The 69,937-nt window shown below is 51.5% G+C and overlaps 1 protein-coding gene and 2 non-coding genes across 4 annotated transcripts; 2 read left to right on the top strand and 1 right to left on the bottom strand.

The window, feature by feature from the left end:
- The first annotated feature begins 7,193 nt into the window (after positions 1 to 7,193).
- On the top strand, positions 7,194 to 7,265 carry TRNAW-CCA (transfer RNA tryptophan (anticodon CCA)). The gene has a single exon. It is a non-coding gene; the product is annotated as a tRNA-Trp (tRNA).
- A 12,500-nt stretch (positions 7,266 to 19,765) lies between these two features.
- Positions 19,766 to 65,504, top strand: SLC47A1 (solute carrier family 47 member 1). Of its 2 annotated transcripts, XM_066364967.1 has the most exons (18): positions 19,766 to 19,965; positions 26,401 to 26,502; positions 28,072 to 28,140; positions 29,409 to 29,557; positions 31,117 to 31,159; positions 39,912 to 39,956; positions 45,916 to 46,013; positions 46,314 to 46,411; positions 46,518 to 46,631; positions 46,741 to 46,808; positions 48,659 to 48,767; positions 48,885 to 48,960; positions 52,818 to 52,887; positions 53,117 to 53,249; positions 55,486 to 55,548; positions 60,564 to 60,658; positions 62,131 to 62,206; positions 64,866 to 65,504. In XM_066364967.1, exons 1-18 carry the CDS (start codon positions 19,828 to 19,830, stop codon positions 65,090 to 65,092), a joined length of 1,773 nt encoding a protein of 590 aa, XP_066221064.1. In that variant the 5' UTR covers positions 19,766 to 19,827; the 3' UTR covers positions 65,093 to 65,504. The 2 variants fall into 2 exon arrangements, with proteins under 2 accessions (XP_066221064.1, XP_066221065.1); XM_066364968.1 differs by lacking the exon at positions 55,486 to 55,548.
- Positions 25,381 to 25,456, bottom strand: TRNAT-AGU (transfer RNA threonine (anticodon AGU)). The gene has a single exon. It is a non-coding gene; the product is annotated as a tRNA-Thr (tRNA).
- Positions 65,505 to 69,937: the final 4,433 nt, after the last annotated feature.

Below are 69,937 nucleotides of genomic sequence, written 5' to 3'. Positions count from 1 at the left end.
CTCCCTTCTCCCTTCTCCCTTCTCCTTTTCTCTTCTCTCTCTCTCTCTCTCTCTCTCTCTCTCTCTCTTTCTCTCTCTCTCTTCCCCTCCTGCAGCCATGGCTTGGTTGGAGCAAGTTGGCCTTGGGTGCTGAGGATGACTCCATGGCCTCTCCTTAGATGCTAAAATAGCTCAGTTGCCAAGCAACAGAGCAATGGCCACAGATGAGCAGAGCATCCTCCCCTAGACATGCCAGATAGATCCCTGTCAGGTGCATGCAAGAGTCTGTCTCTCTGCCTCTCTGCTTCTCACTTCAGAAAAATAAAAAAAGATACCAAGAGGCCCTGGCCGGTTTGCTCAGTGGTAGAGCATCGGCCTGGCGTGCAGGAGTCCTGGGTTCGATTCCTGGCCAGGGCACACAGGAGAGGCACCCATCTGCTTCTCCACCCCTCCCCCTCTCCTCCCTCTCTGTCTCTCCCCCTCCCACAGCCAAGGCTCCATTGGAGCAAAGTTTGCCCAGGCGCTGAGGATGGCTCTGTGGCCTCTGCCTCAGGTGCTAGAATGGCTCTGATTGCTGCAGAGCGACGCCCCAGATGGGCAGAGCATCGCCCCCTGGTGGGCGTGCCAGGTGGATCCCGGTTGGGCGCATGCGGGAGTCTGTCTGACTGCCTCCCCGTTTCTGGCTTCGGAAAAATACCAAAAAAAAAAAGATACCAAGAAACAAAAGATTAAAATGGCAGTAGTGAGTCCTCATATACCACTAATCACCCTAAATAAAAACGGACTGAAATCACCAATCAAAAGGCACAGAATAGCAGGGTGGATAAAAAACAACCCCCCACCCACACACCCAATTATAGGCTGCCTTCAGCAGACTCATCACAGCTCCAAAGACAAACACAGGCGCAAAGTGAAGGGCTGGACTAGACAAACGGTAACAAAAAGAGAGTGGGCGTAGCCATACGTGTATAAGACAAAATAGCTTGTAAGCCTAAAAGTGTAACAAAAGACAAAGATAGACATTATATAATGTATATCATGATAAAGGGGATGATCTGTCAAGAAGACATAGCATTTATTACCATGCAACTTAAGAGCATCAAAATATTATATATAAAGCAATCATTGACAGAACTTAAGGGAGAATCGGACGGATGCACAACAATAGTGGAATGCTTTAACATCTCACCTATACCAATGGATAGATTCCCCCAGACAGAAATTCAACAAGAAGACATTCACCTTAAATGACACAGGAGAGCAGGTAGACTTGGTAAAATATGCAGAACAATCCATCCGAAAGCAACAGAATATGCATTCTTTTCAAATGCACATGTGACATTCTCAAAGACCAACTATATGTTGGAACACAATATAAGTCTTAATAAATTTAGGAAGCTTGAGATCATATCAAGCATCTTTTCTGACTACAATGGTATAGAATTTAGTACTCTGGAAATTCACAAACATGTGAAGATTAAACAACATATTACTGAGCAATTATTAAGTCAATAAAGAAATAAAAAATACATGGATAGAAATGAAAATGAACATGAGATGTACCAAAATCTGTGGAATTCAGTAAAAGTGATACTAAGAAGAATGTTTATAACAATACCGGTCTACTTCATGAAACAAATAAACAAATTTCAAATAAACAATCTAATTTTTTACCTTAGGAACTAAAAAAGGAAGAACAAACAAATCCCAAAGTCAGTAGAATAAAGGAAGTAAAAAAAACTAAAAGGAAATAAATGAATAGTGACTAAAAAGACAATTTTAAAAATCAATGAGGCCTGACCTGTGGTGGCGCAGTGGATAAAGCGTCGACCTGGAAATGCTGAGGTCGTCGGTTCGAAACCCTGGGCTTGCCTGATGAAGGCACATATGGGAGTTGATACTTCCAGCTCCTCCCCCTTCTCTCTCTCTGTCTCTCGCTCCTCTCTCTCCCTCTCTGTCTCTCTCTCCTCTCTAAAAAAAAATGAATAAATAAAATTAAAAAAAAAAAAGCAATGAAACCCAAGAGCTGGTTTTTTTTTAAAAATTTAAAAATGGAAAAATCTTTAGCTAGGTTTTTCAAATAACAGAAACAAAAGAGAAGTATAAATTTTCATAAGGGATTACTGTGAATGTATATATACCACCAAACTGAACAACCTAGAAGAAACAGATAAATTCTTAGAAATATACAATCTTCCTAGACTGAATCTTGAAGATCTGAATAGACTGGTCAGTAACAGGGAAATTGAAACACTAATCAAAAACCTCCCAAAAAAACATAAGTCTAGTCTTGGCCAGATAGCTCAATTGGTTAAACCTTCATCCCGAAGTGCAGAGGTTGCTGGTTCGATCCCCGGTCAGGACACATAGAGGAACAGCTCTAGTTCTGTCTCTGTTTGTTGCCCTCTGTCTCTCTTCCCTTTCCTCTCACTCTGAAATCAATCAATTAAAAAACAAAACAAAACATAAGTCTAGGACCAGATAGCTTTACTGGCAAATTCTACAGAACATTCAAAGAATATTTAAAACCTATTTTCTCAAACTCTTCCAAAAAACTGAAGAGGGGAGAATATTTCTTCACTTATTTTATGAGGCCAACATTATCCTGATACCAAAGCTGATGAAGACAACACAAAAAAGAAACTTGCAAGCCAATATGTCTGGTGAACATAGATGCAAAAATCCTCAACAAAATATTAGCAAACTGAATACAACAATACATGAAAAGGGTGATACATTATGATAAAGTAGGATTTATTTCAGGTATGCAAAGATAGTTCAATACCTGGAAATCAATCAACATGATATACCACCATCTTAACAAAATAATCAAAATCATATGATCATCCCAATAGATGCAGGAGAAACATTTGAGAAGATTCAAATCCATTTAAGATTTTTTAAATTCTCAATAAAATGGGTATAGAAGGAAATCACTTTAACATCATAAAGGCCTTATATGACAAACCTGTAACTAACATCATACTCAGAGGTAAAAAAACAAACAAAAAGTTTCCCTCTAAGATCAGGGAAAGACAAGAATGCCCACTCTCACCACTTTTATTCAAGATAGCGTTGGAAGTCTTAGCCACAGCAGTTGGCGAGAAAAGGAAATAAAAGTCATTCAAATTGGAAATGAAAAAATAAAACTAACTATTTGAAAATGACATAATTTTCTATGTAAAAAAACCCCAAAGAATCCACTAAAAAAAAAAAAAAGATTCAAAAAGATAAACACAGTAAAGTTGCAGGCTACAAAATCAATATACAAAAATCTGTTGCACTTTTATACACTAACAATGAACTATCAAAAGGAGAAATGAAGAAAACAATTCCATTTCAAGCACACACACAAAAATAAGATAAAATACCTAGGAATAAGTTTACCCAAGGAGGTGGGAGACCGATACATTGAAAATTATGACATTGCTAAAAGCAACTGAAGAAGACATAAAGAAAAGATAAAAAGAAGACATAAAGACATGGAAAGATATTCCATGCTCATGGATTGGAAGAATTAACATGGTTTGAAAGTACATACTACTCCAAAGCCATTTACAGATTCAGTACAATCCCTAACAAACTCCCAGTAGCATTTTTTAAAAACGTAGGTAAAACAACAACAACAACAAAAAATCCTAATATTTTTCTGGAACCACGAAGACCCCAAATACCCAAAGCAGCCCTTGTGTGTGTGTGTGGGGGGGGGTGGAGCGAAGCCAGAGGTATTTGTAAAATCATACCACCCGATTTCAAACTGGTCTACAAAACTGTGGTAACCAAACAATATGGTATGGTCAGAAAAACAAACACAACCCGGGTTCGATTCCCAGCCAGGGCACACAGGAGAAGCGCCCATTTGCTTCTCTACCCCTCCGCCGCGCTTTCCTCTCTGTCTCTCTCTTCCCCTCCCGCAGCCAAGGCTCCATTGGAGCAAAGATGGCCCGGGCGCTGGGGATGGCTCCTTGGCCTCTGCCCCAGGCGCTAGAGTGGCTCTGGTCGCAACATGGCGATGCCCAGGATGGGCAGAGCATCGCCCCCTGGTGGGCAGAGCGTTGCCCCTGGTGGGCGTGCCGGGTGGATCCCGGTCGGGCGCATGCGGGAGTCTGTCTGTCTCTCCCTGTTTCCAGCTTCAGAAAAATGAAAAAAAAGAAAAAAAAAAGTAAAAAAAGAAAAACAAACACAGAGAATAAACAGAACAGAATTGGGAGTCCAGAAATAAACCCACAAATACATATCACGGCTCACAAAAATTAGGGGACATTTCAAAATGAATACGAAGCTTTGAAATATCCCCTCATTTTGGTGAGCAGTAGATATATGGACAACTGATTTATGATAAAGGAGCCAACAACATACAATAGAGGAAGGAAAGCTTCTTTAATAATTGGTGTTGGGAAAACAAGACAGTCACATGCAAAAGAATGAAATTCAACCACTGTCAGCATTGCCCCATTGTAATGAGTGTGGTGAGACAGCCCTCTCCACAGCCCCACTGTTTTATGCACCAGACACAGTTCCTCTTCTCCTTCTACAAAGACTGGAGCCCATTCTAGATCTTTCCTTCTCTTAGGAACATCAGGCTCTGTGAGTGTTGTATTTGTTAAATTAAGATCCACACTTGCAGGTTCTTACACAGACTAGGCTAGTGGTTTGTCTTTCTTATTTAATTGCTTTTTTTAAATTTAAGAGCTCACTTATTCACTTGTTTCATAGTGTTAACTCTGAGAATGAATGTGCCTGTTGAGAAGCGCTCCTAGTGCCTAACTGGGCTCATACTTATAAATAGAGCCCAGCAATTCCTGCTACACAACAGCCTCTCACTCAAGCCCTGCTTAGGGTGGAAGGCAACCTCCTTAAAAAGGAAGTTCCTGGGGTGGGGCGGAGAAAAGTTCCTGGAATTAAATTCCGACCAATAGGCCTGAGGCTTTCTCCATCCAATCGGAGATGAGCAGCTATTTCCTCTTTAGCATCTTTACCAACCAATCAGAGCAGTTCCTATCCAGACCAATCAGGAAAGTGCTTTTTAGACCAATCAGACTGTGAGAATTCGGAGTCTTCATTTGCCTGAGGATGCACCAGACAGGGACCAGCAGCGGGGAGTTTTCTCTGTACAAGGCAGCTCCCGTGTGGCTCACAGGGCACCCCACAAGTGACTTGCACCCATGCTATTTTATAATTGAAACAGTGTTGCGATGTCTTACAATAGTGCTGTATGATAGCTGAACTCTTTGCACGGAATAAAATTTCCTTCTTCAGGGTACCCCCAAATTGGCGATTCAGGTTGAATGGGCACCAAGGATCATCCGTTAGCAGTAGTTTTACTTAATAAAAAAGGAAAAAGTACTGTCCCAAAGCAGGAAGGTAAGACTCCTACGAGGTGAGCAATGCACCCTTTAAAATTATGCTAGGGGGAAAAATATTATTAAAGTATTTTTTTAAGTCTTTATTTTTTATTTATTTATTACAGAGACAGTGAGTCAGAGCGAGGGATAGACAGGGACAGGCAGACAGGAACGGAGAGAGATGAGAAGCATCAATCATTAGTTTTTCATTGCGCGTTGCAACACCTTAGTTGTTCATTGATTGCTTTCTTTTTTTTTTTTTTTTTTTTTTTTTTTTATTTATTAATTTTTAGAGAGGAGAGAGAGAGGGAGAGAGAGAAAGGGGGAGGAGCTGGAAGCATCAACTCCCATATGTGCCTTGACCAGGCAAGCCCGGGGTTTCGAACCAGCGACCTCAGCATTTCCAGGTCGATGCTTTATCCACTGCGCCACCACAGGTCAGGCCATTGATTGCTTTCTCATATGTGCCTTGACCACGGGCCTTCAGCAGACCGAGTAACCCCTCGGGCCTTCAGCAGACCGAGTAACCCCTTGTTGGGGCCAGCGACCTTGGGTTCAAGCTGGTAGACTTTTGCTCAAACCAGATGAGCCCACGCTCAAGCTGGCGACCTCGGGGTCTCAAACCTGGGTCCTCTGCATCCCAGTCCGACGCTCTATCCACTGCGCCACCGCCTGGTCAGGCTAGGGGGGAAAAATATTAAATCATGGAGACAATATAACAACAAGTGAGACAATGAACATTATGTATAAAAGAACCTCATCTCAGTCAGGTGACTGGATGAAGTGACTGGAAGGGGGATACGGATACTCTCTCTTGATCTGGGCGCCGAACCCACAGGAATGTGCACTTTGAAAAATTCACGAATAACCTGTACCCAAAAAAATTTAAAAAAATTCCCGGAATATTTCTTTGTACGTGTGCTATTTGTCAGTTGAAGATTCAAAACAAATATCTGGAATATATAATATACAAGGTGGAGCAAAAATTGGGTTAGTTGTTTGTATGGAAAAATACAATAATAAATAAATAATCATACAAGGATAAACCCTTCTGCTTACTGTACTCACAAATGGAAACATATTTTTGCCCCACCCGGTATGTAGTGAATAAAAACCTGCAAGAAAACAAAAGAAAAAAACCACACACCGCACATAAAAATATTGTCAGTGGTATCTCTGGATGGTGAATTTTTCAATGACTTATAAATTTTCTTTCAGATACCATTCTTACTTTCAGAAAAAAAAAAAAAAAAAGTTTACTTTTATAATTTAAAAATAATAAAAGGGTTGCGTTCCCCAAGCTTGTTTATCCAGCCCCCAGTCCTGCTGTGGGGAGTTGCCCACCGCTCTCCAGCCCCCAGCCCCACCGCAGGGGGTGCCCAGGAGGAAGGAGCTCCGGCCCAGCGTGTCCGCCACCCGCCACCTGGCTCGCTGTTCTCCGATGCTCCTCGCGGCGGTGACAGCGCCTTGTCAAGAATGGGGGGGAAGGGGGGGGGACCCGGCAAGTCCCGCCCCCCGCGGGACCCGTGCACCCCTCCTCCCGGTCTCCCCCGGGGACTGCCTCCCGTTCCTCCCGGGGCGCGTGTCCTCCTCGCCCCTCCTCCCTCCGCCACCCCCGCCCCACCCCCGTGTCGCCCCGCGTCTCCGCCCGGTGGTGGCTCCGCTCGCTCGCGCGCCGCCGCGCTCGGGCTCGGATGCTCCAGAAGCGCCCCTTCCTGTCCCCACAACCCCGGAGGAGGCGGCGCGGGCGCCCCTTCTCCCTGGCCCCGTGCACGGCGTTCATTCCGCGGGGACGGCATCTCTCCCTGCGAGTCACCCGGCGGCGCAGACAGTGAGGCCTTTAATAATGCAGAGTCACCGGCTCGCAGGGACCTCGTGGCGCAATGGTAGCGCGTCTGACTCCAGATCAGAAGGTTGCGTGTTCAAGTCACGTCGGGGTCACATATTCGGCTTCTTTTTTTAAACCCCCCAGCCCCTCCCCCCGCTTGACCGAGGTGTGGGACGGAGTATAAAAGCCACGAGAGAGAAATTGCGCCTCCTGAAAAATGTGTTGTTCTTCCAACAGGCCGGAACCTCCTCCCCCACCCCACCCCCACCTCCTCCACCTCTTCTTTTTCATTCATCACGAATAGAGGATTTTATCAACTTCTTTGCAACTGCGAGAGGAAGAGGTTCCTTCTGGCGACGGACAGCCACAGGGTGACCCCGGGAGGGAGCGTGGACGGAATCCCCTGCCCACCCTTGCTCATTCTGGGGTGGCCCCCTCGGGTTGCCCAGCTACCCGCAGGGTTCCTCCCCGCCCCCCGCCCCCAATCATGCCCACTTCTACCTTCTGGGTAATTTAATTCACCCCTGGAAAGCCCAAGAATGACTGGTGTGATTGGCATGTCTCCTCCTCCCTCCTTACCTTGAGGGTCTCTGTTCTCTCTTGGCCTCAGACATTCCTTCTGATGGTCTTTCCTCGCCTGGAACGTCCCCCCTCTCAAAAGCTCTATGGATGTAGCCACATCCATAAGGCCTAGACATTCACGTCAATATTGTTTGTTAATAGTTTAAACAAAACAACAAGCTCTGCCTACTCACCAGCAAAGGAATGTATAGAAAAAAAAAAGCAAGGTACATAAAATTAAACACATACTGTACCTATATCCATATTAGAGCTATGAATGGGAATTATACATAACTCCGGAATATGGTTACCTCTGGGGAATGCAGAAAAAGGGATAAAAACAACTTACAATGCTTTATTTTTATGTATTCATTTTAGTAAGGTGACTTTTTTACAATGAAAAGGACAAAAATAAATGGAAGGAAACAATATCGTAAATAAAAGAAACATTTTATTCATGGCAACAATAATACATTATAATATGATCAATGCATAAGAAAAACATTTGTAATATTTTATATTGTAATTATGCTTACATGCCTATTAATTTTTAATAATAACTGTAAGAAAAAAGTGCTCATTTAGATATGAATACATCACATCACACATAATGGATCCACTCTGCATCGATCGGATACGCACATGTACAGATGAGTCTTCCAATATCAAAAAGGAGGACATGTGGGAGGACAGTTTTTGAGGGAGGACAGAACTTACAAAAGAAGGACTGTCCTCCCTACAGGAGGACGATTGGTCACCTTAATTTTAGAGATGATAGAGAGAGAGAGTGCAAGAAGGGGGAGGAGCAGGAAGCATCAACTCCCATATGTGCCTTGACCAGGCAAGCCCAGGGTTTCGAATCCGCGACCTCAGTGTTTGAATTTGATGTTTTATCCACTGCACCACCATGGACCATGCAATGATTTTATGGTTTTTAGTTTGTTTGTTCGTTTGTTTTTAAATGAACATTTTCAAAATGTTAATACTCATTGAATCTGGTTAGAGGGTTCATGTAATCTGATATTTTGAAATATGGGTTTCAGTTTGGGATTCACACTACATAGATAACTCCAAAACCTCCAAGTCAGAAAATTAATTTATAATTTCCTAGGTTAGAAGGACCCACACTATGCCAGCAGAAGCAGAGTTAAATTCTCTCTGAAAGAAACACATCCTCAAAACAGGCCTGATTTTCAAAAGAAAATAAATCATCCAAATCAAAATGTGGCTCATAGGCCCTGGCCGGTTGGCTAAGTGGTAGAGCGTCGGCCTGGCGTGCAGGAATCCCAGGTTCGATTCCTGGCCAGGGCACACAGGAGAAGTGCCCATCTGCTTCTCCACCCCTCCCCCTCTCCTTCCTCTCTGTCTCTCTCTTCCCCTCCCGCAGCCAAGGCTCCACTAGAGCAAAGTTGGCCCAGGTGCTGAGGATGGCTCTGTGGCCTCTGCCTCAGGCACTAGAATGGCTCTGATTGTGGCAGAGCGACGCCCCAGATGGGCAGAGCATCGCCCCCTGGTGGGCATGCCAGGTGGATCCCTGTCGGGCGCATGCGGGAGTCTGTCTGACTGCCTCCCTGTTTCCAGCTTCAGAAAAATAACAACAACAAAAAAATGTGGCTCATAAGATATTTTAAAAGAAAATAAATTGCTAAAGAAGAATTTATGAATAAGAACCAGCAAAATCAGATCCATAGACTTCAGATATGGGGATTTCCAGTTACAGAAGTCATAGTTACCTATTTCGTCTTTTAAAAGTAAAAAAAGAGGACTAAAAAATTGACCACAGAACAAGAGACAATACAAATGACCAAGTATGTTTTAAAGAACTAATATATATATATTTGGAAATGAAATATTTAATGTTTGAAATTAGAAACAATAGTTACACTAAACAGCAGATAAGACAGAGCTGAAAAAAGGATTAATGAAATGAAATATTTTGGTGGTTCAAAATATATCCACAGATTCTTTTAAAAAAGTTTTTTCCTTATTGATTTGAGAGAGAGAGAGAGCAAGAGAGCGAGAGAAAAGCATCAACTCTTTATTCCACTTAGTTGTTCCATTTAGTTGTGCGCTCATTGATTGCTTCTGGTATGTGCCCTAACCAGGGATGGAACTGTTCCCTCAGTGGGCAGGGACTTCACTTTACCGGCTGACTCACCCAAGCAGGGCACGCCCACACTGCCACTCCTTCAAAAGTTGATGCCTAATTCTCTTTCCCTTGAGTGTGGGCTGTACTTACTGCTTTGAGTCTAACAAAAAGAAGACGTTATGGTGTGTGACTTTGGAGACGGTCATAAAGGGACTCTGGTTTCCTGCTTCTCTCGTTTGGAGTGTTGTCCTGATGCACAGAGGTTGCCAGTTTGATCCCTGGTCAGGGCACATACAAAAACAGATTGATGTCGCATGACCAGGCGGTGGCACAGTGGATAGAGCGTCGGGCTGGGATGCCGAGGACCCAGGTTCGAGACCTCGAGGTCACCAGCTTGAGCGTGGGCTCATCTGGTTGAGCAGAGCTCACCAGCTTGGACCCAAGGTCGCTGGCTCGAGCAAGGGGTTACTTGGTCCGCTGAACGCCCGCAGTCAAGGCACGTATGAGAAAGCAATCAATGAACAACTAAGGTGTTGCAATGAGCAATGAAAAACTAATGATTGATGCTTCTCATCTCTCCGTTCCTGTCTGTCTGTCCCTGTCTATCCCTCTCTCTGACTCTCTCTCTGTCTCTGTTAAAAAAAAAAAAAAAGATTGATGTCTCTCTCTTTTCCTTCCTCTCTCTCACTGAAATTAATTAATTAATTTAAAATTTTTAAAAAGCATAAGTATCGTTCAGGTCAGTTTTTCTGACCAATTATGATTAAACTAGAAATCAATAAAAATTAGAAATCAAAATACTTCTAAATTACTTCGTCTCAGAGACACTCAAACAATAGAAAAAAAATAGAGGTATAACATTGCAAAGAAGGAGATAAAACTATCACTATTTGCAAATTATATGATTACATAACTAGAAAACCTAAGAGTTAGGTGAAAAATTACTAAAAACAAAAAAAGATCCTGACCAGGCAGTGGCGCAGTGGATAGAGCGTCGGCCTGGGATGCTAAGAACCCACGTTCAAACCTAGAGGTCACTGGCTTGAGCCCAAGGTCGCTGGCTTGAGCAAGGGGTCACTGTCTCTGCTGTAGCCCCCTGGTCAAGGCACATATGAGAAAGCAATCAGTGAACAACTAAAGTGCTGCAATGAAGAACTGATGCTTCTCATCTCTCTCCGTTCCTGTCTGTCTGTCCCTATCTGTCCCTCTCTCTGACTCTGTCTCTGCAAAAAAAAAAAAGAATCAAGTGAAAGAGGGCAGAGGTGGGAACAAAACATTTCACATACATTTTTATGTTGTTGTGGGTTGTTGTTTTGTTTTTGTTTTTTGTTTTTTAATTTTTTTAAATTTATTTATTTATTTATTTTTTACAGAGATTGAGTCAGCGAGAGGGATAGACAGGAACAGACAGACAGGAACGGAGAGAGATGAGAAGCATCAATCATTAGTTTTTCATTGCGCGTTGCAACACCTTAGTTGTTCATTGATTGCTCTCTCACATGTGCCTTGACCGCGGGCCTTCAGCAGACCAAGTAACCCCTTGCTGGAGCCAGCAACCCTGGGTTCAATCTGGTGGGTTTTTTCCTCAAACCAGATGAGCCCGGGCCCTGGCCGGTTGGCTCAGCGGTAGAGCGTCGGCCTGGCATGCGGGGCACCCGGGTTCGCTTCCCGGCCAGGGCACACAGGAGAAGCGCCCATTTGCTTCTCCACCCCTCCCCCTCCTTCCTCTCTGTCTCTCTCTTCCCCTCCCGCAGCCGAGGCTCCATTAGAGCAAAGATGGCCCGGGCGCTGGGGATGGCTCCTTGGCCTCTGCCCCAGGCGCTCGAGTGGCTCTGGTTGCGGCAGAGCGACGCCCCCTGGTGGGCAGAGCGTCGCCCCTGGTGAGCGTGCCGGGTGGATCCCGGTCGGGCGCATGCGGGAGTCTGTCTGACTGTCTCTCCCCGTTTCCAGCTTCAGAAAAATACAAAAAAAAACACAAAAAGACCCCCAGATGAGCCCGCACTCAAGCTGGCGAGCTCAGGGTTCCGAGCCCGGGTCCTCTGCATCCCAGTCCGATGCTCTATCCACTGCGCCACCACCTGGTCAGGTGTTGTTGTTTCTTTTTTTACCACAATATGAATATATTACTACTGAAAAAAATTATTAACATCAGTAAATGTTGTACCCCTTGAGGGAAAGACCTTCCAAGGGACAGTTGGGTGTGGGTAGTTTTTAAGGGCAAGGTGTTAGGCAACTCAACAAATAGCCTCAGGGACTATTCACTCTGCAGAGAGCAGGCTTCTAGAAGCAAATTTCTGACATAGGTACCTGCGGGCTCTGAAATGGGGGATGCCCCTTGCAATGGCTTGTGTGAGAATGGAGGGAGTGGGCCGATGCTCCCCTGGTGACCCCTGGGTCGATCTATAGGTGACAGCTGTAAGTCATGTGGGTGACCGACCCCCTGTCCCTGACTCTGTCCTAATGTGACTTCTCTTGTGGGTCTACCATTTGCAACATCGCACGTATGGCCCCTCTGTGAGTCCGCCTCAATGTATGACCCTCCTAGATGACTGACCCCTTTGTGGACCCCATCACGTGACCCTTGCCCCCTTGCTTCCAACTGAGTTTGGCTGATGGGGAGAACCAATCGGAGGAAGGAATTAAAGATGTGGACGGAAGTGAAGACCAGCCCAGCAACCGCAAGCAGAGGCCACTTGTTCAGAGCTTGTGTTTTGGCGGAGACTCACAGGCAGGCGGAGGAGCGGGAGAACTCCTCAGGGGGACGAAGAGAAGGCTCAGCTGCGCCCCGATGGAGGGGGATGTTGGCCCGGGGAAGGCGCAACAGGTAGACTAGAAGTGCGAGGTCCTGCGTGATTGGTCCGGGTGCATGTTCGGCTCTCTTTCAATGGTCCCAAGATGGAAGCAGAGACAAAAACCAGGAGATCTATTACTTCTCCTTCTCTTTCTTCTTTAATACAATGAATTTTAAAAACTTGATTTGAGAAAGAGAGAGTGAGAAAGAGAGAGATCGACCCATTGCTCCACCCATCTATGTACTCATTGGTTGACTCTCTTATGTGCCCTGGCAGAGGATTGAACCCACAACCCTGATGCATCAGGACAATGCTCCAACAAACTGAGCCACCCGACCAGGGCAGGATATCTGGCCATACAGGGCTATTGTTAGGTTTTCTGGTGTTGGCTCAGTTCAAAAGAGTCAGGAAGCTTTAACTAGAAACAAATGATAAAGATTTACTCAAGGGTCTAAGGGTTTACAAACCATAAACACAACTAGGAAATAGCAAGTGTTACAAAGGAGAAAGGAAAAGTTTAAAAAAGTTTTTGTAGTGTGGACAAAAAAAGGGGTGCTGTAATAAATCATACATCCCTAACTGCTCAGGTCATGGTGGGTAGTCATGCCTTGGGGTTTCGATCCTGGGGCGTCAGCATCCCCGGTCAACTCTCTATCCACTGTGCCACCTACTTGATTTTAACAATTTAGTAATTTGACCACAGTGACTCCATTTTATATCTTCACTGTTTTCTTCACTGGATTGTTACTGGAAACAACAATTTGACTTCCTCCAAGTCTGACATACAGAAGGATCGTCAGATCTTTTTTTTTTTTTTTTACAGGGACAGAGAGGGAGTCAGAGAGAGGGATAGACAGGGACAGACAGACAGGAACGCAGAGAGATGAGAGGCATCAATCATCAGTTTCTCGTTGCGACACCTTAGTTGTTCATTGATTGCTTTCTCATATGTGCCTTGACCGGGGGGCTACAGCAGACTGAGTAACCCCCTGCTCGAGCCAGTGACCTTGGGTCCAAGCTGGCAACCTCGGGGTCTCGAACCTGGGTCCTCCGTACCCCAGTCCAACGCTCTATCCACTGCGCCACTGCCTGGTCAGGCGGGATTGTCAGATCTTTATCCACTCCCCTTTTATGTTATTGTTGTCATAGATTATCCTTGTTCATATTGTAACCTTGTTGGAGCTTTTACTTGTAGTTTTGTTTTGTTCTGTGTATCTGGTAGAATATCCCGCCTCAAATAATATTTCTAGCAGTGAGGGTTTTCTCAGCTTCTGTATGTCTGGAAAAGTTTTTATTTCTCCTTCATATCTGAAGGATAACTTTGATCGATATAGTATTCTTGGCTGGTATTCCTCTCTTTCAGTACTTTGAATGTGTTGGTTTACTCTCTTCTGACTTGTAGAGTTTCTACTGAGAAGTCTGATGATAACTTATATGTTGCATTCTTTTTTTTCCCTAGCTGCCTTGAGGATTTTTTCTTTGTCATTGATTTTTTTTTTATTACTTTAAATATTTTTAAGTGAGAGAAGAGAGGGGACAGACAGGGACAGACAGGGAGAGAGATGAGAAGCATCAACTTGTAGTTGTGATTTAGTTGTTCATTGATTGCTCTCTCCCATCCAAGTACTAACCAGGCCCGACTCTGCTTAGCTTCTGAGATCAGACAGAACGGGTGCGTTCAGGGTGGTCTGGTCATAGGTTGATTTCTCTCTCCTATGTGCCTTGACTGGGGGGCTCCAGCCAACCCAGTGACCCCTTGCTCAAGCCAGCCACCTTGAGCTTCAAGCCAGTCACCTTTGGGCTCAAGCCAGCCACCATGGGGTCATGTTTATGATCCCACGCTCAAGCTAGTAACCCTGCGCTCAAGCTGGTGACCTCAGGGTTTTGAACTTGGATCCTCTGTGTCCCAGGCCAACACTCTATCCACTGTGCTACCACCTGGTCAGGTTCTTTGTTATTGATTTTTGACAGTTTGGGTATAATGTGCTTTGGAGAAGGCTTATCTGGGTTGAGGTAACTTGGCATTCTGTTTGCTTCTTGAATTCGAGGATCTAACTCTTTCCATAGGATTGGGAAGTTCTCATTAATTATTTTTTTTCTTTTTTTAAAGACTTTATTCATTTTAGAGAGGAGATAAGGAGGAGAGAGAGAGAGAGAGAGAGAGAGGGAAGAGGGGAAGAGCAGGAAGCATCAACTCCCCTATGTGCCTTGACCAGGTAATCCCAGGGTTTTGAACCGGCGACCTCAGCATTCCAGGTTGATGCTTTATCCACTGCGCCACCACAGGTCAGGCTCATTAATTATTTTTTGAATAGATTCTCCATTCCCTTCTCCATCTCTTCTTCTGATATAACCATTATTCTTATATTGCTCCTCTGATGGATCCAGACAGATCTCTCAGAGCTCTCTCTTTTATTAACTTGTCAGTCTTTCTGTACTTCTCTCTGGAGCATCTCCAGCTGCCTGTCTGTGATGTCACAAACTCTCTCCTCTTCCTGGCCTGTTCTATGAACTAAACTTGTTAGCTCGTTTTTCAGTTCATGTATGGACTGTTTTTAAAATTTCATTCTCCTTGGTGAAGTACCCATTTTGTTTATTAATTTGTCATCTCTGTTTTTAAAATTTCATTCTCCTTGGTGAAGTACCCATTTTGTTCATTAATTTGTTTTTCTGAGCTCCTTAAATTGCCTATCAGTGTTTTCCCTCATCATTATTTTTGGAACTTCCATTTTGAATTCTTTATTATTTAACTCCCAGGTTTCCATTGCTTTCTGGAGATTTCATTTTCTTTCTGATCTATGTCGTTTTCTTGGGTGGCCATGCATTAGTTTTCTTCTGCCTTGAAGGCATTTGAGAGTGGCATTATTAAGAAATCAAGCAAGAAAACAACTACAAACAATAAAAAATAAAAACACAATAAAAATAGAAATGTTAAAAAATAAAAAGAGAAAACCCACAAGGAATAAAGAACAACAATAACAGGCCCTGGCCAGTTGGCTCAGTGGTAGAGCGTTGGTCTGGCGTGCAGGAGTCCTGGGTTCGATTCCCGGTCAGGGCACACCGGAGAAGTGCCCATCTGCTTCTCCACCCCTCCCCCTCTCCTTCCTCTCTATCTCTCTCTTCCCCTCCCTCAGCCAAGGCTCCATTGAAGCAAAGTTGGCCCGGGCGCTGAGGATGGCTCCATGGTCTTCACCTCAGGCGCTAGAGTGGCTCTGGTCATGGCAGAGCGACGCCCCGGAGGGGCAGAGCATCGCCCCCTGGTGGGCAGAGCGTCGCCCCCTGGTGGGCATGCCAGGTGGATCCCTGTCGGGTGGTGTATGCGGGAGTCTGTCTGACTGCCTCCCCATTTCCAACTTCAGAAAAATACAAAAAAAACACAAAACAACAACAATAACAAAAATAATCAAAAGCAAACAACACACCTGCACAGAAAAAAATAAAAAAGCAAAAAGAAATAAAATTCAAAAGAAAAAAATTGTTGAACTGGGGAGAGGTTTTCTGGTTATTTGGGGTTTTTTTCCAGTAGGTGGCGCTGAATGACTAGTTTCAGCTCTGTGGAATTTCTGGGCTGACCTCCGCTGAGCTGAGACACTGCTGTCGGGATGACAAAGGCAGGGCTGCAGTTGGGGTGATGGGTGGGGTGTGTTGTGTGGGCTTTGTGGCTCTAGCAGTGGTGAGCTCAGGTCTCTGGGTGCTCCTCACCATGTCTCAACAAACCAGGGGACCGGACACAGAGCACCCCCATTCTTTAGGGGAGACAGTGGCCCTGCAGAACTAGCTGTGGGAATGCAGAATTCTGTATTCCCCACGAGGAGAGGGAAGGAGGCTCAGGGAGTTGGGGGGAGTCACACTTTGTTTCTCCCTGTCTCTATGCTGAGAGTGGGAGACTGTCCGACTGTGGGAATGCCGGCAGCGACCCCCCATTCCGCCACTGCCGTGGTTTAGTATCTTTCCAACTGCCCCTAATCTCTCCACTCTCTGCAGGTTTCTCCCCTCTCCAGAGCCCCGGCAGACAAAACCCAGACAGTCTGGGTTTCTCCCCTCTCTGGCGCCCCATCGCAAGTGCGTCTTACCTTCCACCCTCCTCAACCCTTCCCGCCTTTAGTTGATTCCACGCACGGATCCTTTCAGGCACACCTGAGAGCCCAGCTGGGGTTCTTCCATTGCGTTATAGCTGTTCAATTTGCTCAAATGTCAAGGGGAGAGATCAAGTGTATCTCTCATGCTGCTGTTGCTCTGATGTCATCCTGGTTCTAAAGCGGAGGGGACACATCACATCATCAGGGCCCACACAGGGAGGCATCTGTAAGGAGGCAAGGCCTTGATTTTCTGCCTAGATGATTTTATCTATCAATGACAATGGGGTATTAAAATTCCCTGATATGATTCTATTACTATCAATCTCTTTATGTCCATCAATATTTGCTTTATATATTTAGGTGCTCCTATGTTGCATGTGTGGATGTCTGCAAGTTATATTCTCTTGTTAGATTGATCACTGATTGATCATTACAAAATGCTCATCTTGCCCTGGCCAGTTGGCTCAGTGGATAGAGTATCAGCCCGGCTCTTGAAGAATCAAGAGCTGGTTGAATAATCAAGTCAACAGGAGACAGATTTAATAAGAGAGAATCAAATTTAATTTTGTGCATGTGGGAACCCCACATACATGAGAAAGTCATAGGCCCCCATGTAAATGAGAGGTTCAGGGACAGGAAAGGAAAAATGAGGTGTATATGGCATTCTGAGCTAAGGATGAGGTAAGGTGCCCTGGGGCTTCAGAAGGAAGAAATTTCATTGCAGGACGTTAAGAAGAGCAGATGTTCAGTAATTAGTAATTTGCCCACCATAGATCAAAGCTTATCTTTGATAATAACTTTTTTTTTTTTTTAAGTGAGAAGAAAGGAGATAGAGAGACAGACTCCTGCATGTGTCCTGACCGGGATCCACCCGACAGCGCACATTTGGGCTGATGCTGGGATCAACCAAACTATCCTCAGCGCCTGGGGCCCACACTCGAACCAATCAAGCCACTGGTTGTGAGAAGGGAAGATAGAGAGATAAGGGGGAGAGGGAGGGGAAGAGAAGAAAAGGATCCTTTCTCGTGTGTGCTCTGACTGAGGCATCAAAGCCAGGACGTCTGTGCACCTGGTCAATACTTGATCCACTGAGCCGGCTGGCCAGGACTGATAATGACTCTTATTACGGGCCAGGCCCCTAATTTAAATTCTTCTATGCAGTTGGGGAAGGGAAGCATAAGTTTCTCTTGAGCCCCCGGGGTCTTGGTGCCTTTAGTGCAAAGTCATTGGCATATCTCGGAGGCACATCTTGGGGTGACTCATTCTGAACCTCTGTACTGGAGGCCACCCTCCCCTGAGCAGGCAAGGAGAGCTGCTTACCGAGAAAGAAAAGCACTAAGGAGAGAATAAAAAATAGCGGGGGGGGGGGGGGGGAGAAGAGGGTGGTGGGGAGGGGGGAAGGAGAACACTTTAGTGACTTTGTGTTAAAATTCCTGAACCCAAACTTCCTGAGAATGTAAGTCCCCAAATTCACACGTTTCATTTTTCTTTGCTCGAGTTGGGTCATTTACAACGGAAGGAATTTTTTATTTTTTTTATTTAGTCAGTTTAGAGAGGAGAGGGAGAGACAGAGAGAGGAGAGACAGAGAGAGAGAAGGGGGGGAGGAGCTGGAAGCATCAACTCCCATATGTGCCTTGACCAGGCAAGCCCAGGGTTTCAAACCAGCGACCTCAGCATTTCCAGGTCGACTCTTTATCCACTGCGCCACCACAGGTCAGGCTAACAGAAGGAATTTTTACCGTTGCAGAAGTCATCCTTGTCCTGGTAACTATCAATGGTTAGGTAACCATTGTGTTCCTCGGAATGAGGGCGGGCGTGTGGTTCACCTACCGGTGGTCCACCTGGTCCCTACCGCCCACTAGGGGGCGCTCCAGCTTTCGTGGTGGGCGGTAGCACAGCAACCAAAGTATAAATAAAAAGGTAGATTTAGCCTGACCTGTGGTGGCGCAGTGGATAAAGCGTCGACTTGGAATGCTGAGGTTGCCGGGTTGCCGGTTCAAAACCCTGGGCTTGCCTGGTCAAGGCACGTATGGGAGTTGATGCTTCCTGCTCCTCCCCACTCTCTCTCTCTAAAAATGAATAAATAAATTAAAAAAAAAAGAGATAGATTTAACTATAGTAAGTTGTTTTATAAAGATTTATTCTGCCAAACTTAGTGAAAATCTGACATAAAGTACTTGATAAGTAATTATTATTATATGCTTTAACTTGCTGTCACTCTGCTTTATAAATTTTATCAAATAAAGTTACTTCCCTACTTTATAAATCACCATGACTGTGGAATCGGTGGGCGGTTAGAAAATTTTACTACTAAGAGAGATACAGAAGTGGGCGGTAGGTATAAAAAGGTTGACTACCCCTGCCCTACACAATCTCACTCACTCCTCATCACCGCCGGTGATGTAATACTATTGATATTTTGAGTTTACATGTGAGAAAACTGAGGTTCTAGGAGGCCGGCAAGTTGCCCGTGCTCTCCCGGGTAGAACGCGGCAGCTGTCCCCTGAACCCACCTTTGCGGAAGCTCACGGGCTCTTGTGCCTCACATCACGCTATGGGAGAAACACCCAAGAAAACCAGCGAACTAACATGGAACGGTCCACCGCCGAAATGTGGGTTTTCTTTAATGGAACAGCTGGTGGGAGCAGGAGGGGTAGAGAAGCCGATGGTCAAATTCCAAACCCAGTTCAAAGCATGTGCTCAAGATAGGTCCTGGAGGCAGCCTGCAGACGGGTGGACGGCCACCACCAAAGCCCGCGGTGTCCGGAGCGCCCCAGGCTGGAGCCAGGCGGATGGCGAACGCCTTCCACACCACGCACGTTTGAGACCCGGGACCCGACGCCCAGCAGGTGCAGGGCCGGAGACAACCCCTGCAATGCTCTAGGGTTTGTTTCCAGAGCTCTTCCAAACTTTGCCTTCCAAGTCTGGGAGTCCGTGCGCCCCCGCGAGAACAGCGGGCGTCCACACACAGGTGCAAGGGACGCGCCCCGAAGCGCAGACTAGCTGGCGCGCACCTCCGGCCCCGCGCAGCAGGCGGGCGGGCGGGCGGCTGTGGCCGCGGCGGGGCGGGCCAGGGCGGGCGCTGGGAGGAGCCGCCTCCCTGCGCCCTCCTGGCTGCAGCCTCCGCAGTCCCGGCAGCACCGCGCTGGGCACATGGAGACGCCCGCGCGGCCCAGCGCCGGGCCCCGAGGCCGGGAGGACACTCCCGAGCGCGGCTGCGCGCCACGCTGCCGGCCACTGTCCAACTTCCGAGAGGAGCTGAGAGCGCTCCTGGTCCTGGCGGGCCCCGCGGTGAGTGCCGGCGGGTCGGGAGCTCGGTGACCTTGTTGCCCCTGTTACTCGGGAGGGGTGGAGCGGAGCGAGCTCGGGGCGGGCGCGCGCGCGTCCCGGGCGGGCGGCCCTCGGGCGGCAGCTGGTGCCGCTGGCCAGCGCCGGGTGTGGGCAGCCTCCGGGGCGTGGGGACCTGCTCGCCTTAAGGGACTCAGACTGCCTTTGGGTGCGTGTTCCCGCGAAGCGAGCAAGTTACCCAAACTTGAACAACTAGCAGCCCTGGGGCTGAGGTCTCTCAATGATCCAGAGGCTGGGGAGGGTGGTGCACCCTCTGTCCTGTCTTCAGAGCTCCGAAATATTCCTTATCTCGAGCCAACCGCTACGCGAGGAAACAAGGGGCATCCTGTCCACAGCCCCCCACCCCCACCCAATTATTGTGCGCAAACAGTTTTTGGTTGAGGTGATTTTTTTGTTTGTTTTTAAATCATGAGATTAGGGCTCTTTCGGTGTTATTATCTATTTTAAAGTAATGTGGGTTTTTAAAAAACGCAAGACCCACAGAAATGGAATTCCATTCCTGTTCCTCTGCCATTTGGGGTGGTTTTCAAGTTAACAGGGTGAGAGAGCCATTATCGGACAAGGAGCCCAAGTGATTTTAGGGCGCAAGGACACCTTTGGACCTGGGTAGACAGATTTTCGGCCTCTGCAAGGCCTGTGGTGGCAAGTGTGCCCGTCTGGCATGGCGACTCCGTTGTTGTCTGTGGGATCTTGGGATACCCACTGTGGTCTGCACAATGGCAAGAATGATGTCAGGGAAAAATCCATCCAGCAGGAAGAAGCCTGTGGAGCTCTCTCGCAGAAAGAAAGGAAAGAAAATTAGAACGCACGGTTTGGCATCGCGTACCTGGGGCCGGTTCCCTGCTTGATCTCAGAAGGTGGGTTAGGAAACCCAGTGGTCTTCTCCCCTCTGCTCATTCAGCCAAATAATCATTCAGGGTAATAACTGCGCTTTGGCTCAACACTCCCTCACAGAGTGATTGTGAGAACGGTCTAGGCAAGGCTGATACGGCGCTAATATTACAAAATAATAATAATAATAATAAGGAAACAAGTCAGCTTTGTGAGGCCCAGGCCCTCCCAGGACCTGGGAATTTGTCTCTGCTGACTCCTGCAGTAACCTGGTTCCCCTGATGTAGGGGACGGGCTTGGGCTCCAGGTATGAGCACTAGACTGAGTGAGCCCCTCACTGTATATATTTATTATATATGTATGCATGTGTGTGTATATAACTGTTAAGTACACATGTAATATACGAAAGGCAGAAACCATGGGCCCAATCAAAAACACGAGGCTAGTGTGTTCCAAAGGAAAATTTTATTTTTTTTATTATTATTATTATTATTTTTTTTCTGAAGTGAGAAGCGGAGAGGCAGTCAGACAGACTCCCGCACGTGCCCAACTGGGATCCACCCAGAAAGCCCACCAGTGGGCGATGCTCTGCCCATCTGGGCTGTTGCTCCATTGCAACCGGAGCCATTCTAGCACCTGAGGCAGAGGCCATGGAGCCGTTCTCAGTGCCCGGGGCCAACTTTGCCACAGTGGAGCCTTGGCTGGGGGAGGGGAAGAGAGAGACAGAGAGGAAGGAGAGGGGGAAGGGTGGAGAAGCAGATGGGTGCTTTTCCTGTGTGCCCTGGCCGGGAATCGAACTCGGGACTTCCACACGCCAGGGCAATGGTCTACCACTGAGCCAGCCAGGCAGGGCAAGGAAAATTTATTTTAAGAAACACCTGGGTGCAGGCAGGCTGAGACCAGCAAAGGGTGTCAGCCCCGAGGGAGGAATGAGACAGGGGTTACAGGGATTCCTCAAAGGGCCTTGGGCAAAGGCAGCTGCGAGATCACTTCTGTTTGTGGCTGGGAGTGGCCTCAGTTCCTCAAAACTGTCTGCACCCTCATCCAATGGTCCCTGTCAGCATCCAGCTAACAAAGGAAGTCTGAGCTGGATCACTGAGTAGGCAAGTCCTTCTTCCTCCTTCAGGCCTGCCTTGTTCTTAGGAAAAATGATGGCTGAGTAGCCATTTTATCTATCTATATCTATATCTATATCTATATCATCTATATCTATATCTATATATATTGCCATGTAGAAAAACTAGAGAACCAAGGTCAATGACAGGGAAAACCCGCTGAAATTTCACCACTGAGAGATAATTTGGAAATTGTCTTTTGCATGTGTTTCTCTGTGACTGCTTTACCCAGTGAGGGTGTGGAGTTCTGGCCCGTGGTTGGTCTCTTACGAATTGTGGTTGTATACGGAGCCCCTCCGCCCCTCCTGGCCTCCCTCTCTGTTCCTACCACCTGCTGGGAGTTTTCTATCTCCCCAGGGGCAAGGAGAGGGGGAGGAGGAGACGTCCTCTTTTCTGCCCCAAGCTCAGTGCCCCGTAGTGTGCTCTCCAGGGCTCCACCACACATTGGGTAGGATGCCTGGTTGGGATTTCCTCCCTGTGATCTCTCTCCCAGTTCCCTATCTCCCTTACAGGCCTCTCATCTGAACGCTGACCCGTGAGTACCCAGGAGGACTCACGCTAAGGTGTTAGCATTCAGCCGTCTCCCGGGGAGCTTTATGGGGGGCCTGGAAAGGGGGCATCTCATGCATAGCGCAGAGAAAAGTGTGAGGTGGACAGCGCGTGCATGCCAGGGTGTTCCGGGTACACCGTTGACTCATCAACCGGAAGCTGTGTCTGTGAGAGAGGGAAGGTGGTAGCCGACAGGACCTACCCGGGCGTCCTGACCGCGCCTTCTCTTTGCCACTGACGCCTTGCTCACTGCCTGACAGTCTGAGTTGTCAGATTCTGAAAAAGAACCTCAAGGCTGGGGGTCCTGCCTGTCCCCCCACGGGCGTGGGCCGTGCACAGCCTGGCAGAGGATAGAAAACAGGTGGCGTTAACTCAGTCATCATCTTTATCAACCAACATGTCGTTGTGCGGCACCTGACTGTATTCCTACCCTTGGACTGGGCACTGACCCTAGGAAAATGCCCGTTCTCCACCCAACTGGGAATAGGTGGATGTTCCGCACGATACGATTTGTAATATCAAAATCTGGGGAGACTGAGCCCTTTTTCCCCGTGAAGCCACAAGAGCCTTGTATGTGTGGCCTGAGGGGAGACAGGGCATTGCATCACGGTAACGCCGCGTTACACGGAAAAGGGTAAAGCAGAGTTAGTGGCATAACGGATTGCAGTGATTTCACAGGCATACAGGCTTAAAGGGCAGCCCTGGCTGGTTAGCTCGGCCGGTTAGAGTGCTGTCCCGAATTGACAAGGCCACCGGGTGTCCCCAGTCGGCACAGGTGAGAAACAAACAATGAAGGCACGATTCAGCGGAACAAGTGAATGCTTCCCTCTCTCTCTCCCTCGCTCTGCCTTCCTCTCTCCATCTCTCTACAATCAATCCATAAATTAAAAAAAAAAGGCTTAAAGGACAATTACCTGGAAAGACTCTACAGTGTTGAGTATATAAATTCAGTCAGAGAGGCATCAAGCTCCCCTGGATGAAACCACAGAGGATATCTGTTAGAATGCTTAACAATGTCCCTGGCCGGGTGGCTCAGTGGACAGAGCATTGGCTCGGCATGCGGACGTCCTGGGTTCTATCCCCGGTCAGGGCACACAGAAGAAGTGACCATCTGCTTATCTTCCCTTCCCCATCTTTTTTTTTTCTCTTCCCCTCCTGCAGCCAGTGGCTCGGTTGATTTGAGCGTAGGATAGCTTGGTTGGTCTGAGTGTCAGCCTCAGGCACCGAGGATAGCTCTGTTGATTCGAGCATTGGCCCTGGATGGGGGTTGCCAGGTGGAGCCCAGTCAGGGTGCATGTGGGAGTCTGTCTCCTTATCTCCTCTCCTCTCACTTTAAAAAGAAAGAAAAAGAAAGAAAGAAAGAAAGAAAGAAAGAAAGGAAAGGAAAGGAAAGGAAAGGAAAGGAAAGGAAAGGAAAGGAAAGGAAAGAAGGAAGGAAGGAAGGAAGGAAGGAAGGAAGGAAGGAAGGAAGGAAGAAAGAAGAACGGTTGACAACACCTAAATCAGGGCCCATTTCCTCGTACTGGCCCTCAGGGGTCTAGCTTCAGGTTCTACAAATTGAGCTTTCATACCCACCTTTTTTATTTGCACCCCTGGCCCCTCAGCTTTTCAGGGTCCCCCATCCTCTGCTTCATATTGGCTTACTCTTGCAACATATTCTAAAAGCATCCCTGCTGCTAGGCAACAGGAGGCCCTGTGGGAGGCCACAGTGGCGGTGGGAGACGTCCCTGGGTCATGGTTTACCCCGGGGGTGGCTTAGAAGTAGATGTGGGAAAGCTCTGCTCCCCCGACCCCGACCGGTTAGGAGTAGGCCTTTCGTGTTTTATGAAGATCTGGGTCCATCGGGGGAACTGAAAACTCTCTCCCCAGATCAGATGTGGATTCGGGGACAGAAAGTGGGGCTGCCCTCTGAGACATCCGGGGCGGGGACCTGGTGGGATCTGCTACAGGGTTGGCTGCCTGTGGGCTTCTGGAAGTGAGGACTGGACGCTGTCATAGGGAACCCCGGAAAGACGGGGTGTTGTCTGAGCTCGGAACAGAGGCGTCTGTTTCCCTCGGAGGACTGACCGAGAGTCACGCTGCAGGAGCAGCGGGCTGTCCGGAGACACCTGCGCTCCCCCCCACCCCCGGAGCGGGAGTCGGATGAATCCGCCTCTGGGACCGGACCGGACCGGACCGCATGAGCCTCCCAGGAGAGAGAGAGGTTTTCCCAAGATGGACTGACTGGGTCTGGCAAGGGGGTTGGGGGGGTGGGTGAGGGAAGGTGGGGAGTGGGAGGTGGTTTTCAGTTAACTAAAGGAAGTAAGATGTGTCCAAATCTGCCGCTTAAAGCATTCCCGAGCCGTTCACAGTGGCTCCTGTAATTGCGAGGAAGAACGTTCCGGAAGCTGAGTTTGCTCTCCTATCTGAGGCTTCATAGAATCTAAGGATTAATGGTATTCTGAAGAGTGGTTAACATTTCACCCCAGATTCCAGAGCCTGTCTGCCTGCCTTCCAGTTGGATGGTCTTATTTCTGTCTCAGTTTCTCCTGTCTGTGGAATTTTTCTTTTTAAGATTTTTTTTTTTTTTTTTTCTTTTTCATTTTTCTGAAGCTGGAAACAGGGAGAGACAGTCAGACAGACTCCCGCATGCGCCGGACCGGGATCCACCCGGCACACCCACCAGGGGCGGTGCTCTGCCCATCCTGGGCATCGCCATGTTGCGACCAGAGCCACTCTAGCGCCTGGGGCAGAGGCCACAGAGCCATCCCCAGCACCCGGGCCATCTTTGCTCCAATGGAGCCTTGGCTGCGGGAGGGGAAGAGAGAGACAGAGAGGAAAGCGCGGCGGAGGGGTGGAGAAGCAAATGGGCGCTTCTCCTATGTGCCCTGGCCGGGAATCGAACCCGGGTCCTCCGCACACTAGGCCGACGCTCTACCGCTGAGCCAACCGGCCAGGGCTCTTTTTAAGATTTTATTAATTTTACAGAGAGAGAGAGAGAGAGAGAGAGAAAGGGGAGGAGCAGGAAGCATCGACTCCCATGTGTGTCTTGACCAGGCAAGCCCAGGGTTTCGAACCAGCGACCTCAGTATTCAGGGTTGACGCTGCGCCACCACGGGTCAGGCCTGCGTGTGGAATTTCTTGCTGGCTATTGGGGGGCTCAGTATCTCTAGTTCTCACTATGAGTTTGGGATTGCAAGTGGTTTATCTCAGAAGGCAGGCTCTGAAAATTTCAGGGAAAAATAGACACGTGATCTGCGGCAGGAGAACCTAAAAGTGAAAAATAAATTTAAAAAACTAGGATGGCCCTGGCCGGTTGGCTCAGCGGTAGAGCGTCGGCTTGGCATGTGGAAGTCCTGGGTTCGATTCCCGGCCAGGGCACACAGGAGAAGCGCCCATCTGCTTCTCCATCCTCCCCCCTCTCCTTTCTCTCTATCTCTCTCTTCCCCTCTCGTAGTCAAGGCTCCATTGGAGCCAAGTTGGCCCCCGCACTGAGGATGGCTCCATGGCCTCCGCCTCAGGCGCTAGAATGGCTCCAGCTACAATGGAGCAACGCCCCAGATGGGCAGAGCACTGCCCCCTGGTGGCATGCTGGGTGGATCTGGTCGGGTGCATGTGGGAGTCTCTCTGCCTCCCCGCTTCTCACTTTGAGGGGGGTGGGAGAAGCCAGGCTGTTTTCAGAAATGAGATTCTGATAGCTATTACAAACGAACTTTTTAAATCATTTCCCAGGAGCCAACCAGAGATCACACTTTTTACCTGAGAACGCTGACAGCTCCCTCACTAGCCAGCTTCTTTGTTGGTTCAGAGTTGTGGGGCGCCCCGGGAACCGGGAACCCCACCTCTCCTCTGACTGTGATGGTTGGCGGTCGTCTGTAACTTTCTGTTTTCTGTCTCTTCCCAGTTCTTGGCCCAGCTGATGGTGTTTCTGATCAGTTTCATAAGCTCCGTGTTCTGCGGCCACCTGGGGAAGCTGGAATTGGACGCGGTCACCCTCGCCATTGCGGTACGTGCAGGACGGTTCCGACCCTTCGGTGCTGTTTATGAAAGCCATCCGTATTAGTGTCCTCTTGCTCTTGTTAGGAATGACCACAGTCCAGTAGCTTGAAACAATGTAACAATGCAAATGTATTATCTTGCAGGGCTGGGGGGGGGGGGTCAGAAGTCTGAAATGGGTTTCCCTGAGCCAACTAAAATCAAGGTGTTGGCAGGGTTACAGCCTTCCTTCTCCTTTGCCCTATATAACTTCACGTGTCCCCGCATTCGGGGGGGGGGGAGGGTGAGCACAGGGACATCTTTGCTCAGTCGTTGGTGATCCATGCAGGTCTGCCTCACAGCCCTGGTCTCACGTCTGGGAGCAGGGAATCGGAAAACGGGTTGAACTCTGACTTCAGAAGAAACTGTCACCTCCGCCCCATCCCAAACCCTCTCTGTGTCTTAGTTGCAGGACCCCCCCACACACACACACACTACACAACACAAACCCCAGAGATACGCCATTGACCTCTGCCAGGGGTTCGCTGCAATCTGTGGCCAAAGGGCACTGCCAGCTTGTTTGGTTTGGCCTGCGTGTTCTAGAAACATGGCTTCAGTGGCTTCCAGAACATGTTCCTGGTGTCCTGAGCCCTCCCCCTCCCCCTCCCCTCTGCTCCTGCCCCCCCCCCCCCCAAAGCGACAAGGTGCACTCACCTGCCCGCTGGCTGGGTCCCTCTGGGTGCCTCCAGCTGCCCACTGTGAACTCTGAACTAGTCCCCTGGTGGAAACAGGTTGTTTTACTTTTGGGGAGCGGGGAGCCGCTTGGACAACCCCCGGGCTTAATCATCCTTTTTGATTGTTAATGTTTGGAAATTTGGGGGAAGACAGAGAGGCGCTCACCTCCCGGAAGTAGATTCTCTGTGGTCAGGAAAGGACAGAACAGCTGGTGCTTCCAGGCTGGGTTCCCTGGGGGCTGTTGCCCTGGGCAGCTCCCCCCCACCCCCCCACAGGTGGAGGGAGCCGGTCCAGGCAAGGTGAGCATCAGATGTCCTGCTCTTCTTCCTGCTTCCCGAGTTGCAGGGTCCACACGGGCACCTGCAGGCTCTGAGACACTCCCCTGGTTTGGGGGTTGCTGCCCTGGGCTCCCCAGAGCCTTAGGAACGCTGGGGTTTGGTTGCTGACCTGGTCAGGACAAGCATGTCTGGAAGGCCTCTGGCTCCTAGCCTTGGCCTCAGAGACTTGCCACCGGCACTCCCAGCATCCTTCAGGGCATTGTGATGAGCCGTGCTGAGTCTTGAGCAGGCGGACTTGGCCCAGCTGCCCTGTGCCGCGTTCCCTCCCCCTCGGAAGGACTTGTGTTCCTCTGAAACTAGGGAGGGAGATGCTTACGACAGGAAGCAGGAAGAAGGCTGCGTTATATGACCTCCGACCTCGACTTTCCCTTCCTTTCCTAAATGTCCGCATGTCCTTTAATTACCCGTGCCCTCCCACCCCGGGTGTGTGCAGGGGCTCCAGGCCCCTCACGAGAGCTGGCCGAGTTGCAGGGTCCACACGGGCACCTGCAGGCTCTGAGTGGCCTCTCCTTCGCATTTATCCCCAGGTTATCAATGTCACTGGTATCTCCGTGGGGTTTGGCTTATCTTCGGCATGCGACACCCTGATGTCTCAGGTAAATGGGAGCCCCCAGGTCGCTGTCCCCAGTGCATCTGGAAGAACCCCGCCTCCGGCAGGAAGCCTCACGTGCCCAGGGGACAAAACCCTGCAGCATTTGCTCAAAACCGTCAAGCCAGTGCCTGTTGTCTTTGAAATGTGGCCCGATTTCTTTCTCAGGCTTGGGGAAGTCGTCGTTGATCTGCATGAGCAACATACACTTTGCCCAAACAGGGGACATTTTGTAAAAGTCCTGTCTGTCACTTTCCACGTCGTGGCTGAGTTTGGTACAGTCCCTGGTTCTCAAACATTAGCATTCCTCAGAATCAGCCCGGGGGGCTTGTTAGAACACAGGTTGGCAGGCCCCACCCCAGGGCATGCTGGGAAATGCTGTTGAATGAGATCTGTCGTGGGCGGAGGAATGTTCATAAAGTTTCCCGGGGCCAAGAGCCCAAAGGAAGAGGCTGACAAGCCCGTCATTACACCCAGAATTTATTAAGGGAACTTACAGAGGAGGCGTGTCTTAGCTGGTTGGCAGGTCCACCACATGGGTGTCCTCTGTGCCGGGTGGCGTGCCCTGAGGGGTGATGCAGGGCACGGTAGGACGGATAGGGGCACTGCGGTGCCAGCCACCCCGGTAAGGGGAGGAATGCCTTACATGCTGCCCACGGCAGGGCAATGGCTTGTTCTAGGAACCGGCACAAACCAGCATGTTGTGGAGCGTAGGGGAGGGGTCACTCAGAGGGGTCAGAGGTCTCTGAGGGGATGGAGGGGAAACAATCTCTCTCTCTTTAAAAACAAAAAATCGATTGGTTGATTTTGGAGAGAAGAGGCAGGGGAGGGAGGGAGGAAGAGAGAGAGAGAGAGAGAGAGAGAGAGAAACGTTGATTTGTTCTACTCTATGCATCACTGGTTGATTCTTGTATGTGCTCTGACCGGGGATCAAACCCACAACCTTGGTGTACTGGGTCGATGCTCTAACCAACTGAGCTACCTGGCCGGGGCCTAGAATCACTTGGAGAGCTTTAAAAAAAAAAAATTGAAATTTGGGCCCCACCTTGGGTCAGTTAAATCCAGACTCTCTTTCCTGGGACCCCGGCTTCCGTGTTTTAAAATATTCCCCGGCGATTCTAATAAACGGTAGAGTTTGATCGCCGCTAACGCTTCAAGAACCCGTCAAGGTCTTGAGAGCCGTCTGTCTCTTCACGAGGCCTGTTGAAGGCCTCTGAGGGGGGCAGGGGGGCCCACCGCTGCGCTCATGGGTTCGTTTTGGCCGTGTGCCCCCAGACCTACGGCAGCCCCAACAAGAAGCACATGGGGGTCATCCTGCAGAGGGGCGCGCTGGTGCTGCTGCTCTGCTGCTTCCCCTGCTGGGCGCTGTTCCTCAACACCCAGCACATCCTGCTGCTCTTCAGGCAGGACCCCCAAGTGTCCAGGTAAGAGGGGCCACGCCAGGGCGGGGAGGGAGCTTCTGCTCAGCTGACGTGACCAGGGCTTCGTGCTTCCCACACACCTGGCACCTGAGGTCTAGACCCCCCTTGTCATCTGGGTGACTTCAAGCTAAATACTTTTTATAAAAATTATTAAGTGAGAGATGGGGAGCCATGAGCCCCCAACTGGGATCCACCCAGGATGCCCTGTTGCTTGGCAACCAAGCTATTTGCGTGCCTGAGGCAGAGGCCACAGAGCCATCCTCAGTGCCTGGGGCCAGTTTGCTCAGCCATTCGAGCCACAGCTGAAGGAGGGGAAGAGAGTGAGAGAGAAGAGAGAGAGAGAGAGAGAGAAGGGGAGGGGAAGATGGGCGCTTCTCCTGTGTGTTCTGACTGGGAATTGAACCCTGGACTTCCACACGCCAGGCCGACGCTCTACCACTGAGCCAAGGATAAATACATTTGTAAGAGGTAAGATTGGCAAACATCCTCCACGTGAGATGGTCATTTGTGGTGTTTCTTTGTGGTTTTGTGATTTATGGGCCCTGGTTGGTATGAACATCACCTCAGTGCTTTTATTTTTTTTATTTTTTTGTATTTTTCTGAAGCTGGAAACGGGGAGAGATAGTCAGACAGACTCCCGCATGCCCCCAACCGGGAACCACCCGGCACGCCCACCAGGGGCTACGCTCTGCCCACCAGGGGGCGATGCTCTGCCCCTCCGGGGCGTCGCTCTGCAGCTACCAGAGCCACTCTAGCGCCTGGGGCAGAGGCCAAGGAGCCATCCCCAGCACCTGGGCCATCTTTGCTCCAATGGAGCCTTGGCTGCGGGAGGGGAAGAGAGAGACAGAGAGGAAGGAGGGGGGGAGGGGTGGAGAAGCAAATGGGCGCTTCTCCTGTGTGCCCTGGCCGGGAAGCGAACCCGGGTCCCCCGCACGCCAGGCCGACGCTCTACCGCTGAGCCAACCGGCCAGGGCCCACCTCAGTGCTTTTAAAACCCACCCCTGCCTCTTCTCCCTCCCGGCATCCTGTTTTGATTGGTCTGGGGTGCGGCCTTGGCGTCAGTGCCATCCAAAGATCACCGAGGTGGTGTTAAAACTGCCAAGTTTGAGACCCGCTGGTAACCAGTGGCTGGTTTATTGGATAAAGACCTTTCAAGGCCCTTACCTTAGACCTAGTGGCTCTGAACCCAGGGGACATTTGTCAATGTTGGAAGTCGTTTATTATGGTGATCAGAACCGCTACTGGGGCGTCCCTACCTATAGAAGCCCGGGATGTGACGAGCCATCTTAGGGCACACAGGAAAAAAGGTCCCACTGCAGAGAATTAATGAGCCGCGTGGGGCTGGGCTCGAAAAGTGCTCTCCGGCACCGAAAGGCTTGGAAGGAGCAGAAGAGGTCACGTGGGGTTATGAGACCACACGTTCTACAGTCAGTGTCCACGTTTTGCTCAAGCAGTGGCAGCTGGTTCGTTTAGAAAGAGCCCAGAATGTTTTTTCTGTCTTCCTCTCCTGGGAACGGAGACCTCCCTCACCTTTTGTTTTTTCTTTTCTTCCTGCTGTACAGGCTCACCCACACCTATGTCATGGTCTTCCTTCCTGCTCTTCCCGTAAGTTGTCAAAGGGTTAAGCTGTTTCCCGTCTCGAGGTCCGCCAGGGAGAGGCAGCCGAGGTGCCCTTGAGTGCGATGAATTCCATCGATCTTACCCAACCCCTGCACGTGGTGTTGGCTTCGTCAAGAAAGTGTGCTTTTACGTATGCCCGTGAATTTAATGATGCCATTGGTCCCTCAAGAAGTGAGGGAAGGGGCTCCAGCCGGCCGCTGTCCTGAACTCTGGCCGCGGGAGGGGCCTCCACAATCGTCCAGAGAGGACTTCAGACTTTTTTTTTTTTTGGGGGGGGGTATAGGGGTAAATCTTCTACATCTCAGAATACTGGAGAGCCTCACTCTGAACCCTTAGACTTTTTTTTTTTGCTTGCTGAATATGATCACACTGAACATGTGTGCGTGTTAGTTGCTGTTTGACACAGCCGTGCAGTCAGTGAACAGCCTACACTAGCTGTCCAGTTAACGGGCTGCTTAACGATGTTCTGGACGGACCGCGTAGACAACGGTGGTCCCGTAAGATTGGAACGGAGCTCGTGGGGGAGGAACGGACTTTCCCTCACCCTCAAGGTTCTTCTGGCTGCTCTAATAATCAAATAGACACCAGGCGGATTAGCAAGAGAAAATAAACACATTGAGTACTTTCTGTGGGCGAGAAAGGGGCCCAAGGCTGAAGCTGGCAGGCTCAGGGGGGCCCTGCATGGTGGCTTTAGAAACTCAGAGACCTCAGGTCACCACACAGGATGGTCTGAAATGAAACTGTCTAATCATGCAAAGTGAGTCATGACGAGGCATCATGTCCTAGGCCTGTGGCTTCCTTGTCAAGTGTCAAGTCTTGACCTTACCTGAGCCTGTCTGTTGCCCTTTTTTGCATCTGTGATAACACACCTCTGGAATGTCCGAGTCATCCCCTCTTCCAGACCCCTCAGGGTACCATCTCCCACCGAAGTGGAGGCCACAGGACCCCCTCATTGTTATCTTGTTCTCCTGCACACTCTTAGGTCGCCCAAGAAGGGATGTGCAAGGCCTGATGAGTTTTATAAGAAATGTATTTATGTCTGATCAGGCAGCGGCACGGTGGATAGAGCGTCGGACTGGGATGTGGAGGATCCAGGTCCGAACCCCCGAGGTCCCCGGCTTGAGCGTGGGCACATCCAGCTTGAGTGTGGGGTCACTCACTCTGCTGTAGCCCTCCAGTCAAGGCACATATGAGAAAGTAATCAATGAACAACTAAGGAGACTAAGGAGCTGCAATGAAGAATTGACGCTGCTTATCTCTCCCTTCCTGCCTGTCTGTCCCTATCTCTCTCTCTCTCTCTCTCTGTGTCTCACACACACGCACACAAAGAGATTTATTTATGCATCTGTGAAATTTGGCGGCTGGGTGTGGGGTTATGCTCAGTCAGGAGGACTGGGAGGTTGGTGAGGGGAGGTAGGTGTGCTCAGCTGCGACGTGATGGGAACTTCCCGGGCACCCGATGAAAGTTTAACCTGGCTTCAGTAGAAGTTTCTGGTGGGTGGGCCCTGAACTCAAACCTGACTTATACCATTTCCACGTGCTGTAAACGTGGACTGTTAACTACCCTGCATCTACCAATGTGAAAGAATGTGTCCGTCCATTTTCCTTTTCAGCCAATCCCAGAGATTTCCCAGCCGGGCTTTCTCCCCGCTCCACGATCTCCCCGCCCCCTGGGGGGTTCAGGTCACCTCCTGACGCCTTCTCTGACTCGAGCGTTTAAAGACTGCCATTCTCTGGAGCCTTTGTTTCCTCAGCCGCTGAGACTGTGCTTTCCGGCAGTTGTCAACACTTGTTTGTTCTGCTCAGATAAACCCATACAAATTCTTCACAGGTTGGGACAATTTTTTACGTTGACGATACACCGGAACGGGAACCCCACAAACAGGAGAGTGGCTTGGGAACAGAAAGGGGGGGGATGTCTAGGTATCCGAGACATTCTGAGCTAGGGGCAAGGTAAACTGCCTCAGGCTTCAAAGGGTCATTGCAGGATGATAAAAAATAGATGTTTATTAAAAAAAATTCTTTTCCCCATTGATTTGAGGGAGTAGAGGAAGGGAGGAGAGAGAGAGCATCAAGTCTTTGTTCCACTTCCTTGTTCTGTTCAGTTGGGCACTCATTGGTTGCTTCTAGCATCTGCCCTGAGCGGGGGATCGAACCTGTGATCTTGGTGCGCCTGATGACACGCTACCCACCGAGCCACCCCGCCAGGGCCAGCGGATGTTTCTCACATAAAGGGTCCCCCTGTGTGATCTCTGGGATCATCTCTCTGTAGGGGCCAAGCCCCTAATTCAACTTCTTCTAGGCTGACTCAAAAGAGGGGCAGAAGTGTCTCTTGAGCCTGAAGCTCAGGTGGCCTTTAGCTCAAAACCTTCTGCACACCACGGAGGCACATTTGGGGGTGACTTTTCTGGGCCCCCACAAGCTGACAAAGCTCCTGTTGACTACTGAAGTTGTCGCCGTCCTGATGTTTTACCACAAGGCATTACGCAGATATTGACCACGGTGTCTCTGAGGCAGGACAGCGAGAAGCCAGGAGAACCCCTTGGCAAGTGGAATGGGGAAACTGAGGCAGAGAACTGAACAAGCTGGCCCAGCCATTTACAGCCAGTTACAGCAGGTCACCTCCCTGGAGATCACATCTAAGCCTCATTGGTTTTCCGCGCCAGGCCTCCCGAAAAGCAGTACTACCTCGTGGGTGACTAATGACCCCCGCCCTCCCCTGGCACTGACCCATCAGTGGCCAAATCACTGTGTCCTGAAGTGACACACCTGGAGAAGCTGATGAATATTCTCTTGGGAGCATCCCTAAGACCTCCCCCTAACCGTCCAGCCTTTAGAGACCCTCAACCCAGAGGAGCCAGCACATGCTCACCGCCCCTTCCTTTCCCCGCAGGGGTGCATCTCCTAAACGCCCCAAGAGACCCGCGGCCAGGGGGGCAAGGGGCTGCAGCCATTGCTCACCCGGGGCTGACCCCCTGACCCTGTCTGCCAGGCACCCCTTTACTCTGAGTTCCCAGTGAGCGGGCAGCAGTCTCATCGAAGCTCACTTCTTTCCTATGACATTTCTAGAGAGCCAAAGCAGCCCTAGGCCCTTCCGCGCTCGTGTGTGTGTGTGTGTGTGTGTGTGTGTGTGTGTGTGTGTGTGTGTGTGAGAGAGAGAGAGAGAGAGAGACAAGAGAGAGAGAGACACACACACACACGTTACTGTCTCCAGGGTCAGCAGAAGAGTCGTCCAAGCCTGTAAGAATTTTTTTTAATTTAATTAATTAATTTATTTATTTATTCATTTTAGAGAGGAGAGAGAGTTAGAGTGGAAGAGAGAGAGAGAGAGAGAGAGAGAGAAAGGGGGGAGGAGCAGGAAGCATCAACTCCCATATATGCCCTGACCAGGCAAGCCCAGGGTTTTGAACCGGTGACCTCAGCATTCCAGGTCAATGCTCTATCCACCGCGCCACCACAGGTCAGGCTGTAAGAATTTTTTGAGTTTATCTGAGCCAAACTGACGACCGTCGCCCGGAAGCAAATCTCTCACCGGGTTGAGAAAATGCTCCGGCCTACGGCCGTTTCTCCACCACTTATTTTTTCATCGGTTGGAATCAGAGGGGAAGAGCGAAGGGGGTCACGGGAAATCAGCGGATAGAGTAGGCAGGCGGGAGAAAGCAAAACGGGGAGGGGGTAAGTAAAATGGAAAACCTGCTTCTTTTCTATAGGCAGGTAATGGATAGTTAACAGTTAGCAATTAACTTGGTGATAATAAGGAGATGACTTTTGGTTCCGTTTTTGGTTCCGGTGGGGGGGGTGTGTGCTCTGAGGGGGCAGAAAAGAAGATTACTCTTACAATTTCTAAAGTATGTTATCAGGCACATTATTGTAGATGCAAAAAGAAAAGAAAAGGAAGGAAAAGGGAAGGAAAAGGGAAGGGAAGGGAAGGAAAGACAGGCCTGAACAGGTAAACATTGACCTTCGTTATGAATACCCACCGTGAACTGCTTTTAGTTAGAAAGATTTCATTTCAGACCCTCCTGTGTGATTACTTTCGGTCCCTGAATTTACAAGGCCCCCCTGCTAGGCCTCCCCTGAACTGGTCAGGTTTAGCACCAGCTTTTTAATCAACATACACTCGAAATCACCTGGACTCATGCTGTGAAATCTCTCCTGCGTGAAGTCGAGGGCCCAGGCACTACCGGCTGGACCGAGGCAGTCCTGAGGGGCCAGGTCCCCTTTCTGGTCACGTTACAGTCGCTCGCAGCCGTCAGCACTGTGACATGCTGTATCACAGTGTAGTGTAGTGGCTGTAGGGGGAATATGGGTTATTTTAAAAACAAAAACAAAAAACAAAAAAATAGCAGACATGGAAGAAGCTCCGAAAACCAAGTAGAAGTCCAGTTTGTAAAAGACATTAACCTTTGTCAGGGAAGCCTCCGTTTGTAAGGGTGTCTCCCTGGCTGTACTGGGCAGAGGGGCAGACCTTAACTCCGGAGACCTTTCTGTCCAGAAGACAAGGGCTTACGTCTGTGCCACAAACAACCTGACCCTTGTGACTGCGCTTTTCCTGGTGACCTCCCATAACAGAGTCCCTACCCCCGCCCGGCTTCCCACCAAACTTTCTTTTGTCTTCGGCTGAGCAAGGTAGTTAGGTGGCTTTAGCCACATTGGTGGGCGACTCAGTTTCTCTGGGTCTCTCCCATGAATTCGGGAGGTGTACGTGGTATTCAACTTGTCTGTTTTCCTGCTAATCTGTCTTTTATTACAGGGATGTCTCAGCCAAGAACCAGAAAGGGTTAGAGGGAGAGTTATTTTTTCCTCCCCTGCAGAGCCCCGTAGAACCTAGGTGTGCGGTAGCCACGCCCCTGGGTGTGCGCCCGAGCGCACGAGGTGATGTTTGCACAGGGATGGGATCACCTAAGGGCGCATCTCTCTCAGAATGCACCCCCCCACCCCCGTGGTTAAGCAGCGAATGACCGTTAGTTTGCTGGGGCTACCATAACAAGATCCCACAGACTGGGGCGGGGGGAGGAGCGGGAGCTTAAACACAGAAATCTGTTTTCTCACAGTTCTGGAAGCCGAAAGCCCAGGGTCAAGGTGTCGCAGGGTCAGTTTCCTCTGAGGCCTCTCTCTCCTCGGCCAGCAGACCGCTGCGGTCCTGACCCTCCTTCCGTGTGTAACTTTTGTGTCTCTTTTTTTTTATTTTACTTTTTTAATTTTATTTTTTTCCTTTACAGAGACAGAGAGAGGGATAGACAGGGACAGACAGACAGGAACGGAGAGATGAGAAGCATCAATCATTAGTTTTTCGTTGCGCGTTGCCACCTCCTAGTTGTTCATCGATTGCTTTCTCATATGTGCCTTGACCGCGGGCCTTCAGCAGACCGAGTAACCCCTTGCTGGAGCCAGCAACCTTGGGCTCAAGCTGGTGAGCTTTTTGCTCAAACCAGAAGAGCCCGCGCTCAAGCTGGCGACCTCGGGGTCTCGAACCTGGGTCCTCCGCATCCCAGTCCAACGCTCTATCCACTGCGCCACTGCCTGGTCAGGCAGCCTTTTGTGTCTCTTGTCCTCTCATGAGGACACTGGTCCAGTTGGATCCGGGCCCCATCCTAGTGGCCTCGTCTGAACCTCGTCACATCTTTGAAGACTCGATCTCCAAATACAGTCTCACGAGGGGTTAGGGCTTGAACATAGGAGCAGGGGAGGCGCACACTTCAGCCCTTACAAGTAGCCATCTGCTCTCAATAATCGGGATGGTGGTCTTTCATCGGTTCCCCGAGACCTTAGAGAGCTTACTATTCTTTACTGATTCCACCACAAAGGCCTGGAGCCCAGACTGTAGGCAGAGGCTACACGGTCTGTAGGCGGAGGCTCCCCACGGTCTGTAGGAAGAGGCTCCCCACGGTCTGTAGGCGGAGGCTACACGGTCTGTAGGCGGAGGCTCCCCACGGTCTGTAGGAGGAGGCTACACGGTCTGTAGGAGGAGGCTCCCCACGGTCTGTAGGAGGAGGCTCCCCACGGTCTGTAGGAGGAGGCTACACGGTCTATAGGAGGAGGCTCCCCACGGTCTGTAGGAGGAGGCTCCCCACGGTCTGTAGGAGGAGGCTACACGGTCTGTAGGCGGAGGCCCCCCACGGTCTGTAGGAGGAGGCTACACGGTCTGTAGGCGGAGGCTACACGGTCTGTAGGAGGAGGCTCCCCACAGTCTGTAGGAGGAGGCTACACGGTCTGTAGGAGGAGGCTCCCCACGGTCTGTAGGAGGAGGCTACACGGTCTGTAGGCGGAGGCTACACGGTCTGTAGGCAGAGGCTCCCCACGGTCTGTAGGAGGAGGCTCCCCATGGTCTGTAGGCAGAGGCTACACGGTCTATAGGAGGAGGCTACACGGTCTGTAGGAGGAGGCTCCCCACGGTCTGTAGGCGGAGGCTACACGGTCTGTAGGCGGAGGCTCCCCACGGTCTGTAGGAGGAGGCTACACGGTCTGTAGGCGGAGGCCCCCCACGGTCTGTAGGAGGAGGCTACACGGTCTGTAGGCGGAGGCTACACGGTCTGTAGGAGGAGGCTCCCCACTGTCTATAGGCAGAGGCTACACGGTCTGTAGGAGGAGGCTCCCCACGGTCTGTAGGAGGAGGCTCCCCACGGTCTGTAGGCGGAGGCTACACGGTCTGTAGGCGGAGGCTCCCCACGGTCTGTAGGAGGAGGCTACACGGTCTGTAGGAGGAGGCTCCCCACGGTCTGTAGGAGGAGGCTCCCCACGGTCTGTAGGAGGAGGCTACGCGGTCTGTAGGAGGAGGCTCCCCACGGTCTGTAGGAGGAGGCTCCCCACGGTCTGTAGGCGGAGGCTACACAGTCTGTAGGAGGAGGCTCCCCACGGTCTGTAGGAGGAGGCTCCCCATGGTCTGTAGGAGGAGGCTACACGGTCTGTAGGCGGAGGCTCCCCACGGTCTGTAGGAGGAGGCTACACGGTCTGTAGGCGGAGGCCCCCCACGGTCTGTAGGAGGAGGCTACACGGTCTGTAGGCGGAGGCTACACGGTCTGTAGGAGGAGGCTACACGGTCTGTAGGCGGAGGCTACACGGTCTGTAGGAGGAGGCTCCCCACTGTCTATAGGCAGAGGCTACACGGTCTGTAGGAGGAGGCTCACCACGGTCTGTAGGAGGAGGCTCCCCACGGTCTGTAGGCGGAGGCTACACGGTCTGTAGGCGGAGGCTCCCCACGGTCTGTAGGAGGAGGCTACACGGTCTGTAGGAGGAGGCTCCCCACGGTCTGTAGGAGGAGGCTCCCCACGGTCTGTAGGAGGAGGCTACGCGGTCTGTAGGAGGAGGCTCCCCACGGTCTGTAGGAGGAGGCTCCCCACGGTCTGTAGGCGGAGGCTACACGGTCTGTAGGCGGAGGCTCCCCACGGTCTGTAGGAGGAGGCTACACGGTCTGTAGGCGGAGGCCCCCCACGGTCTGTAGGAGGAGGCTACACGGTCTGTAGGCGGAGGCTACACGGTCTGTAGGAGGAGGCTCCCCACTGTCTATAGGCAGAGGCTACACGGTCTATAGGAGGAGGCTACACGGTCTGTAGGAGGAGGCTCCCCACGGTCTGTAGGCGGAGGCTACACGGTCTGTAGGCAGAGGCTACACGGTCTGTAGGCGGAGGCTCCCCACGGTCTGTAGGCGGAGGCTACACGGTCTGTAGGCGGAGGCCCCCCACGGTCTGTAGGAGGAGGCTACACGGTCTGTAGGCGGAGGCTACACGGTCTGTAGGAGGAGGCTCCCCACTGTCTATAGGCAGAGGCTACACGGTCTGTAGGAGGAGGCTCCCCACGGTCTGTAGGAGGAGGCTCCCCACGGTCTGTAGGAGGAGGCTACACGGTCTGTAGGCGGAGGCTACACGGTCTGTAGGAGGAGGCTCCCCACTGTCTATAGGAGGAGGCTACACGTTCTGTAGGAGGAGGCTCCCCACGGTCTGTAGGAGGAGGCTCCCCACGGTCTGTAGGAGGAGGCTACACGGTCTGCAGGAGGAGGCTCCCCACGGTCTGTAGGCGGAGGCTACACGGTCTGTAGGCGGAGGCTCCCCACGGTCTGTAGGAGGAGGCTACACGGTCTGTAGGCGGAGGCCCCCCACGGTCTGTAGGAGGAGGCTCCCCACGGTCTGTAGGAGGAGGCTCCTCACGGTCTGTAGGAGGAGGCTCCCCACGGTCTGTAGGAGGAGGCTCCCCACGGTCTGTAGGAGGAGGCTCCCCACGGTCTGTAGGCAGAGGCTACACGGTCTGTAGGAGGAGGCCCCCCACGGTCTGTAGGAGGAGGCTCCCCACGGTCTGTAGGCAGAGGCTACACGGTCTGTAGGAGGAGGCTCCCCATGGTCTGTAGGCGGAGGCTACACGGTCTGTAGGCAGAGGCTACACGGTCTGTAGGAGGAGGCTCCCCACAGTCTGTAGGAGGAGGCTCCCCACGGTCAGTCGAGTTGCCGAGAGGTGTTTCCTTTACAACCCATGACCAACAGGGGGAGTCCTTGCGTGCGTCCAAGAAAGGGGCGCTCCCAGACCCCGGGGGTCGTTTGGGTCACGTTCACTGAGAAAAGAGGTGTTTGGAACCCCTCAGCTCTAGACACCCTGCTCCCGCACCCCAGCCCCTCTAGCCCTGCTCAGGTGACAACACACCCCTATGGCTCCTGGTGGGGACAAGGGACAGCCACGCGGTGCCTCTCAGCTCGGTCTGCTTGGCCAGCTCTTAGTGTTGACCCCTGTCTCTGTCGTTCTCTTGTAGGCAACGTTCCTTTACACCTTACAAGTCAAATATCTGCTCACCCAGGTAAGGCAGACGTCCCTCTGTCTCGGTGGGGCTCATCGTGAGAGTTGACTGCTTTCAGGGGTTGGGGGTCCCTGGAAATGTGCAGGAATGGGGTGGGGGCCGGGGCGTGGAGCTCCTCTGCCAGGAGCCACTGCAGTCACTGCCCATGTGCGCATGCGGGACTCGGGTGTGGAAAGGTTTGTGGGCAGTTACAAGAAAAGAAAAAAAAAAGACACATTATTATTGGCTTTGGGAAATTCTTCTCCGGTTCCCACTTGGAAATATTGTCGTTGGCGGGGTGGAGCTGGAGCGATAGCGTTGCTTGGCCTTGTGCCGCCGTCCCCAGCTCCAGGGAAGTAAAAGCGCCCGCCAGGCTCCGGGCAGCCACGCTCTCAGCTCGGGTCGGCCTGGAAGGGGTCCTTCCTCGGTGGGGAAGAGAATGCCCAAATTGTAGCAATGCCTCACATCGGCCAGAACTCGTCCCACGTGACCAACAGCAACGGCCAGAGGCCCAAGGGTGGCGGCCCTGGCTCAGTGGGTGTGGGTTTATGACGCCAGCCCGTGAGGGAGGGGTCCGTATTCTTCCAGACAGACCCGGTAACTGAGGGTCCTGGGCAATGGGTCCTGGGCAGGCGGGCAGGCTCTCGGGGCGTGTAACGGTGTGGGGAAGGTAGAGGAGAGAGGGAGGACGCTTCCACCTGCTTAGTATTCATCAAATTAAGATGTTACCATGTTACTCTACTAACAAAACAGTATTTCAAATCTGTACCCCAGTTACAGACTTGAGATGTCTGTGAAGAGGTGTAAGTGAGCACGTCTGGTTCCTGGGCGGCCTCCTGGGGTCTGTAACCTTGTCCAGAACAGTCTAGAAGCCTCAGCCCACTGTGGGGCTCTCCCCAGACTCTCCGTCTGCCAGCAAACGCAGGGTCTCCAGACTTCCCTGATCTGATGAGGAGAGTGGGTGTGAAAACCCCTCTCTCCAATGCTCCGAGGAAGAAGCAAAGACCCAGTGGCAGGAGCCGGGAGTTGAGAGGGGGCCCCAGGTGGGCACGGGGTCACGAAGGACACGTAGGATTGCGGCGTCTGGAAGGAGGGAGCCGTGGGCATCACAGAGCGCAGGGCAGCTGGAGCCTGGTCGTGGAGCAGAGGGTTAGGCCGCGGTGTGGGTGGGAGGAAGAGCGGACGGCAGAACTGGAGACGGGCTGGCCCTGGTGTTCTCCGCGTTGGATCTTAGTTTGTGAGAAGCGGTGCCTTGTCAGGGGGAAGAGAGAAGAGTTATGAATGTGGCCCAAATGAGGTGAGGCAGGTCTTCGATAAAGAAAGAATGGCCCTTGCAGGAGCAATGGGGGACACAGGAGGGTTGATCCATGGGATAAAATGACTTCAGGAGAGGAAGGAGTTGCATTTAAAACAGTCGTTGTCTTGCCTGACCTGTGGTGGCGCAGGGGATAAGGCATCGACCTGGAATGCTGAGGTCACCGGTTTGAAACCCCGGGCTTGCCTGGTCAAGGCACATATGGGAGTTGATGCTTCCTGCTCCTCCCCACTTCTCTCTCTCTCTCTCCTCTCCAAAATGAATTTTAAAAATCTTAAGAAAAATAAATGACACCAATTTTCCCTGACCAGGAGCTGGCTCAGTGGATATAGTGTTGACCTGGGGTGCTAAGTACCAAGGTTCAAAACCCTGAGGTCACTGGCTTGAGCGTGGGATCATCGACATGACCCCATGGTCGCTGGCTTGAGATCGAGGTCGCTGACTTGATCAAGAGGTCACTGGCTCGGCTGGAGCCCCCCAGTCCAGGCACGTGTGAAGCAATCAGTGAGAACAACTAAGGTGCCACAACTATGAGTTGCTGCTTCTCATCTCTCTCTTTTCCCTCTCTCTCTATAAAAAATAAATAAACGTTTAAAACAGTCCCCACCTTGGAGGCCCCGGACACAAGAGAAGCCTCCGGGTTTTGGAGAACATCGGTACTGTCGGAGAGGGGAGAGGGTATCGGAGAAGAGAGCCCATGAACCCGGCAGGGGGGAGAGAGAGGGGACTTTGGAAGAAGAAGCCGAGGCCTCTGGCCTCCTCTTACCTTCCTCCGAGGGGAGCTATCTCCTTGCATGTCTTCGGTTTCCGCCTGTCTGTCCATGACTCCCACGTGCATGTCTCTGACCCCCACGCCATCTTTCCCGGCTGGCTGCCGGAGCCCCTGCGTGCTGCAGGCTGACCTCCTCCTCCTCCCCCTCCTCCCCCTCCCCCTCCTCCCCCCCTCCTCCTCCTCCTCCCCCTCCCCCCCTCCCCCTCCTCCCCTCCTCCCCTCCCCCTCCTCCCCTCCTCCTCCTCCTCCTCCTCCTCCCCCTCCTCCCCCTCCCCCTCCTCCCCCTCCTCCCCTCCCCCTTCCCCCTCTTCCCCCTCCCCCTCCCCTCCCCTCCCCCTCCCCCCTCCCCTCCTCCTCTTCTCCCCCTCCCCCTCCTCCCCCTCCTCCCCCTCCTCCCCCCTCCCCCTCCCCCTCCTCCCCCTCCTCCCCCTCCCCTCCTCCCCCTCCCCCTCCCCCTCCCCCTCCCCTCCTCCCTGCTCTCAGTGAGTGGCCGTGAGCCTTATCTCTCCTGGTAACTGATCCTTCATCCGCGCATCCCCATCACGTGTGATTCCGCCGTTTCCTCCGCCCGCTCCCCTGGTCGGATGAGCTCGTCGCCCCCCCCCCACCCGGTCCTGTGGGGAGTCCTCCCCGCTCTCCCTCCTCCTCTGGGCGGCTTCCGCGGGGTCTCACCTCACCCCCTGGCTGCCTGGGTCCCTCGCGCACACCTCGCTGCTTCTTTCGCCCTCTCCCTGACGTGCAAATCGGATCGCCTAATAATGCCCTTAGTTCAAAACTGGCCGGGGCCTCCTGACAGGTAAGTGGCCCACCCACACGGTCGGCTCAGGCCCTTGGCCCTGGCCTCTGAGCCCAAAGACCACCAAGACCACCAGAGACAAACCCTGCAGTCCAGCGGGCAGTTTTATCCACACGGGGAGATTGAAGGCCCCCGTGGGGGGTCACCAGACAGAGGGGCACGGAGTTCAGATGGAATTCGAAGGGAGCCGCGCCTCTGTCGGCTCGGAACAACGTGGGCTCTGAGTAAAGGGGTCCTCGTGGGGTCTGCGTGCTCCCCGCTCCCCCCCCCCAGCCCTCTCTCCTTGGAAACGGCAAAGCCTAGATCGAGGTGAACTGCTGTGTCCAGGAGTACACGTGACGTCCCCCCCCCCCCGCCCCCGTTGGAAATCGAGGCTGTTTAAGGAGAAATACGTAAGGGGTACCCTGTGCCCTAAACTTAGGAAAAAACCTACACAGGAAACAACTCCGAAACTCCAGGCAAGAGTCAGGGTGTTGTATCTATTTTCTTCTGGTATGATTTCAAACAGCAAGGTTTCTCACAGTTGCAGTTTTAGAGAACCCCGTGTCTCAGCGAGTAGGAAAGCAAGTCGTCAGAGAAGGGGGTGCGATGACACTGTGGTGGGGAGATGCAGTGTTTCCTGTTCACGGCTGGCTTTGTCCACGTGTTGTTACACCCTGACGCAGAAGGGGGTGCGATGACATCCGGTGGGGAGATGCAGTGTTTCCTGTTCACGGCTGGCTTTGTCCACGTGTTGTTACACCCTGACGCAGAAGGGGGTGCGATGACACTCCGGTGGGGAGATGCAGTGTTTCCTGTTCACGGCTGGCTTTGTCCACGTGTTGTTACACCCTGACGCAGAAGGGGGTGCGATGACACTGCGGTGGGGAGATGCAGTGTTTCCTGTTCACGGCTGGCTTTGTCCACGTGTTGTTACACCCTGACGCAGAAGGGGGTGCGATGACATCCGGTGGGGAGATGCAGTGTTTCCTGTTCACGGCTGGCTTTGTCCACGTGTTGTTACACCCTGACGCAGAAGGAGGTGCGATGACACTGTGGTGAGGAAATGCAGTGTTTCCTGTTCATGGCTGGCTTTATCCACGGGTTGTTACACCCTGATGCAGAAGGGGGTGCGATGACACTCCGGTGGGGAGATGCAGTGTTTCCTGTTCACGGCTGGCTTTGTCCACGTGTTGTTACACCCCGACGCAGAAGGGGGTGCGATGACACTGCGGTGGGGAGATGCAGTGTTTCCTGTTCACGGCTGGCTTTGTCCACGTGTTGTTACACCCCGACGCAGAAGGGGGTGCGATGACACTGCGGTGGGGAGATGCAGTGTTTCCTGTTCGCGGCTGGCTTTGTCCACTGTTATTAGACCCTGACGCAGAAGGGGGTGCGATGACACTCTGGTGGGGAGATGCAGTGTTTCCTGTTCACGGCTGGCTTTGTCCACGTGTTGTTACACCCCGACGCAGAAGGGGGTGCGATGACACTGCGGTGGGGAGATGCAGTGTTTCCTGTTCACGGCTGGCTTTGTCCACGTGTTGTTACACCCCGACGCAGAAGGGGGTGCGATGACACTGCGGTGGGGAGATGCAGTGTTTCCTGTTCGCGGCTGGCTTTGTCCACTGTTATTAGACCCTGACGCAGAAGGGGGTGCGATGACACTCTGGTGGGGAGATGCAGTGTTTCCTGTTCACGGCTGGCTTTGTCCACGTGTTGTTACACCCTGATGCAGAAGGGGGTGCGATGACACTGCGGTGGGGAGATGCAGTGTTTCCTGTTCACGGCTGGCTTTGTCCACGTGTTGTTACACCCTGATGCAGAAGGGGGTACAGGGGGTACGATGACACTCCAGTGGGGAGAGGCAGTGTTTCCTGTTCACGGCTGGCTTTGTCCACATGTTGTTACACCCTGACGCAGAAGGGGGTGCGATGACACTCCGGTGGGGAGAAAGGGTGTTTCCTGTTCACGGCTGGCTTTGTCCACGTGTTGTTACACCCTGACGCAGAAGGGGTTGCGATGTCACTCTGGTGGGGAGAAGCAGTGTTTCCTGTTCACGGCTGGCTTTGTCCACGTGTTGTTACACCCTGATGCAGAAGGGGGTGCGATGTCACTCTGGTGGGGAGAAGCAGTGTTTCCTGTTCACGGCTGGCTTTGTCCACGTGTTGTTAGACCCCGACGCAGAAGGGGGTGCGATGACACTCTGATGGGGAGATGCAGTGTTTCCTGTTCACGGCTGGCTTTGTCCACGTGTTATTAGACCCCGACGCAGAAGGGGGTGCGATGACACTGCGGTGGGGAGATGCAGTGTTTCCTGTTCACGGCTGGCTTTGTCCACGTGTTGTTAGACCCCGATGCAGAAGGGGGTACAGGGGGTACGATGACACTCCAGTGGGGAGATGCAGTGTTTCCTGTTCACGGCTGGCTTTGTCCACGTGTTGTTACACCCTGACGCAGAAGGGGGTGCGATGACACTCTGGTGGGGAGAAGCAGTGTTTCCTGTTCACGGCTGGCTTTGTCCACGTGTTGTTAGACCCCGATGCGTGACGAGAGGGCCCTCTGCTTCCTCAGTCCCGTGGCCTTCACTCCCCTGCCTTCTGTCTGTCTCGGTTGGGTCGCCAGATGAGGCTGGATGTTTCCTCCCTGTGCTCGTGAGCGGAGCTCGTGGGGATGGGAGGCGCTCCACGCTCCCGTTACACGGGCTCTTCTCAGGTCAGGTTTCCAAACTTCGGTGTGGGAGGAGTCCGTGTTGTCTTTTCACCCGCAGTCTCCGGTGGAAAAGGAACACGGTGTTGGTCTCGAGTCCCTGCTGGTCCTTGCACTCTTGGTGATAAGCCATCTCTCTCTTCCTTCCTCTCTGCTGCCTTTCTCATCTCCTGCCATGTCCCCCTGTGGCCAGAACTGTGGTCTTCACGCCTCTGGGAAGAGGAGGAAGAGGAGGTGGTGGGGGGAGGGGCACCGGTGAGAGCAGCAAGGATGGGGCGTCCACATTAGGACCTCTGCGTCCCTGTGGCCGCCTGTCACACAGGCCGCTTAAAAGCCCGATGCGTTTGGGTGGAAGCCGGCAGTTTGGTGCCACGGGCCTCCAGCAGGGGGCGGTCTCTCCTCGTTTTAGGGAATCGTCCTGCCCCAGATCCTAAGCGGAGTGGCAGCCAACCTCGTCAATGCCCTCATCAACTATCTGTTTCTCCATCAACTGCATCTTGGAGTGATGTGAGTTCACCCCAATTCTTGGGACAGGGGAGACAAGACATGACCTTGCATGTGGCTTCTGCAGGGAGATGAGGAGGAGGAGGAGGGGTGGAGAATGAGACCGTTTGACCTGGTTGTGGGTCCATGGGTGGTTTTCTCCTTGGACCGCGGTGGAGACCGCGGCTGGGGATGGAGAGTGAGGGTGCTCTGGGAATAAGTGGGTCTCGGGGCAGACACCCCGGCCAGGGAGGGCGCTCACCGTGCTCCTGAGGCTGAGGAGGGGTGGACAACAGCCCTCTCATCGCGCTCCGGTCTCCCCAGGGGCTCGGCTCTGGCCAACTTGGTGTCCCAGTTCTCTCTGGCCCTGCTCCTCTTTCTCTACATCTTCTGGAAGAAACTGTATCAAGCCACCTGGGGAGGTAAAGGCCGCCTGTTGTCTTCCCCACTGGGGCACGGGTTCCTGTGGAGCTCCCGGGGGGTGGACAGAGATGTGCTGTCCACTGTCTTGTCTCTGCCTGCCTGCAGGGTGGTCCCTCGAGTGCCTGCAGGACTGGGGCCCCTTCTTCCACCTGGCCGTCCCCAGCATGCTCATGCTGTGCATCGAGTGGTGGGCCTACGAGATCGGGAGCTTCCTGTGCGGTCAGTGCCGGGACGCACGGTGACAGCCGGCTGGGGGCGGGGGCGGAGGGGGACGACGCCGTCCAGCGGTGCAGAAGCGCAGCACCGGCCGTCTGTCTGTCTCCCTCAGGTGTCCTTGGCGTTGTGGAGCTGGGAGCCCATTCCATCGTGTACGAGCTGGCCATGGTGGTGTTCATGGTGAGTGCCCAAGGCTGGTCGTGAACAGGGTCCTCCAGACGCACCTGGATGTTCAGGACCGTCAGTCATCGTTTGTGAAATGATGCGAGAAAGGACAGTTTTCTCCTAGGACCTAAGAAGGTCCTTCTGGTTCGGTGGGGTCTCCCTGCGCGCTGAGTGGGGCTGGGGAGGAGCCCTGAGTGAGTTGTTTGCTCGAGTCATCCGTCCTCCTAATGGTCACGGCTAATGGTACTGAACAGTGGCGATGTGTGAGGCGCTGTGGGGTGGTCAGCATGCAGGGACTCGTTTAATCCTGGCAGTAACCCTCAGACTATTACGAGGTCCCTTTCACAGATAACCACTGAGGCCTGTGAGGGTAACCCACGCAGGATCCCACAGCTGATAGGTAGATGGCAAAGTAGGATTTGAACCCAGGGAATCTGGCTGCAGAGCTCCCATCCCTAACCACTGTGCCCCACTGCTTTCCTGTGTCTGGGATCCACCCGGCAAACCCTCTACCGGGGATGCTCTGCCTGTGAGGGCTGCTGTTCTGTTGCTTGGCAACCAAGCTATTTTAGTGCCTGGGGTGAGGCCATGGAGCCATCCTCAGTGCCCAGGGCCAACTTTGCTTGAACCATTGGAGCCCTGGCTGCAGGAGGGGAAAAGAGAGAGAGCGAGAGAGAGAAGGGAGGAGGGTGGAGAAGCAGATGGGCGCTTCTCCTGTGTGCCCTGACTGGGAATTGAACCAGGGGCTTCTACACACCAGGCCAACGCTCTACCACTGAGCCAACTGGCCAGGGCAGGATTCTGTCTTCTAACCTCACTCCCTTGATGGTCTTTAGAACAGACCAGTGTTGGGCTCCTGGCAGTCCATCCTTCCACACCCAGAAGGCAATGGTGACTGTGTAGAGCCTCCCAGAGCCCAGGTCGGGAGCTGTGCAGAAAAGGCAGTGTGGAGAAAGCAGCTGTGTCAGGCTTGCTGGCTGGTGTCCCGGCTGCAAGCACTTTGCATGATTAGTGCGAGAGCATGTGGCAGAAAGCCACGTGTGCGTCTCCGTGAAAAGCTGTGGGTGCTCTCGCTCGGGGGCGATTCTCCCAGATCGCTCGCCCTCAGTGTGAAGTGAGGTCCCCTGGTTCCGTCAGACGCCAGCGTGAGGGGCAGTGTTCCTGATCCTTTGCCCTCCACTACAAAAAGCAGGTTTTCCTTCGTCTGCAAGCCTGTCTCTGCGAGCCTCCCATCAACAGATAACAGCCGAGGCTTTCCGGCTCCACAGTCCCTCTACTGTCTGCCCGAGTCCAATACGAACCCGTGAACCCGCCTGGCCTTGGCCACTGGCATTGCCGTCAGGTCCCTGACAGGATCAGAGCCCAGGGTTCCAGGGTCCCTGCTGGCCCGGGGGCTCTCCTCCGCTAGACACAAGGATATTGCAGATCAGTCTTCCTATAACCTCTGGGACCGAGTTTCCCCGGCGAGGTGGGGACGCGCGATGGGCCCAGTCCCTCCTCGCTGGGCAGGGTGCGCGGCGAGCCTCAGGACGGACGGACGGACGGAGCGAGAGGCCCAGCTGCTCCCTGCGCTGAGCCCTCACCGTCCCCGCCTCCTCGCTGGGCAGGGTGCGCGGCGAGCCTCAGGACGGACGGACGGACGGAGCGAGAGGCCCAGTGCTGCCCTGCGCTGAGCCCTCACCGTCCCCGCCTCCTCGCAGATACCCACAGGCTTCAGCGTGGCGGTGGGGACGCGCGGTGGGCCCAGTCCCTCCTCGCTGGGCAGGGTACGCGGCGAGCCTCAGGACGGACGGACGGACGGACGGACGGAGCGAGAGGCCCAGTGCTCCCTGCGCTGAGCCCTCACCGTCCCCGCCTCCTCGCAGATACCCACAGGCTTCAGCGTGGCGGCCAGCGTCCGGATCGGGAACGCGCTGGGCGCTGGGAACATCGAGCAGGCCAGGAGGTCCTCCACGGTCTCCGTGCTGGTCACAGGTAGCGTCGGCGTTGCAGCCGGTGACTCGGCGGAGCCGCCTGTGCACGGGGCGCCCGGGCTCCCGGTCCTCACCGACCTCCTTTCTCACTCTGCTCTCTCTGCCCGTTTCCCTCCAGAACTCTTTGCTGTAGCCTTTTGTGCCCTGCTGTTCGGCTGTAAGGATCACGTGGGATACATTTTCACCACCGATAGGTAAGTGCTGAGACTGTCCTTGAAACGTGAAAAGACTCTGCGGTAAAGAAATGGTTGGGGCCCTGGCCGGTTGGCTCAGCGGTAGAGCGTCAGCCTGGTGTGCAGGAGTCTCGGGTTCAATTCCCGGCCAGGGCACACAGGAGAAGCGCCCATCTGCTTCTCCACCCCTCCCCCTCCTTCCTCTCTGTCTCTCTCTTCCCCTCCCGCAGCCAAGGCTCCATTGGAGCAAAGATGGCCCGGGCGCTGGGGATGGCTCCTTGGCCTCTGCCCCAGGCGCTGGAGTGGCTCTGGTTCCGGCAGAGCGACGCCCAGGATGGGCAGAGCATCGCCCCCTGGTGGGCAGAGCGTCGCCCCCTGGTGGGCGTGCCGGGTGGATCCCGGTCGGGCGCATGCGGGAGTCTGTCTGACTGTCTCTCCCCATTTCCAGCTTCAGAAAAATACAAAAAAAAAAAAAAAAAAGAAATGGTTGGAGCCCTGGCCGGTTGCTCAGTGGTAGAGCGTCAGCCTGGCGTGCAGGAGTCCCGGGTTCGATTCCCGGCCAGGGCACACAGGAGAAGCGCCCATCTGCTTCTCCACCCCTCCCCCTCTCCTTCCTCTCTGTCTCTCTCTTCCCCTCCCGCAGCCAAGGCTCCACTGGAGCAAAGTTGGCCCGGGCGCTGAGGACGGCTCCGTGGCCTCTGCCTCAGGCACTAGAGTGGCTCTGGTTGCAACAGAGCAACGCCCCAGATGGGCAGAGCATCAACCTCCTGGTGGGCATGCCGGGTGGATCCTGGTCGGGCGCATGTGGGAGTCTGTCTGCCTTCCTGCTTCTCACTTCAGGAGAAAAATAGAAATGGTTGGGCTGGTGCTTTCACTCCGGGCCTCCCGGGGCTGGAGCATCTTCGGAGGGCTCCTGAGGCACTTGTGCAAAATCAGGAACTTGCTGATGTGACCTGGACAGAAACGATGAGGTACAGGAACTACCGTATTCCCCCATGTACAAGAGACACATTTTTTTTGAAAAATTTGGGGTCTAAAATCTGGGTGTGTTTTATACACTGGTTGTAGATTTTTTTTAGTTGCATTTCCCACTTTTTCGCACTTGTTTTCGCGCTCCTTGTTGAAGGCAGTGATTTGTCATCAGACACAGATGAGGACAAGCTAATGGATGGGAGTTTTGACAGTGACGAGGAATTGTATGAATTTTATGATGAATAAAACTTGAGTTCAATAACTTTACGTAATACATTTTTTTCCAAAATTCGGGTCCCCAAATTAAGGTGGGTCTTATACGTGGAACATCTTCTACATGGGGAACTACGATAATTTATAATCTAGCACGCCAAATGTAATGAGCCTTGACTTTGACAGGATACTGATGTATTTTTTTATTTGTTTTTTATTTTTATTTTTTAACAGAGACAGAGAGAGAGAGTCAGAGAGATGGATAGATAGGAACAAACAGACAGGAACGGAGAGAGATGAGAAGCATCAATCATTAGTTTTTCGTGGCCACACCTTAGTTGTTCATTGATTGTTTTTTCATATGTGCCTTGACTGCGGGCCTTCAGCAGACTGAGTAACCCCTTGCTCGAGCCAGCGACCTTGGGTCCAAGCTGGTGATCTTTTGCTCAAATCAGATGAGCCTGCACTCAAGCCGGCAACCTCGGGGTCTCGAACCTGGGTCCTTCCGCATCCCAGTCCTACGCTCTATCCACTGCGCCACCACCTGGTCAGGCATACTGATGTATTTTAAAGAAGGAAACTCCTTTTTTTTTTTTTTTTTTTTTTGGTACCACTGGTTACATTACCATGTTAATTATTTCATCCCAATGACAACAACCATTGTGATATCTCAGGATTTTCCAGTTTGTCGTAGCTGTGTCATATATTTATTAAACCCAGTTGAAGTTAAAAATGTCACCAAGGAGCTGTCCTTGGAAAATCGCATGGTCAGGCCGATTCCTGAAGAGGAGACCTTCTACAAGGGGTACCCCTGCTCTGCAGGTTCTGTCTGTTTCGGGGTTCATCAGTGAGGCGAGCTGCTTTGTCTTATGTAGATATTTTGTGAGGGCACTTCTTATCTGGGATTTTTATTTTTATCAGCAATGACACTGTGCTAATTGACTTCCCTCCCTGGATTCAAAAAGCAGGGGAAGGGAGAGCACTAAATTCCTCCTGTTCTTCAGGTGTCTGTCTTCTTCTTCTCTCTCTCTCTCTCTCTCTCTCTCTCTCTCTCTTTTTTATATTTTTCTGAAGTGAGAAGCACAGAGGCAGACAGACACCCACATGTGCCCGACCAGGATCCACCCGGCATGCCCACCAGGGGGCGATGCTCTGTTGCAACCAGAGCCATTCTAGCGCCTGAGGCAGAGGCCATGGAGCCATCCTCAGAGCCGGGGTCAACTTTGCTCCAGTGGAGCCTTGGCTGCAGGAGGGGAAGAGAGAGACAGAGAGGAAGGAGAGGGGGAGGGGTGGAGAAGCAGATGGGCGCTTCTCCTGTGTGCCCTGGCCGGGAATCGAACCTGGGACTTCCACATGCCGGGGAGGTATCTGTCTCTTGACAATCTGATGTTTATTAGGTTGTCAGCTTTTGGTCTCCGCTGTTTGCTGTGGGGAAAAGGAGATGTTGAACGGACCCTCCCTTCAGAAGGAGTGGGGAGGGACCAGAGGTTCTCGTCTTCTTCTAAGGGGGGCTGTGTATCGGGCGTGCATTCTGCACCGGGGGCTTCAGGGGGAACACGGTGCATGTTCGAATCTGAATCTGTCCACATCCCGGAAACCACGCGGGGGGGGGGGGGGGTGAGAAAAACTATACCTCTGATGAAATCAGCAGACACAGAAAAGTTGCAAAGTCAGGTTATTTGTACGTGAGCCAGGATGAAACGCCCGGGCAGGCTCAGAGCCAGACGCGGAGGCGGCTTCGGTCCTCACGTCATCATCAGGGAGGAAAAGAGGCCGCCTCTACGCAAAATAAAGGGGGAAATCACAAAACATACTTTTTTTTTTTTTTTTTAAGCACAAGAGACTAGTTTGCATAACTTTTACATGTAAATTTAAAAATCTGGAAGGAATAAATAATTATCTGGGAAAATAATTTATCAGAACGTATCCTAGAAAACAGAGAAGGTCTAAAAATGACTGATTTCCTTAGAAGAAATGAGGAGAAATTATTTAAAAATGATGAAAAACACCAATCCCGGGGGGGGGGGGTTCGAAGGAGGATTTTATGGAAACCTTTAAACTTAGGTCATTCTCGTGCTGTCTGAACTGTTCCAGGAAGCAGAAGAAGGAAAAAAAGCTCCACATTCTGTTTATGAAGCAAATAGAACATTGGTACTGAACTCTGACAAAGCTAGCCCAATAAAAAGGAAAGTCACGCACCAATGTGTAACTTACTAAGATCAGTTTTAAAATCCAAAATCTGCCGTGTCTAGCTTTGGAGGTCAGGCCCCATGCCTGGGAACCAATAATTCTGCAAGCTTCACCTATAGAGCCTTTCTCCCTAGGCGACCTGGTTCTGGAGAAAGAAATCCAGCTTTTCTGTTGTGCTTCGTGTATACAGACCGAGAGAGACACATGTGGTCACCAGTCGCTTGATTTGACTGTCTACATTGACCAAAATGACTATATATATATTTTTTCTAAAAGTCATGGGATACGATGTAGAGTTGGTCTCCCCACCCACACACCCACCCACCCACACACACACGTGCCAAAAAACAGTAGGGCTGTCCCTGCATAGGGTGTTGGCTGGACCACATGAGTCTCTTTGGGGACACACAGAAAGCCGAGTGCCGTCCCCCGGGAAACGGCACTGTTTACTTTTTCAAGTGTCTGTCCCTTGCTGATCACCTTGTGCTTCATTTCCCGAACAGGGAAGTCATTGCTCTCGTGGCTCGAGTGGTTCCAATTTATGCTGTGTCCCACCTCTTTGAAAGTCTCGCTGTAAGTGCTATGCGCCAGTCCCTTAAGCATCTTCACATTCATTCTCTGTGTTCTGAGGTTGGGAAGCTGAGCAGGGAAGGCAGGTGGGTAGGTCGGTCGGTACTGAATACTTTCGTATTTGCTTTCCAAGAACACCGGCCGTGAGAGTCCCACAGAATGGGACAGCGTGGGGGGGGGTCCCTCAGAAGCATCAGCAGGGTTCACACTGACGGTTGTCCTCTGCCCGCAGTGTACCAGCGGCGGCATTCTGAGAGGAAGCGGAAATCAGAAAGTCGGGGCCATCGTGAACGCCATTGGGTACTACGTGATCGGCCTCCCGATCGGGATTTCGCTGATGTTCGCGGCCAGGCTGGGAGTGATCGGTAAGCTTGAGCCACGGGCAGGCAGGGCTGAGTTCCCCGTGGGCCCCGGAAATGACCGTCCACGCTTGCGGGCCTTGCCTGAGGGCCCTGGGACTGTGGGAGCCTCCCCACACTCATTCCGTGCCCTGTCAGGGAGACCAGGGAGGCAGCAGGAGGCCGGGGCTGCCTGGCCAGGCCCCTCTCCAGGGGGGCAATCTCTCACACTTACCTACCCCAACAGAGCAACACGGCCTTTCTGCTCACCTCCCCGCCCTGCGTTATCAAGAGCTCACTTCTCGGCCCTGGCCGGTTGGCTCAATGGTAGAGCGTCGGCCTGGCGTGCAGGAGTCCCGGGTTCGATTCCCGGCAGGGCACACAGGAGAGGCACCCATCTGCTTCTCCACCCCTCCCCCTCTCCTTCCTCTCTGTCTCTCTCTTCCCCTCCCGCAGCTGAGGCTCCATTGGAGCAAAAGATGGCCCGGGCACTGGGGATGGCTCCTTGGCCTCTGCCCCAGGCGCTAGAGTGGCTCTGGTCACGACAGAGCATCGCCCCCTGGTGGGCGTGCCGGGTGGATCCCGGTCGGGCGCATGCGGGAGTCTGTCTGACTGCCTCCGTTTCCAGCTTCAGAGAAATGCAAAAAAAAAAAAAAAAAAAAGCTCACTTCTCCAAAGTTGCCGACAGCAGAGGCTGCCGCTTCTAGAAGCATTCGGAAATGGACCCGTTGTGGCTCCTGCTCTGTCCGTCCGTTGGTGACAGCTCTTGCGTGTATGGTGAGGCCCTGAGAGTGAGCCTGCAGGACTGCCTGAGGCCATCATAAACTGACCAGACTGGAGTGTTTGCGGTTGAGGCAGGGGCAGGGGCCGCCGGACAGCCTTGGTGTGACTCTCACAGAGCTGTGGGAGCATCGCGGTGGCGGTCCCCACCCTGGAACCATGTCCCCTCGGTCTTAGCCAAGGCAGTTGGGAGGATCCATAGAGGGCAGTCCCGGAGCTGTGTTCTCTGTGTCCCCTCAGGCCACTCTACAACCTGCACTTCTGGCCTGGTGCAACTTTATTTTTTTAATTCAGTGAGAGGAGGGGAGATAGACAGACTCCCGCTTGTGCCTCCACTGGGATCCACCCAGCAAGCCCACTAGGGGGCGATTCTCTGCCCATCTGGGGTGCTGCTCCGTTGCTCAGCAGCCAAGCTGTTCTTAGCACCTGAGGCTGAGGCCATGGAGCCATACTCAGTGCCCAGGGCCAACTCGCTCCAATGGAGCCCTGGCTGCAGGAGAAAAAGAGAGAGAGAAGCAAGAGGGGGAGGGATGGAGAAGCAGGTGGTCACTTCTCCTGTGTGCCCTGACTGGGAATTGAACCAGGACATTCACACACCAGGCCAATGCTCTACCACTGAGCCAACTGGCCAGGGCCAGCCTGGTACAAGTTCTAAGCCGTGTGTCTTGTGTCTCTCCCTAGTCCCCAAGGCCATGGCTGTTGTGCGTGTGAACAACCCAGAAGGAAGACGAGGGTGGAGGGGAGCTCTTTATCAGCTCACTACAGTGTGTCCGTAAAGTCATGGTGCACTTTTGACTGGTCACAGGAAAGCAACAAAAGACGATAGAAACATCATCTTTTCTATACAGCAGAGCAGCCCATGGCCATGCCAGTTGAGATGTGGACGGTACAGAGGAAAGTTCAGTGTGTTCTGTGGCTCGTTAAATTAGAATCCATGACCAAAGTGCAACGTGAATATCGGCGCATTTATAACGAAGCGCCACCACATAGGAATAACATTACTCGGTGGGATGAGCAGTTGAAGGAAACCGGCAGTTTGGTGGAGAAACCCCGTTCTGGTAGGCCATCAGTCAGTGATGAGTCTGTAGAGGCTATACGGGATAGCTACCTAAGGAGCCCTAAAAAATCTGTGCTTGAGCCCACATCGAACCGCACTGAATAGGTATGAAACTGGGAGAGTTTTCCTTTTATTTGGTGCAGATTTCACATTTCTATCGTCTTTTGTTGCTTTCCTGTGACCGGTCAAAAAAATGTACCGTGACTTTACGGACACACTGTACATTTGGGAAAAAGAACTTAATCTACAGGATCTGAAATTACCAGAGCTATTTTTTTTTCTTTATAGAAGGGGAAAGAAATGACTGCCCATCTTTGATTTCTAAAATAATAATCTGGAATCCATTGGCAGTTAATACTTGATTACACTAGAATTTGTGACTGACTACAGTGTGACGGTTTGTTTTCCTCTGTTGGTTCTTGGCAGGTTCAGAGGTGATGAGAAGTCATCTGATACCCAGAGTGAACTTCCAGTCCAAAGTGTCCCACGGTGTTGCACATTTTTTTCTCAAGTTCAATAATATTTTAATGAAAAATATGTGAGATGAACGGAGAATGCCATTGCCAATGTAATATTTCCTGGGCTTGCGTCATGGCTCAGAAAATTATTTAGCTGAGTTTCTGGCATTACTCATATTCTAGATTTGACGATGGCAGAGCTCAGAGAAATATTGGAGGCATCCACGTGAAAATATAGATTTCTCTGTGTCCCAGGTGCTATACTAGGCTCACCAATTTACCTAACAGCTATACCTGCCACATGCAAAGTACAAGCAGTTAGGAATCACTTATAAAAAAAAAATGCTGGGGTATAAACTTCCAGGTATAAAATAAATAAGTCAAGAAGAGTATCATGTACAGGCTGGTGACTATAGTTAACAGTACTACTCATATTGTATATTTGAAAGTTGGTAAAAAAGTAGATCTTAAAAGTTCACATCATAAGAAAAATCACTGTATTATATGAGGTGGTATCTTAACTGGACTTATTGGGGTAATCATCTCACAATTCAGCTGACCTTTTGAACAGCATGGATTTGAACGGCACAGGTTCACTTATACGTGTATTTCGTGTGTGTGTGTGTGTGTGTGTGTGTGTGTGTGTGTGTGTGTGTGTGTGACAGAGAGGGACAGACAGGAAGAGAGAGAGATGAGAAGTATCAATTCTTTGTTGCAGCACATTAGTTGTTCATTGATTGCTTTCTCAGATGTGCTTTGACCTGGACGCTAGAGCTGAGCAAGTGACCCCTTGCTCAAGCCAGCGACCAGGGGGTCATGTCTATGATCCCACACTCAAGCCAGTGAGCCCACGCTCAGGCTGATGAGCCTGCACCCAAGCCGGTGACCTCGGGGTTTTGAACCTGGGTCTTCCGCGTCCCAGTCCGACACTCTATCCACTGTGCCACCGCCTGGTCAGGCTCTATTTTTTTTATTTTTCAATAAATACAGCCAACCCTTCATATCCTCTGATTTTGCATCTATGGATTCAGCTAACTGTGGATCAAAACAATCTTTTTGCATTCCCAATAGCAGTTTCCCAACTGTGGGTTGAAAATACTGGCTGGATCTGGAATGCAAAGGGCCAACCGCAGTTACACTTTGGGAGAGCCAGAAATTGTACGGGCGTTGTCCACTGCGCGGGCCTCTGTTGCCTCTTCACCCCGTGGGGGTCAGCTTCATGTCCCAGGATGGAATCGTCATGTTGGACACCTGAGATGACTAGAAGGCTGTCTTGTCAATTACATCCCAATAAAAAATGTTGAGGACTCCAGGGAAGTGAGGGCTCTTTGAGAAGTCTGCAGTCACTCTCTGTCACCCACCACTTAAAATAAAAATAAGTATAGTACTAACTGGTTTTGAATATTCTGTCCACTCTGAGAGGGGCTGTAGAATGCCTACACAAGGTCCCCGAGGGAGCCTGAGGAGGCCACAGGTCCCCGTGGACGACGCCCGCAAATCCTAAGGACGGCCGTAATTTCCTGGCAAGCTTTACAAACACACCGACTCCTGGGCCCAGGGAATTCTGATAACCTTCCTGTTTTAAGGTTCTTAGGTTGAGTCCGTTGTCAACAGCAATTTTTTTTTTTAACGTTTATTTATTGATTTTAGCGAGAGAGGAAGGGAGAGAGATAGGAACATCGATCTGTTTCTGTACGTGCCCTGACTGGGGATCGAACCAGCAAACTGCGCTTTGGGACCGTAAAGTCGGCCGAAGGTTAAAAAAAATTTATTGGGGGGCGGGGGTTCACCTGCCGGGCTGACTCCTAAGACAAGGCTGAGGTCAGCAACCGGTTCTGTAACAGGTCGGGTTAAGTAGGGGGCTCGAGGGGGCTGGGGGCTGGTAGTCATTACAGGAAAAAGGATTAACTGTAAGTAAGCTAGGGGACCCTCCACACCTGCGTGAGTCACCTGGGTGCCCAGGGGTTAGTGACCGGGAACATCCAGTTTGTCAGTGTCCCTTTGTCCTCTTAAGGGTGGAAGGGGCCTGGCCCCCACCTGCAACCCTATCAGGAACAACACTCTAACTCACCAAGCTATCCAGCCAGGTACAATTTTTTTTTTTAATTTTTAAAAATTGATTGATTGATTTTTAGCCAGAGAGGGGGAGAGAGAGAGAGAGAGAGAGAGAGAGAGAGAGGAATGTCGATCTGTTCTTCTATGCGCCCTGACCGGGGATTGAACCGGCAACCTCTGTGCTTCCGGTCGGCGCTCTAGCCAGTTGAGCCATCTGGCCAGGCAGACAGAACAGCATCTTTCACACAGTGAGCCTGTAGCGAGACTGCTGGAACCCTAATCCGTAACTTTCAAGTTACAGCCGCAGAGAGCTGGTTAAATTCTGTTTAAGACAGGTGGAGCGTGTCCTTTCCATGGGTTGGGAACGCTGGATTTGATATACTGGATACTGGTTTTTACTAGTCTGTTATCAGAATGGCAGGCAGTCCCCAACTTTAGTCTACATGTCAGACTGATTACATGATTGGCACACAGGAGCAGAGTTGTAAACTTTGCCCTGAAGCTGGGCACCTTAACCCATAAACCATTAGCCCCAGTTTGGCCACCTTACTTTGAAATATAGAAAAGAAAGGCCCTTAGCATAAGTCACTTTTAGCAGAACTCACTTTCTCTAAAACAAAAAGACTTTTAGCAGAATTTACTTTTTCTGAATTTTTTTTTTTTTTTTTTGTATTTTTCTGAAGTTGGAAACGGTGAGGCAGTCAGACAGACTCCCGCATGCTCCCGACCGGGATCCACCCGGCATGCCCACCAGGGGCGATGCTCTGCCCATCTGGGGCGTTGCTCTGTTGCAACCAGAGCCATTCTAACGCCTGAGGCAGAGGCCACAGAGCCATCCCCAACGCCCGGGCCATCTTTGCTCCAATGGAGCGTTGGCTGTGGGAGGAGAAGAGAGAGATAGAGAGGAAGGAGAGGGGGAGGGGTGGAGAAGCAGATGGGCGCTTCTCCTGTGTGCCCTGGCCGGGAATCGAACCCGGGACTCCTGCATGCCAGGCCGACGCTCTACCACTGAGGCAACCGGCCAGGGCCCAGAATTTACTTTTTCTAAAAGACCCCCTACCCCTGGCTTTGGGGCTAGTCTTGCAAGGCTGTGTGTGGCCTTACAAGATTGCGGATGGGCCCTGAATGTTTCTCCCTGAATTAATCCTATAGATCAACATTGTGAAATGAGTTTGCTTCACTGCTTTGTTTTACCCTGGCCAGAATGTAACTGTGCCTTTTAAAGCTTGCTCCTGAGTGTGTGTGGGGTCCTAGGTGTATGGACTGCTAGTTCCTTCATTGGTCCCGCCTGGCTTTTGAAAGAAAGACTCCTTAATGTGGCTATTTAATTGCGTGGCAAACCTCTGTTTCTCCTGTTCCAATGTAACAACTTTTAACCCCTATCCCAAAATAAACAGTGACCAACCACAAGGAACAAATAAAGGCTCTCAGGAAGGGAGTCGCCCCCTGCGCTTGCATTTTGGCGGAGACTCAAAGGCCAGGCTGAGGAGCGGGAGGACTCTTCAGGGGAACAGAGGGTGCGCCCCCATGGAGGCCATTGTAGGCTTGGGGAGGCTGGAGGCAGGTTTAACAGGAAGCGGGGCCTCCTGCACAGTTGGTTAGAGGGTGCATGTTTGGTGTTCTCTGGCCGGTCCCAAGTTGGAAGCAGGGACAAGAGTTAAGGAAGCTGTCAGTTATTGATCGACCACATCCCGGCCATGTCGGATCAATGGTTACAGAACTTGTTATTCAGTTTCCTAGACTGTCCCTGGCCAGGCACATCTGGCCTCCCAACTCGACTGCTGAAGTATATATATATATATATATATATATAGAGAGAGAGAGAGAGAGAGAGCGAGAGAGAGAGAGAGAGAGAGAGAGAGAGAGAGGGAGCGCGCGCGCGTGCGCATGCGCGCGCAGGCCGGGCTCCTGGGATTGCAGATCAAGGGTCAGTTTTCTCGACAGGTTGGTTGCTTTCGGTTGTAGGTCAAGGTTCTTTTTTTAAATTTTTTTTTATGGTTTGACCTTTGGATATTTATTCTCTCACATCTATTGTTAGAGTTTCTGAGGTCATTCGAGTTTCACTGTCGACCAGAAACGTCCCCCCAGCCCCCCCCCCATTGCTTGGGGTCCCCCTCTGTATCACCTGTGGGTTTGGTCGGTAGAGTTTGAGGATTTGGGCACTTTGGGATTTCCGAGGCTTGTCCCGTCCTCCCTAACTGCTCAGCCCCTCCTTGGATGTGATCTCTCTCTCTCTGCGATCACCAGGTGGCTCCCCGGGAGAGGGCTCTAGTACTGCAGGTGGCTGGTGACTTCTGTGTATTTAACTTGTCAGTTCCCTTGTTTGAATAAATACGCAAATAAATAAACAGGGCACGGTAGTTTAGTAGTCCTATTAGAAACAGGGTGTCATTTGTCCTGGAAATTGTATTTCCTTGTAAGTGTCACTCTTCTTTTTTTGACAGAGAGTCAGAGAGAGGGATAGACAGACAGGAAGGGAGAGAGATGAGAAGCATCAATTTTTCGTGGCGACACCTTAGTTGTTCATTGATTGTTTTCTCATATGTGCTTTGACCGCGCGCGGGCCTTCAGCAGACCGAGTGACCCCTTGCTCAAGCCAGTGACCTTGGGTCCAAGCTGGTGAGCTTTGCTCAAACCAGATGAGCCCGCGCTCAAGCTGGCGACCTCGGGGTCTCGAACCTGGGTCTTTCGTGTCCCAGTCCAACGCTCTATCCACTGCGCCACCGCCTAGTCAGGCGTATGTCACTCTTCTTAATAGCTGAGCATTATGATTCCAAATGTTTGTTCTGAGAACCAGAAAAGCCAAGAAGTAGCCTTGGGGAGCCCTGGACGCCCAGAGCCTTCTGAAAAACCAAAGGGGAGAGCCAGGGACAGAGGTCTCTGGCTCAACCGCAGTTGGAAACGTGGGTTCTCTGAAGGGAATTGGTTGTGCTCCCTGAGGCTGGCGGGCGTTCCGCTGAGTTAACCTCTATGAACTATTTCCACATCCAGGTCTGTGGTCTGGGATCATCATCTGTACGGTCTGCCAAGCAGTGTGTTTTCTCGGCTTTATTTCTCGGCTAAATTGGGAAAAAGCCTGTCAACAGGTAACTATGCTCATTGTTATCCTGGTAAATGTTCCTCTCCCAGAAAACAAACAGAATTAGCTTTGGCTGGTACTTCTCTCTCTCTCTCTCCTCATTTTGGAAGGTTCTTTTCACTTTTTATCACAGATGCTACTTTTTTGTTGTTATTTTATTTTTTAATTTTTTTTTAATTTTTTTATTTTTTACAGGGACAGAGAGAGAGTCAGACAGAGGGATAGATAGGGACAGACAGACAGGAACGGAGAGAGATGAGAAGCATCAATCATCAGTTTTTTGTTGCGACACCATAGTTGTTCATTGATTGCTTTCTCATACGTGCCTTGATCGTGGGCCTTCAGCAGACCGAGTAAGCCCCCGCTCGAGCCAGTGACCTTGGGTCCATGCTAGTGAGCTTTTTTTGCTCAAGCCAGATGAGCCCACGCTCAAGCTGGCTATCCTGGGGTCTCGAACCTGGGTCCTTCCGCATCCCATTCCAACTCTCTATCCACTGTGCCACCGCCTGGTCAGGTTGTTATTTTATTTTTTAATTTAAGTGAGATGAGGGGAGGCAGAGAGACAGATTCCCGCATGCTACCGACTGGGATCCACCATCCTGGCAAGCTCCCTATGGGGCCGTGCTCTGCCCATCTGGGGCCATTGCTCCATTGCTTGGCAACTGAGCTATTTTTAGTGCCTGAGGGAGAGACCACGCGCCATCCTCAGTGCCTGGGGCCAACTTGCTCAAGCCAATCCAATCCAGCCATGGCTGTGGGAGGGGAAGAGAGAGAAGAGAGAGAAGGAGAAGGGGAGAGGTGGAGAAACAGATGATTGATTCTTCTGTGTGCCCGGACTGGGAATTGAACCTGGGACATCCACATGCTGGGCTGATGCTCTACCACTGAGCCAACTTGCCAGGGCTGTCGTTATTATTGAGACTGCATTGAATTCAGACATGAGGGGCCAAGATGAGCTTTGCTTTCTCCAGGCCCCTTTGTTTATTCGTTGACTAGAAAACGGGGTCCCTTTCTTTGTGTCCTGTGTTAGGCTGCCCTCCATTGTGCCTGAAAAGCCGATTTCAGGGTGAAATTTGGAACTGGAAAGGTGGTATGCCATGAAATTCATCCTAACATTGTTTGTTGTTTTTACAATCCTAAAATACCACATTAGGATACTTGTGCGCATGTTTCTCTCCAACTTTCTAGGTCCATGCGGGGGTCTAAGAAATAGGTGATAGATAAGTGAGATGAAGGAGAAAGAAGGGATGACCCTAAATGACCTTGGTCCCCATCTTCCCCTTCTTCTGCTTCACGTCCTACCCTGACCCCGTGTCAGTCGCCATGAAGGGCGATTCCGTTGTGAACCAGAGAAGCTCCCGTGTTGCTTGTCAAGGAAGGGCGATGGCGTGGCTTCTCCTGAACTGAGGCGGCCAGGTCAGAGGTTCTAGCAGCACGGGGGCCGTGCCCCGTGGGTTCACTCTGCATTTCACCTTGCAGGCTCAGGTTCATGCCAACGTAAAACTAAACACGACCCAGGATGGGACTTCCCTCCCTCAAGACTCACGTCACCCAGGTATGCTGTCACCGCCCCCACGTGTGGAACAGGCGTGTCTCTCTCTCTTTCTCTCTCTTTCTCTCTCTCTCTCAGGGGTCCCGGAGGGGCCATCTGCAGGACACAGCTAGGTTTGCTGCTGGGAGCTGCCATTTAAATAGGGAAGTCATGTTTCAGAAACAAACAATAAACTTAAAAAACAAAAACAAACAATGGGAGGTACAGGGACTGGAGCTGTGTTGGCTCGAGTTCCGAGCAGACCGCTGTAAGGATGATTCAAGGCTGCCGTTGGCGACGTTAAGGTGCCCGGGCAAACATTCCCCGGGCGTTTCTCATGCCGTGGCGGTCCTGTGCTTTGATCTTATCTTGGAAACTGGCGTTGGAGTGTTTGTTTCCGTGGGGTCCTCCCGTCCTGGAGGCAGACAGGTGGGGCTCTCCCAGTTCCTGAGGCATGCAGTCAGGCCCTCCCACCAGTCCTGCCCCTTCATCACCCACACCCTGTTGAGTGCCTGGACTGATCCTGAATTGCTGCCAGTGGTCCATTTCTGTCGTTTCTGCCCTAGCTCATGATCTCGTTCACATCATCCGGTCTCCCATGTGCCTGGTTATCTCGGCCCATGCTCCAGAGGGTATTGAAAATTGTATTTGAAAATTGCTTGTTGAAGTGACTTGAGACCCAAGATGATGGTGTCTGTCTTCTGCCAGGATCTGCCTTGGCTTCTGCCTGACCCAGTTATGAGCAATCTCTAGAGCAGTTGGAGAAATGGAAGTTTCTAGGCAGCCTGGCTGACCCCAAGGTGACCGGCATAAGGGCTGGTGTACTTGTGGTTCATCCTTAATTTTTTTTTTTTTTTTTTTTTTTTTTGTATTTTTCTGAAGCTGGAAACGGGGAGAGACAGTCTGACAGACTCCCGCATGCGCCCGACCGGGATCCACCCGGCACGCCCACCAGGGGCGACGCTCTGCCCACCAGGGGGCGATGCTCTGCCCCTCTGGGGCATCGCTTTGCCGAGACCAGAGCCACCATAGCGCCCGGGGCAGCAGCCAAGGAGCCATCCCCAGCGCCCGGTCCATCTTTGCTCCAATGGAGCCTCGGCTGTGGGAGGGGAAGAGAGAGACAGAGAGGAAGGAGGGGGGGGTAGAGAAGCAAATGGGTGCCTCTCCTATGTGCCCTGGCCCGGAATTGAACCCAGGTCCCCCGCACGCCAGGCCGACGCTCTACCGCTGAGCCAACTGGCCAGGGCCTGGTTCATCCTTAATTCTTGGATGATCTCTCCAAAGCACTGCTAGGTCCAGATGGAAAACTCTCAGGTCAAAAGTGACCCCTGCCCCTCCCACCACCACCACCACCACCGCCGCCACCAAACCTGGCAGGCTCACCCGTTTGGGTTTCCACCTGCCTCTAAATCCTGCCCAGATGCCTGGCTTTTCATTATATTTTAGTGCTCTGACACCTTCAAGATGACATTTTTCATTTTCATAGTTCTCTTCAGAGAAGGGGCTGGTCCAGGTTCTCTAGCGCCCACCGCCTGTACAGAGCCAGGGTAGGAACAGTAGCTGTGAGCGCTCAGGGGCTCCCACACGTGCCTGCCGAGAGCCGAGAGTAGTGCCTGGCTCAGAGGAGCGTTTCAGAAGCGGGAGGCACTGCTCCGCTGTTGGGAATGATCTTCTCTCAGAGCTCCGAGGGCGTGCTAACATTCCTGGTGTCCGCTGGCGCTGGTCAAGCAGTCAGTGCCCGTCTTCTTCTTGTTCCGTGAGGTCATCTGCCTTTATGCTCTCTCTTGGGAAGCTTTTAGGAGATTTTTTTTATTTTTTTATTTTTTGTATTTTTCTGAAGCTAGAAACGGGGAGAGACAGTCAGACAGACTCCCGCATGCACCCGACCGGGATCCACCGGGCACGCCCACCAGGGACACGCTCTGCCCACCAGGGGGCGATGCTCTGCCCCTCCGGGGCGTCACCCTGCCGCGACCAGAGCCACTCTAGCGCCTGGGACAGAGGCCAAGGAGCCATCCCCAGGGCCTGGGCCATCTTTGCTCCAATGGAGCCTCGGCTGCGGGAGGGGAAGAGAGAGACAGAGAGGAAGGAGAGGGGGTGGGGTGGAGAAGCAGATGGGCGCTTCTCCTGTGTGCCCTGGCCGGGAATCGAACCCGGGACTTCTGCACGCCAGGCCGACGCTCTACCGCTGAGCCAACCGGCCAGGGCCAGGAGATTTTTTTTTTAATGCCTACTATTCTGAAGGGTCACGAAACTAAAGCTAGGTCCGACTCACTGTCCTGCTGGGTACTTATTAGACCTTCCATGTGAAGAAGACTCACCTCCGTCTTCAACGGCTTTGAATTATTTCTTCCCGAAATGATCATGTGAGTGTCAGTCCCTCGAAAACTTCCCTTATGACTTTTAACTCCGAGAGCTTCCCAATTTCTCTAGTGCTTGAGGCGGGGCCGAGCCCCCCGGAGGACCCAGACCTGTCAGTGTTCCCGTGAAGGAAGGGAGGGGCCCTCTGAGATAGAATTCCTCGCGTTCCTCCCAGTGTAACAACTGCTTCCTGGCTCAACTTCCTCCCAGCTAGCAACACACAACACGCTTCACCTTTTCTATTTCTTTTACACGGAGGGGGCAAAAAATAAATAAATAAAATCCTTTTAAGCTACTAACTCAGTTCCTTTTCCCCCCTCAGTGGGCCCTGAGAGCCAGGAAGACATTTTAATGAGAAGTGTGGACAAAAAGGACGAGAACCAGCAGCAGGGTCAGCAGACGCGCCAGGAAGACCGCCTTCGGGCCCAGCCAAGGGACGTGACCAAGTTGACCGGGAGGCAGCTGGTGCTGCGGCGGGGGCTTCTGCTCCTCGGGCTCATTTCCATCCTGCTGGCGGGGATTTTAGTGAGAGTGTGTGTCGCGGTTTAGTTCACGTGGCAAGAAAGGGCAGGTCAGGGGGACACCTCTGAGCTCACACGCAAATAATTCATAGGCCCAGGGGTGGGAATCCGTGTCCCCACTTACAGTCATTTCAACTGTGCTCGTGGATTTCAAGGATTGAGAGTTCAAAGATCTATTTTCTAGCGAAGAGAAGGAGCTGAGGGAAGGACTGTATTCTGTTCTGGTCCAAGACGATGTCTGAAAGATTACGTGAGAGGAATAATCCATCCACCCCTGTCTCAACCGAGGACCATTGTGTACTGACCACATTCATGTACGGCTCTAATATTCTGCTTACTGTTTTGTTTTGTTTTGTTTTGTTTTCCTTTAGTTACAAACCCATGTTCTGAGCCGCTGAAGGACTGACTGTTGCTATCTGAATTATTTAAATACATGTTGCCATATATCTTTCCTTGTGTGTTATATCGTTATTCCACGGGAGATGACATCTGTTCGTGTTCACCTGGGGTCAGATCTCAGTCACGGAGGGCGCTGAAGATGCTCAAGGAACGAAAGTGGGGAAAGGCAGATTATTTAGAAGAGAGGAGTCCATGGCATCGATCAGCACACTTCCTGTTAAGGTCCCATCATGATTGTTAATCCAAATTCGGGGGGACCTGAAATACGGAAGACAGGAGCAAGGTCCGTTGTTTACACATCAAAGCTTTATTGTCTAGCTTGGCCAAGCGGCGGGAACTCCGACAGAAATCTGACGGAGAGTGCGCATGCCCTTTGTTCTACTTAGTTTTTATAGTTTTGTAAGTGGGAAGTACAGAAGCAAAAATTGCAATTAGGAGCCCCTTACCGCTATTGGTTATAGTCATATGTCCTTTAACATGATAGGACCATGTTCAATTTGCAAACCATACATCATTTTGGAGAAAACAAAATTTACAAGCCAACACAATGGTAGAAAGATGTCTCTTTACATAGTAAAAGCATTCCTATATTATCTAGTGTTCATCTGCTATCTCTCTGTCCAGAGTCACATACGCATTTACATAGGAGAGGTAGTTTCGGTGGGGACAAATGCCCGCAAATGGCTCATTGCTATAAGAAAAGGTTTATTTTGGCTTTTCTCTTCCTGCACCTGGCTAGCCATTCACTCCTTTCCCCACAGGTGTGGTGGAATGTCAGGGAATCCATGTTTTCCTTCCCTTTGCATTTACAATACAATGGCAAGAGCCATCCTGGTTATTCCAATCACACAGTACAGAGACTATTCTCACAATTTCTCTGCACACCTTAATCCAAATTAATAAAATGTTCTCCAAGCCTCCTAAAATATTAATATTAATTCTGTAGCCTTTGGTACTTTACAACACCTGCGGGTGAAATGGCTTAGTGGCTCCTCAATGATATCCGTTTGGACTGACAGTGGATTGGCAGAGGATAGGAGGGGTAAAGCTGTAGGCTGCAGCCCCACTGGAAACCAGTGCTTCATCTTTATTCCAGCGTGCTGAACATCCCACAGAGAAAAGTAAGGGGTTTGAAGAGTTAGCTGGAGGAAGAAGTCAGGCCTTTTCCTACTTGTTTCCTTCTTTTCCAAACGAAAGGAGGGGAGATAGAGAGACAGATTCCTGCATGCACCCTGACCAGGATCCACCCGGCAACCCTGTCTGGGGCCAAGCTCTGCCCATCTGGAGCCATGCTGGCAACTGAGCTATTTTTAGCACCTGAGGTAGAGGCTCCATGGAGCCATCCTCAGTGCCTGGGGTTGACCTTTGAACTGGTTGAACCACTGGTTGTGGGAGGAGAGATAAGAGAAGGGGAGGGGGAAGGGTGGAGAAGCAGATGGTTGCTTCTCCTGTGTGCCCTGACCAGGAATCAAACCTGAAACATCTGCGTGCTGGGCCGATGCTCTACCACTGCGCCAACCAGCCAGGGCCAGGATGATTGTTCTTAAGTTTAGTTGTAACTCCAATTTGGCCCTGGGAGGTAGCAATAGGAACGTCTGCCTACTCCATCGCCTTCTCAGAATCTCATTTTTAAAAATTCTTGAGTCCCTTTCTTCTTCTCTCTGTGGCATCTCTAGTTGTCTGTCTTCAGTGTCACTGATTCTCTCCTCTGTCTTACCTGTTCTTTTTTTTTTTTTTTTTTTTTTTTGTATTTTTCTGAAGCTGGAAAGAGGGAGAGACAGTCAGACAGACTCCCGCATGCGCCCGACCAGGATCCACCCGGCACGCCCACCAGGGGCGACGCTCTGTCCACCAGGGGGCGATGCTCTGCCCCTCCGGTGTGTCGCTCCGTCGCGACCAGAGCCACTCTAGCGCCTGGGGCAGAGGCCAAGGAGCCATCCCCAGCACCCGGGCCATCTTTGCTCCAATGGACCCTCGGCTGCGGGAAGGGAAGAGAGAGACAGAGAGGAAGGAGAGGGGGAGGGGTGGAGAAGCAGATGGGCGCTTCTCCTGTGTGCCCTGGCCGGGAATCAAACCCGGGACTTCTGCACGCCAGGCCGATGCTCTACCACTGAGCCAACCGGCCAGGGCTGTCTTACCTGTTCTATTAGCTAAACTGGCTCTACCTCATTTTTCAATTCATGTATTGAGTCCTTCACTTCTGTTTTTGAAGTTTCAATCTCCTTGGTGAAGTACTTGTTTGTTTTCTGAGCTCCTCCAGTTCCCGATCTGTGTTTTCTCACATCTCACTGAGTATTTTCAGGACTTCAATTTTGAATTCTCTATTGTTTAACTCAGAGGTATCCATGTAATTGAGATTGCTTTCTGGAGATTTTTAAATTTTTCTTTCTGAACTGCATCTCTTTGTTGGGTAGTCACGGTATTCATTTTGTTCTGCCTTGATGGCATTCGAGAGTGAACTTGTTAAGGAATCACATAAAACACAACAAAAAATAAAAATAGGCCCTGGCCGGTTGGCTCAGTGGTAGAGCATTGGCCTGGTGTGCAGAAGTCCCGGGTTCGATTCCCGGCCAGGGCACACAGGAGAAGCGCCCATCTGCTTCTCCACCCCTCCCCCCCTCCTTCCTCTCTGTCTCTCTCTTCCCCTCCCACAGCCGAGGCTCCATTGGAGCAAAGATGTCCCGGGCGCTGGGGATGGCTCCTTGGCCTCTGCCCCAGGCGCTAGAGTGGCTCTGGTTGTGACAGAGCGACGCCCTGGAGGGGCAGAGCATCGCCCCCTGGTGGGCAGAGCTTCGCCCCTGGTGGGCGTGCCGGGTGGATCCCAGTCGGGAGCATGCGGGAGTCTGTCTGACTGTCTCTCCCCGTTTCCAGCTTCAGAAAAATACAAATAAATAAATAAATAAATATAAATGAATAATAAAAATAAGAAAGTAAAAATAAAGAATTAATTGTAAAAATAAAAGAGAAAAACCACCAGAAAACACAAAGAACAAAAGATAAAAACAAAACAAAACAACAACCAAAACAAAGAACCTAAAAAGACCCCAAATAGAAAAAAGGAGAAGTTATTCTATTGTAGTCTAGTGCAGTGGTCGGCAAACTGTGGCTCATGAGCCACATGTGGCTCTTTGGCCCCTTGAGTGTGGCTCTTCCAAAAAATACCACGTGCGGGCGCTACCTGGATAAGGAATGTATCTACCTATATAGTTTAAGTTTAAAAAATATGGCTCTCAAAAGAAATTTCAATCATTGCACTGTTGATATTTGGCTCTGCTGACTAACGAGTTTGCCGACCACGGGACTAGCAGATGGCACTGGATTACAAGTTTTAGCTCTGTGACATCCCCAGGTCAGCCTCCCAGTGAAGCTGCTGTCCCAATAATGAAGATGGGGTTACTGTCATGATGATGGGTAGGATTTGCAGTGAGGTTTGCAGCTTTAGCAGTGACGGTCTCAGGCCTCTGGGTGCCCCTCTCAGTGTCTCAGCAGCCAGGGGACCAGACACAGAGCACCTTTGTTCTTCAGGGGAAAAAGTGACTTTACAGGACCAGCTGCGGTGAATGTCTCTGCCATTTTTCTTAGGCATGAGGGGTGGGAGGCGGGGTCTGGGAGGCTGGGAGGGCTGCACTTTGTATATCTCTGTCTCTGCCCTGAGTGTGGGCTGCAGGCAGAGCACTGGACACTGGGCACTAGGTTCAGTGCCCCTCCAACTGCCCACCAATCTCTCTGCTCCTCCCAGCTGAAGAAGACCCGGTCATTCCAGATTTCTCTGCTCTCCGGAGCCCCAGCAGGCAGAAAACCAGACACTCCTGGCCACTCTCCTCTCTGGAGCCCCCAAGTGCTTCTTATCCTCCGCCCTCCATTTTCACCCTTTCCACCTTTAGTCCATTCGATATGCAGATATTTCAGGCAAGCCTTCGAGCCCAGCCAGGGTTCCTTCGTTGAGTTATAGCTGCTCACTTTGTTGAAATTCCAAGAGTAGAGATCAGTTGTATCTCTGACTACCATTACTATGACGGTCATCTCCCCTCTACTTTTATTTCTCTGTTACTTAATGGTTTTATTTGAAGGAAAGCCTATGGGATTTAAAAACATACAGATTTTTCAACTTTATTACTGATTATACACATTTTATAATATGCAAGCAATTGGGAAAATGTCAAGTAAATGTTTGTTTCTATAGTACTAGCTTGTTCTTGTTAAAAAATATTACTATGGCCTGACCTGTGGTGGTGCAGTGGGTAAAGCATCTACCTGAAATGCTAAGGTCACCGGTTCGAAACCCTGGGCTTGCCTGGTCATGGCACATATGAGAGTTGATGCTTCCTACTCCTCCCCCTTCTCTCTCTCTCTCTCTCTCTCTCTCTCCCTCCCTCTCTTCTTTCTGAAATAACAAATAAAGTATTAAAAAATATATATTACTATGGCCTGACCAGGCGGTGGTGCAGTGGATAGGGCATCAGAACTGGGATGC

The sequence above is a fragment of the Saccopteryx leptura genome, chromosome 2, assembly GCF_036850995.1.
Source record: "Saccopteryx leptura isolate mSacLep1 chromosome 2, mSacLep1_pri_phased_curated, whole genome shotgun sequence".
Taxonomy (NCBI): Eukaryota; Metazoa; Chordata; class Mammalia; order Chiroptera; family Emballonuridae; genus Saccopteryx; species Saccopteryx leptura.
This window is presented reverse-complemented; position numbering and strand designations above follow the sequence as displayed.

Coding starts and splice junctions, on each gene's coding strand:
- SLC47A1 (XM_066364967.1), top strand. CDS start 19,828: ATGGAGACGCCCGCGCGGCCCAGCGCCGGGCCCCGAGGCCGGGAGGAC. Junction 19,966..26,400: donor TGGTCCTGGCGGGCCCCGCG/GTGAGTGCCGGC, acceptor GTCTCTTCCCAG/TTCTTGGCCCAGCTGATGGT. Junction 28,141..29,408: donor GCGACACCCTGATGTCTCAG/GTAAATGGGAGC, acceptor GTGTGCCCCCAG/ACCTACGGCAGCCCCAACAA.